Raw genomic sequence first — 72,089 nt, forward strand, 5'->3', positions numbered from 1 at the left:
AAAACCATCAGCTGGCCTATGATAAATCCGCTCGTCCGGCTCAGACCACCTCCACTCAATCCGGGAGTCCAACTGAAACGCATCCCGGACTGACGAGTCATGCACCGCATGATCTAAAGCAGCGTACTCATCCTTCAGTTCATAGTGTTCCTTGGCCACTATACTATCCGCAAACTTCCTGTCAATTTCTTCTTTATTGTAACGCCCCGGACCCGCGTTAGGCTGCCTCGCATACCCGTACCTAATACTTCTGTAGTAGAAGTTGTTCTCTATCTGATCATACTTGGTGATGAAGTAACCCGGCATATAAACCCATAAGCCCTCCGGAGTGCAAGGCACCTTCCTTGAGGAAATCCGAGCTACATATAGCTTAGTTATAGCTTCGGAATCAGAGGTCATCGCCTTCTTACCCATTTCAATCCGCTTAGAATCACTAGAAGACTCAAGATCTAAACCAATCGGCCCCGAATAGCAAGTTATGTAGGCCTTGGCACGATCTTTAGTCCGGACCATAAACCTAAAACAAGTGATAAAGGTTAGTCTAAATCCCTAAAGTTTATTTATCTTGAAAGCTACATGGTCCGGACTCCCCTATGTTCAATTTTATTTAAAGTCAAAAGCAAACAGTCCGGAGACCCAAGCTCAAAAGCCAAAACAAATACCCAAAATATAGTAACCACTCCGGACTACAAACCCCTAAAACTAGCATATTACTCCGGACACAAAGGTCACAATAACACAAAAACAAAAAAAACCGAGTAACAAAAATACATCAGTCCGGACTAAGCATCAAAGTCCGAACCCAAACAAAAAACCCAACTTCCAGAAACACTATCCACCAAAATCAAAAACCAAATCATACCCAAAAACATGTAGATACATATACAAGAACATAAATACAACAACTAAACAGCAATCAAACATAAAAACACAAAAACACTACAAAAGCAACATACAAATCAATCGGAAAATAGAATAAAGAATGAAGCTTAAAAGACAGAGATAATGGAGTGATTGGGGACGACCAAACAACAACTACGAACCTCCAAGAACTCCTGTAACAAATGGCGCCAACGGCAACAACAATGAAGAAAAAGAAGAAAACAAGAAGAAGAACAAAGAGAGAAAACCAAAGGTAAAAAAGAAAGAGAGAAAGCAGGGGCGCCTTTTATAGGCGTGGTGAAAATAAAGAGGCCACGCCACGTGGCAACATCCTGACCACCCATCATAAACGCTGATTAATGAATAGTCATTACTACAACACGTCTTTTGAAAAAAGACAACTGTAACAATTCAAATCATTGGGGGGGGAAATCCCCAAAACCGCTTCAACTTCCAAGTCCGGACTACTTCACTCAACACAATCCGGACTGGGGGCAAGAAAAGCTCAAGATCCTTCCAAGTCCGGACCACTTCGCTCAACACAATCCGGACTGAGGGGCAAGAAAAGCTCAAGATCCTTCCAAGTCTGGACCACTTCGCTCAACACAATCCGTACTGAGTGGCAAGAAAAGATCAAGATCCTTCCAAGTCCGGACCACTTCTCTCAACGCAATCCGGACTGGGGAGCAAGAAAAGCTCAACTCCTTCTAAAGACAACCACTTTAGTCCTTATTCGTTGAACTCAACACAATCCGGACTGGGAGCAAGAAAAGCACAAATCCTTCTAAAGACAACCACTTTAGTCCTGATTTGCTGAACTCAACGCAATCCGGACTGGGGGCAAGAAAATCTCAAATCCTTCTAAAGACAACCACTTTAATTCTGATTCGTTGAACTCAACGCAATCTGGCTTGGGCGGCAAGAAAAGCACAAATTCTTCTAAACGCAACAACCAAAAGCTCACATTATTCAAACAAGCCCAAATTTACTCCCCCATTCAGAAAATCTGCATAAGGGAGTGGGGGCACATGATAGTACATATAGCTCCTGCAGGGCCTAGCCTCGGACTCCTAACTCCATATAGCTCCTAGAAGGACTAGCACATATAGCTTCCGCAGGGCCTTTACCCGGACTCCTAACTCCTTATAGCTCCTCGAAGGACTAGTCCCGAACTCCCAACTCAGTCTACCCCTGTACACTACCAATCCTAACTGGCCCAGTCCCGCAAGCCCAACCTTGATAAATCCCGGCACGTGAGACACTGGCTCAAGCACATGATGGGGACAACTGTCACACATCAATCATGGGAATAATCAGGGCACGTGTCAGAGGATCCTCAGAACATTCCTCAGCCAGTCCTGCACTGACACGTATAAAGCATCCACTCCAGTCAGGTGTCCTCCGCTCCCAGAACCAATGGCTACGATTTAAATGTACCAACCCCAAAACCCTACCCTTGGGCTATAAATAACCCAAGAAAGTGAGGTTTTAGGGTTAATCACTCTCTCACACTCATATACACACACAACCACCTTGCATTCATATCTATCTTCATCTTCCCCAAAAGCGAGTTCTTACTCTCACACCGGAGGCGCCGCGGGACCAAAACCCCCCTTCCGGTATTATTTTATAGGAACCCCACCACAGCTACACCTCCACAGCGGTGAAGGATCCAGGCACGGCATCGAAGGAGTGGCCCCACCACCAGGAGTTATCATAGAGAGTTAGGTGGCCGTAAAATAAATACATATACTATATGTCTGTATATCAGTCGTCCTCTTAAACTTCATATGTGCAATTCAGATATTATTAATGATTTAGCTGACAAATTACCTTTTTATTGTAATATTTTATAATATTATTCTATATTTAATTATTATATATATGGTTGAATATCAGAGATGAGATGTCGGGGTACAAGCCGAGACTCAAGGGTATAAGTATAATGAGACATAGTGGGGGATAATACATGGATACAAAAGTGGTTATCACATATTTTAGTCCATATTTAGAGAAAAATAGGTGATTTAAATCCAATCCAAAACCATATTAAAAGAATGATTTTATGATGAACCAAATCTGAATTTGTAGCTTGTTTGGTTTGGTTATGTGGTTTTGGATCTATTTCGCCGGGTCTATTTAATATTTTGTGACTCGACTTATAAGTAGTTTAGATACTGAACAAAATAATATTTTCAAGTACGAGAGAGTAGTTTAGATACCGAAATAAAAGATATTCTTCAATATAGTATTTCAAACATTTAAAATTATTAACGTAAAGCTCTAACCATTATTATTTACCGTATCAAATCGGCAAACCGACCAAATATACTTATTTCTGCATCTAATATAGTTAAATCTCGATAAATTTATACTCAATAAATTATTAACCTTGATTAATTAATATTTTTTTATAATCCCAACTCGGACCCTTGAATCTAATTAATAATTTTATAAATTTATAAGATTATAACTTTTGATTAAAACATATAAGTCACGTATAATATATAAATTAATAATTTCATCATACATAAAAACTATATACTTATTTTAATATATAATTTTAAAATAAGACTCTAATGTAACATATTTTCTTTGAAGTTAACTTGTCTTATCTTTCTTCTTGTATCTTTTTAGTGAATCATGGAGCTCTGGTCTACTACGTACGTATTGCAAGAAAAACATACTCAATATGACTGTTGATGATGTTGTTGCTTTAAGAAACATCCTTTTGTGATACCGGCTCCAATTCAATAATGTCATTTTTCATAACACTATTAGTTATCTGTTTATCATCCAAAAATTCTGCAATTGCTTCATATTCATCGGGATTCAATAATCTTTTCGCATCTATTACATCACGATAATCAATTATATTTCTCGGCATAGATATTTGTATATATATGTCAAAAAAAATAAAAATGATATATATATATATATATATATTTATATATATATATATATCGATAAATAAATAATTTATTAATATATGATTAAATTAATAAGTTATTAATATATCGATTAACTAATATTTTGATTAATTAATATTTTTTTCCAGTCCCGAGAGTATTAATTTATCGAATTTTACTTAGTATAATTTACTTTTTAAAAATTTATTAAAAATTGTATATGATTAAATTTTAATATTTAAAATTGATTTTTATCCGATCTTTTCGAAAAAATTAAGTTTTTATTCGGGCCGAATCGGACTTTTATCCGAATTTTTTTAAATCCGTGCTTTTATCCGTATTTTCCATGTTTCGTGCCGAATTTTCAAGAAAAAAAGTTTACTTAAAATACCGAGGTCGAGTCGAATCAGGCTAGACTTTTATCGAAATCTGATTAGGCCGGATTTCAGGTTTTCAATTTGTTAAACATTTCTACTCACATGTACTCCTCATTCTTTAATATTATGGAAGTCTCCTGGGTATGTTTGTAACAATAATAGATTTAGTACTGAAATATGTTGTAAATGTAAAAGGTTATGTTATTATGCAAATTATGGTTGTCCAACTGCGCATAGTGCTATCTGGTACAATTTATAGCATTAACCATTATCAAATCAATAAATGCTGTTCGGTTTAGTTTATTGCTTGTTGTTGGAGGAATTTCGCAACAACACGAAATCAGAGGTTGATGAAATAGTAGAGCGTAATTCGTATGAATGTGGCTATTTTTCGGGGATTAAGGTTCATAATAAATAGGGTTGCTGGACTTGGGAGGTGTCTCGATTTGTCTCGTTGTATCGGATCCCTTTGCCAAGATGCATGCGTACCAATTTATATTGGATCAAGCCTACGCAGTTCTGTGAAATTCGGACCTATCCCTGAGAGACTTTAGGGATAAGTTTCATTAATGTGCTAATTACCGAATTTATTTGGTTTAATCTGAGCGTTGTGATATCTTTCTTGATTTGAAAGATATTGTTTCGAGATATTTTCCGTAATTAATTGATTGTGATTGATTCTTCCTCATTTCAGGGAGAGGATATTCTTGGGCAATAAGTAATTAATTATTAATCGGAATTAATAATTAATAATATTAGAAATTTGGACTATGCCAAATTATGGCATAACAACTAGCCCCCAGTTCTTCAGTGTAACTTGCTGCATTGGAGAACTAAAATTCTTCAAGCTTCCAAATTTCCTGAGTCACTGGAAAAATTGAAAATAATATATCAGTAAATCATATGGAACAATACAGTGCTCATAATCCGTATACAGGTGAGAGTATGACATCATGCGAGAACCAATATAAGACATATTTTTGCCAAGGTTTCAAAAGTGCGAGTATAAGTAATATCTTTTTGAAATCCATTACAGTCTTTATTGTCAAGTTAGGACCTTGGCATTTTATATATATAGCCCGAATTGGCGTACAAAGTTTTCAAGTGTCGTTGACTCCTCATAAGGATGTATCTTCGTTCGAGCTCCAATTTGGTTGATGGGGCCTTCAATATAGTAGAGTATCCTAGACTCCCCTTTCGGAAGTAGGACCTTTGAATAATATAAATTTTATCCTTGTTCTCCTGAGGGAGTAGGGCTTGGTATAATCCAGAGGGTCGCTGACTTCTTTACTTAAGTATGTAGCATTGTGAGGCTTATAGTTTGTTCTGGCTACCCTACTTGACAATTTCAGCTCGCAAGTTTGAAACATTTTGACATATACGTATTATCGCGACGGTATATGAAAATATTTTGAACGCAATTCAAACGCAAGAATAAATATGCCATTTTATAAATGTCGCGATATTTTTTTTATATAAAATAATATTTTTTAATAAAACACATTGTTTAAAATTATGCGTCTCGAATAGATATTTTTTTTAAAAAATATGCATCTCGTATGATCTTCAAAATATAAACAAATAATTAAAATTAATATATCATACGATATTTTTAAAAATAAATGTGTCATTTAGAATTAAATTTCCGCAATAATTTTACAAGCATAATAATATATTTACTCGCACATATTTTTAATTAATATTGATGTAAAAAAAATTAAAAACAAATTATCTATGCATGGATGGCATAGTAAGTATAGTATACTTCGAATTGCAGGAAAGTAATAAAATTAAAAGATAAAATCGTATCTTTAATTTTTTAGCCGCGTGTGACCCACGGAGGCTGCAAAGGCCATTCCTACTAGAGGCTGCGACTGCGACTCATTTTCTCCGTGTTCCCAAGCAAGTATGTTGTTCTTCAACTAATGCTATCGGGTCCCGCCATTTTAATCTTCATTTTATTTGATTTGTACACGCCACGTGCAACACAATTGTTTGTTTGATCATTGACATATTGTTTTTGTGCTTTGGGTAGAGTTGTTCGATCATTTTTTTAATCACGTCGCTGCCTTTTCTCGTAGATGACTATCGTGTCTAACAAATAACGGGTGTACGTCCGTCGTCCTATTTTCACCGATAAAACCCAAGATCCCCAAATATTTGTTGAGAATTATCCGTCCTCCATCGGATTATTAAAACCCCTGCTTCTAGCGCCAAATGTTGTTGGAGGAATTTCGTAACAACACGAAATCAGAGGTTGCTGAAATAGTAGAGCGTAATTTATATAAATGTGGCTATTTTTCGGGGATTAAGGTTTATAAAAAATAGGGTGGTTGGACTTGGGAGGTGTCTCGATTTGTCTCGTTGTATCAGATCCCTTTGCCAAGATGCCTGCGTATCAATTTATATTGGATCAAGCTTACACAGTTCGGTAAAATTCGGGCCTATCCCTGAGAGACTTTAGGGATAAGTTTCATTAATGTGCTACCAATTTTATTTGGTTTAATTTGAGCGTTGTGATATCTTTCTTGATTTGAAAGATATTATTTCGAGAAATTTTCCGTAATTAATTGATCGTGATTGATTCTTCCTCGTTTCAGGGAGAGGATATTCTTGGGCAATAAGTAATTAATTATTAATCGGAATTAATAATTAATAATATTAGAAATTTGGACTATGCCAAATTATGGCATAACATTGCTATTTACCACTACTAAACTGTTGAAAATAATTTTTTTATTGACCGTTTATCAGTTCCAGTTTTAATTCAATATTTTATACTTTTTTACTATTACGAATTTTTTGTTGATAATAAACTGGATAAAATAAATAACATCAATTTCAATAATTATATTACTTTAAACACCAAAGGAGGGCCACATAAAAATTCGTAAAATAAACAAGATTTATATTTTTAAAATTAAATTTTATGTATAATTCATATTATCATAATAATATATAAGAAGTAAAGAAAAATATATATATATATTAACAACAAAAGAAAGGAAAAGTATTCGAAATAAGTGTTACAAATTAATTATACACACCTTTAAAATTTATTATTTAAGACTTTTGTCATATTTATCTTACTTAGAGCAATTACAAGAATTTAGCTATTTGGAGCCTTAAAATAAAATATATGAAATATGGGGGGAAACTACTCCAACATTATTTTAATACTTCCTTAAATCATCAAGATCCACTAATATGTTATTCCAATTCGTTATCTTTAGCTAACATTTCTCCTTTTTTAACTTTTATTTTATAATATATTTGAAAGAAGCACTTTCTTTTTTTTCTTCTCTTTCTTCTCTTTTTGTAATAATGATCCTTTTTAATTATAAAATATTATATAAGGAATAGATCTATGACTGTTGTTAGAGTTAAGAATAATTATTGAATATTGATTTCTTAAATTTTTAGTATCCAATATTTTATATTCAATATAGGACATTAACTAAGAAGCGGTTATATTATACAATATGTTAAACTAATGTTAAGTAAATTATTATATAATAGATATTAAAAATAATCATTTCAAACTTATAATATATAATATTATGTATAAATATAACATAACTGTTCGGTTAATTTTGGTTTGATATTGATTAAAAATCGAAAGGGAGACCGCATCACTAATTCGGTCATTTTTTATTCAATTTTTTCAGTTTTTTGTTTGGTGTGGTTTATCGGATTTCTGCAATTATTTTTTCGATTTCTGCTTACCCTGCCGCAAATATTCAATTATTTTAAGAAAAAATCTTATCCATGTATATATATTTAGTAGCCATCGCATATCATATACGAAATTTCACATATCTTTATTCGATTCCATTTATATAATTAATCGATTAAAAGAGACCTTTGTTTAAGAATATTAAAAGAGACGTAACACTAGCTTTAATACTGTATTTTAAGTCGTGGAATGTCATGTAACATAATTATCTATAGTAATACTAAACTATAACAATTGAAATGGGCCCTTATTTTGATTAGTTTGGTTATATATTCATTCAATTATGATTGTAAGATTTTTTCAATCAAATGATCATAGTCGTTAAATTCAAGTATCGAAAGAAAACATAAATTCACATTCGAATTCCGTCAAAGACAAAAATTTTGGATTATTATTTTATTTTATAAAATAAATAAGGTCTCAAATTCAAATCTCACAATAACAAGCATTTATATTTTTATTTATAATGATACAAATTAAGTAACCAAAACAAGCATTTATATGTTTATTAATAATGATATTAATTAAGTTTATGGTTCAAATTCTATCAATCACATATTATCTTAAAAAATTTGATCTTAATTGAAACAACTAACAACTAACCAAGATTTGAGGCTACAAATGTGGATCTGAGGTTGCTTTTTTGAATATTACAGAAATTGTCCAGAATAACAGCAAGCAAACTTTCTGGGTTTTGCTAAAAATAATACCAAACAAGAACAGCAGGCTCTTGAACACAAAAGAAAATACGCAAGCTAAAACAGTTCTGGGTTTTAAACCACCAAGACTATTAAACCCCAGGCTTCGAGATTACCAAGACTATCAAATCCTAAACAACTAAAACTTAACAAACAAGAGCGGGCTCACACAAACACGGTCTAAAGCAAGAAGCTCATACAAACGTGTTCAAAGTGAAAACTCATATTCAAGAAAGGGTTTGGTTGTTTATGTTCTTACAGGTTTGAAAGTGGACTCCCTCAAGAGTTTGCTGATGAAGATGAATTCAGGGGCACCGAGACCCAAGGATGGAGGCCCCCTCCTTCAAGCGCCAAATGATAACTCCGGTGAGCGGGCGGCTCCGTCCGTCGGCGTTCCTGAACCTTCTGTGCGTGAGAGAGGTGTAGCTGCCGGTTGGGCGCCTGCAAAACAACACCGGAAGAGGGGTTTGGCTCCCACGGCGCCTCCAGTGTGAGAATGAGAACAGGCCTTGGAGAAGATGAAGGGATATATGTTTATATATTTTAGAGGCTGCTGTGTTTGTGTGTTTTTATGTGATGGCTGCTATATGTTTTTGAGTGTGTGAGTGTGTGAGTGCAAGAGAAATTATTTTTTCCACCCCCAAACCCTTCAGCTTTGGGGGTATATATAGCCCCAAGGTAGGGTTTAGGGGTAGTTACCTCTAAATCTGGGCCGTTGGATCTTGGGACCAGAGGACGCCTGACTTGGGTGGATTGCTTACACGTGTCCAGGGGAGGACCACCTCCAGAGTGTCCTAACGGCCTCTGACACGCGTCGTGTTTGTCTGGTGTGTTGGTTGTTGATAGCTGTCATAGTCACGTGCCCACGTACCCTTGCTTGGCGGGTTGTGGGATGTGTATGTGCTTGCTGGGGCCTCCCTCGCTGTGGTTTTGGCCCTGATCCGGATCCGGGTATGCAGGCGGATCCGGACCTGGGGAGTAGGATAGGCCCGGGCCTGGGCTCCGGGTTGGATCCGAATCCGGGTCATGGGATGGGCCTGGGCCTGGCCTCTCCATTTGATTGCTCTGGGAGAGGGGGGTCTCGGTCCATCGATCGAGCCTGGTATCCATTAGATCCAAGTTGAATCCTAGTCGGGTCTCTTATACCCTATCATTTTTTATCACATAAATTAAAATTATAAATATTAAAAAGGTAAAATATATAAATGTATTTATGAAACACGGGTTGTCAGTTATTATATGATTGAACAAATTAAATTTTAGTAATATTTAAATATTATTGAGATAAGCTGGTTGATCACATTCAGCGAAACACATTTTGACGCGCATTCAGTCGGTGAAGATTTGCATGAATCTGGAATGAGATTAGATGCTGTATATTTCATGATTTAATTCAAGACTTTCAACGAGGGGACGTGTTTTAAATTTCACATTCATATTTCAAAGTCAGACTTTTGCCTCATCAACAAGGCAACAACCGAAGATTAATACTCTAATCATATGGGGTAGATCTTTTATCAGTGTACGTTAGCTTACAAAGTCTCATTAACTTTTTCTCAAATTTTAATTATATTACTTTAAATTTTACATAATAAATATATATAGTTGATATCTAAATGTTTTAGTTACGTATTTTTCTATGTTGATATATAACAACTAAGCATTTTTTTCACCCAATTTTATAATCATACAAATTATTTATAACTTCTATTTAATTTTATTTCTGCCACTCTTCTAATATTTAAATTTTTCTATACTTTTTTATGAGAAAAATGAGCTAAAAGATGATCTCATGTCCCTGACATTAGAAACTCCTCCAACATAAATTAGTATTTTCTGTAAATACTAATAATTATCTTGAAATTATAAATTTACCTTTTGTATTTATACCATAAGATATTATAATTTCAAGTAGTATCCTTAATTCATCCCAAATACATGATACTCATTTTTTTCTTTATATATAAAAATTTGCTAGCTCAAATTTAAATACTTGGCCTCGCCAATGTAATATCCAACCTAATGAAACCAAAATTCCAGACACCTTCGATGAAGGATATATATCGTACACATGATAGTACAAGAATGCACAAGGAGAAGGAATGTGTATAAAAAAATTGCTTACAAGGAATGTGTACTTGTGCTATCTTATTTTATGTAATAATATAGTGGTTTATAAAGTATCGTTCAAAGAATGAACTTGAATTCTCTAGGAACAATCTGTCTTAATCCGATGCTTGTTTTTGTTTTGTTAGACTTTGGCTTGTCAATCATATAATCATGTTCACTTTTACGTATGTTACTTTCTAGCTCACCACGGGCTATTTATTGTTTCTAGTTATAGTTAATCTCAAAATTGATTTTTTTTAAAACATTTTTAGGGATATTATTTTATAATTGCCTTTTTCATTTAGTATTTTTTAATATTTTTGACTTAAGTAGTGTTATTGTACTTTGAACTTAATCCATATTATAACACTCTGTCAACCAAAAATTAGTCAAAAGTTATTAATTTATAAAAAAATTCAAATAATATCATTGCATAATTGACTATTCCATTTGATATTATTAAATATTTTTGACTTTTACATGTTAGCATATTTTATATATCAGTTTAAAACTTTGGAATACATGTATATGCTTGATAAGAGGCCCGTTGCAAAGATTAGCAAAAAAAGAAGTCCAGTTGTAAATAATGCAAACACCCTTCATGATTTTAAATGTATGAATAATTATATAAGAAAATTATATTTTAAATATGTTTGTTATAGGGAGAATATGATAAAACAGTATTTTGGAGATTGTTGGATTCACCGAGCAAAATATACATATTTTGCTAAGTAAACGAAGAACAGGTGATAGATTTTGATGGATGTTGTGATAGATCTTACTTGATGATTCGTAGAGTGCCTTTAGTGAATATATGTATTCTCCCTTGGAGCAAAACTAGTGATCATCATCTACAAGAGGCTTACATACCCTATTTGTAGGGATTTAAGCCACACATAATTCTTGGAGGACAAGTTACCTCTATACGGGTTAGGGTTTTTGATAGAGTATATATATATATATATATTAAAGGAGTTAATCTTATATTTATAATATTATATAATTAATTGGAAAGTACTAATTAGAGTTTATTATTTTATTACATGAAATAAAAAATTCTCAACTTTATATGGAATTGAGTTTATTTGGAATTGAATTATAGTAAATTCGGATTTCGAGGGTTGCATGCGCATACAACATAATTTGGGCCCTAACTTGATTTCTAAATATCAGAATTGGGCGATCTTACAGCTTATATGTAATATCCCGTAATTTTTAGAATTCGATTATTAATAGAATAATAGAAAAAAAGTATTAAAATTAAATAAAGATTACGATTTAAAATTGGATCAGACTAATGGGCCTAAATTTTGGATCAGATTCTAATATGTATAACTTGTAGGTTAAGATATAGAATTTTGTATCGTTATAAATAGTACCTATTCGTCTTCCTCGTTTTTAATATCAAAATTCGTAGGGCTCTTCTCAGCATATATCAGCAGTCTTATAAAATTCGTAGAAAATTTATCGTGAGTCAGAATGCAGTGATCCTGGACTTTTCGGAAAGATCTTTTCGTTATCTACAACAAAAAGACTATATTCAGATCTGGTCAGTTTTTTAGGTAAGTTTTCAATCGATCTTGCTAGTGTTTTCAAAACTGTGTGTTGTGTGTATATATTCGATTATCAAAACATGGGCTGAGTGATGATATATTTGAAATTATTTTGTGTAATAGAATATTTATCGATGTATATGTGTGTTGTCTAGACGATAATTCTGGATCTCTGATTTGTGCCATGGTTTGTGAAAATATCGAATAAGACTTAGGACTGTAGTCACCGGATTGTAGTGACAGTTTTCTGAAAATTTAGGACCGTTATCACCGGTTTGTAGTGGTCGTGGCATGGATTATGGGTTTTGAATTATTGTTGTTTATGTGTTATGTGTATCGTATGTATCGAATAAGAATAAGAATAATAATTTGTATCGAAAGTGTTTGTTTAGTGTATCGTATCGTATAGATTATCGTATTTTGTTATATGTGTACATGTTACTTGGCCTACTAGTTGGATCGATTGGTTTCTTGCTGGGTTGTATAGCTCATTACTTACAATTTCAGGTTTCGTCTAAGAGTTCAAGTTGGATAGCATTCAAGTTCGAGGACTTAGATTTGGAGTTGATTGACTTTTGGACTTTCGTTAGCTGCGCTTTTGAAATAGTACCTTTGTAATTGAATTTTCGATAAATAGATTGTATATTGTATTAGTTTTGATTTAGATTTAATAATCAGGAAGTGCGGGCTGTTACATTATACGAATCTAACCGAATTATCTATATAATTTGGAAGTGATCCAACATCAAGAATCCAACTAGAGTAGTCCAGAATCAGGCCTGGAAGAAAACCTACGAATTTTACATCATCTTGGAAAAAGCATTAAAACTCTTTATGATATTAGGTTTTTACATATTAATGTGTACTGAAAAATCATAACGTAGTGTAAAATAGAACAGAGATAACTGTATTCTTTAGAGAAAAGGGAGAGAAGCAACTTGAGAGGGGATTGGAAGAAGGATTAAAGGGATTCATCCAAATTTCAAAGGAACTCTAAAGTTGTATTCTTTGTACATAAATTCATAAACTCGTGGTTTGTGTTTTAAATTTATATCTTGTTTATCTTATCATGAGTAGCTAATCATTTAATCCAAGAGTTGTGTAGTATTCTTTGGCTTGTTGTGTTTTTTAGTTGTATTGTGATTTCTTGTTATTGTTAATTTATCATTGGGGGCTTAATACAATAAAGGGAGTCGCGAACTTTTGATTGTATCGATAGAAATTATAACGAATCGGGGGAGGAGTTTTTATTCTATTACATATATGATAGACACAATTTAAGTAGTGGATATATTCTATAATTTTACTTTATAAGACCATGGGAGTGGCTTTCAAGGGATAATTATAGGCACTATTATCTACCTTGAGAGAAGATTTTATAAACATTAAAAGGATTATTTTTAACAAAATAAGAAACACAAAATATACATTCATGATAGCCATTGAAGAACCCTTATTCTTGGATTGCTTCTCCCATATATATTATATAATTTTTATTTATTTATTAGATTAAATTAGTGGATAGTTAAAACACCCACAAAATTATTCTCCACACTTCTGAACTGTAAGAGATAAAAGACTTGAAATTGGTGTTCATATCAGTCCTTCCCTGAGAACGAACTTCTAAAAATACACATCAACAAATTGGCACCGCTGCCGGGGATCGAACCCGGGTCAACCGCGTGACAGGAGGGAATATTTACCAATATACTACAACTTTAAATATTGTATATCTAAAGGCGTAGGATAAGCAAACGATAATCCTCGCAAGGACTCTTACACGAGAAATCCTTTAATACCTTGAATCCACAAGGCCAACCTTGAATCCACAAGGCCAACCTTGAATCCACAAGAGTTTTCTTGAATCCACAAGAAAGAATGAGAGAACTCTCTTAAGGTTTTAATTTTAATAAAAGATTGTTCATATGTTACATCATCATGTTGAATATATAGAGATATAAAATCCTAATACGAAATAAGAAAATAGATCTTAAATAAAATAAATTATTACATAAAGCAGCGTAATCATGCAACTTTGAGCATGAGCATCGATGTCTTCCATCTGGCCACCAAAAAGCTATTGTTGTTTTTTCCATTTTTGGCATGACCATGCAATCCAGCGGCGTGAGCATGCCATCATATTTCCTCAACAGCATGACCATGCAGTTATTAGCATGATCATACATCTAGTCTTCTTACATTTATCACACCCTTGATTATGTTTTGAAAATCCTCTTACATCAGAATCCTCCACTTCAAAAGAATTTGACCTCGAGTTCTCATCTAGAATAACAATTACATCCATTTGACGTTTATCTCGCCATGGTCGTACTTTTAAAGGCAATAACCTTATTGGAACTTTGTACTTGAACTCTTCACCAAGATTAACAAATTTTGAAAACAACACTTGAGTTAATCCAACCACATTTTTGTTAACCATTACCGACTTAGAACTGAAACCAGGTTCAACTTCTTTACACCCGTTATTTACAGGAACAAACATCACATATTTAAAAGTGGGATTACGGGCAAACCTATCCTCCAATAGATACAAAAATATATCCTCCATCATTGTTAATTATTTTATCCCTAGTTCTGTGATATAAGTTCAAATCAAACTGATATGGTCTACCCATTACTAACTCACATGATTTCACATCAAAATTATCAAAAACTGTAGTATCTTTGTACCTCAAGTTAGTAATGTCAATCACAAATTTTTCACTTACGGTAGTCACAACCACTGGATTATTCCAAATAATATTATCTGCTGCGACATAAATTTGTAGAGGCAATTTGATTTCACAAATCAGCTTTTTTCAAATAAAAGTTCTCATGATATTCATAATTTGTCACAATTTGAGAAATTCGAAGACTTACTTTGCACAAGTTTTTACACAATGATTGAGTTAATCTCTCATGTTGCAAATCATCTACCTCCAGTGATGTATAAGTGTTCATGAACAATGTGTGCACACCTTTAACAAGTCATTTAACATCACCTTCAATCCTATCTTCTTAAATATTCTCATGGCCCTTTTTAATATGTTCTTCTACATCTTCATTCTTATCTTCTTTTATCATTGAATCATCTACGCCCACTTGAGAAGACACAAAATTTTTACCACTTGTCTCACCTCCTTCTTCAACCTCCTTTGTATTCAATAGATTATCTTAAAGTCTATAATTCTCTACCATATAATCCCCATGTTTGTAACCCAACAAGCTACCCTATTTTGGTTGAGGACAAATATCAAACATATTGTCAACATGATCGGGTTCATGATATTGAGCCGAATTATCCCCTTGTTTACAATCAATATGAATCTTAGACTTATATCCCTCAGGTATAAACCTCTCCCTCATCAATTCTTTCATCCTCCGTCATGTTCTAATGGGTTTCTTCTTTTGTTTCTCTCTTTGCATAACCAGCTTATCCCACCATATAGAAGGAACACTTTTTAACCTGATAGCTACCATTTTCGCCTGCTTACTCACAGAAACAACCATAACATTAAAGAATTTATCAACATCAATATACCAATTCGGAAACTCATCAACTCCAAGAGACCTATAAAATAATCGTATATCAACGGATATAATATCATTGTCATTGAGACGATTACCTATAATTGAAGCCAAATAAAAATCCTCACTAACATGATATTTTTCGCCTCAGGAGACTCGATTTCTATATTCTCTTTTACCTTTACGTTGCTTGTTGTCTTTATTTAATTAATCCGTCAATGTAGTCGTTAAAGCCTTGAGAGTCGCGGTAAAAGCTGACATAACCTCTATAAGATCTTTTTTTATAATCGGTTCTCCCATATTGAATCAATTAATGAAAAGACATGATAGATAAAATCGGCTCTGATGCTTTAAATTTATATCTTGTTTATGTTATTATGAGTTGCTAATCCTTTAATCCAAGAGTTGGGTAGTATTCTTTGGCTTGTTGTGTTGTTGAGTTGTATTGTGATTTAGAGTTTAACACAATAAAGGGAGTCACGAACCTTTGATTGTATCAATAGGAATTATAACGAATCAGGAGAAGAGCTATAATTTTAGTACATGATATGATAGACACAATTTAAGTATTGGATCAAGAGATTAATATGTGAATTATGAAACATGTAATCTTTGGTTTTTAATAGTCTATAATTTTACTTTGTATAACCATGGGAGTGGCTTTTAAGGGATAATTGTAGGCACTACCATCTACCTTAGGAGAGAATTTTATAAACATTAAAAGAATTATTTTTAACAAAATAAGAGACACAAATTATACATTCATGATAGCCATTGAAGAACCATGGATTGTTTCTCTCAAATATATTATATAATTTTTATTTGTTTACTAGATTAAATTAGTGGATAGTTAAAACACCCATAAAATTATTCTCCACACTTCTGAAATATAAGAGATAAAAGACTGAAATTGGTGTTGATATCAGTCCTTCCATAAAAATGAATTTCTAAAAATACACATCAACAGTTTCATCCGGTCCATATAGGTCCAGGCCCAATAGTCGTGGAGACCATCCGTGGGAAGCCCCTGTTGACTATGGTTCGAGCCGATGAGGCCGAGAGATAGTAATAGAACGGGGCGTAGTGCTCTCGTGAAGAGGTACGAGGGTACCTTCAGACCTCACATGTGATCCCTGGGGGCCTTAACATGTGTTGCGACCTCATGTTGGTTATACGTGTGATTGTCAATAACCTGGCAACACATAGTGATCCTACCCATGCGACCCCCTTGAGAGCTTGGCAATGAGCCTTCTTTATGTAGATAAATATGACAATGGAGCTTTCTCTTGAGAGGTGAGCCTCACTGGTTTTTATTAATACGAGGTGACCCCAAAGGAGTTAGCTTGCAAGTCTTCAAGTAATAATTGGTCTTCAAATTTGTTATAGTGATGCTATGTAGCCTCTAGAGCGGGCTCACTAGTATAGTGATAGCGACCTTTAGGGCTTACTAGCGACCACAAGATAGGGGTAGCGTCATGATATCCTCATCATAAGACCCCTAGGATATGGTCACATGTCCTTGATATATTGATGTGAGATGTCCCCTAGCCACGAAGCCATATATCTTCGCTCCTGGCCTCTCATAAAGATATTGATGAGATGTGACCCTGAATTGTGATGAGGTCTTATATTCGTTGTCATTAGATGTGACCTCTAAGTGAGGGTAGGCTCACTTGTGTGTAAGGTGCAACTTCTGTATAAGATGAGGCCCCTTGTCTTCATTTTTAGATGTATTATGATCCTTTACGAGGGTAGGGTCACGTAACTTGAATCCACAAGAGTTTTCTTGTAATCCCTTAGAGTCGCGGTAAAAGTCGACATAACCACTATAAGATCTTTTTTTGTAATCGGTTCTCCCATATTAAATCAATTAATGAAAAGACATGATAGATAAAATCTGCTCTGATGCCAACTGACGCAGCATGGAAGCGTATGAGAAGCAAGCGCTAATCTTCGCAAGAACTCTTGCACGAGAAATCTTTTTATACCTTGAATCAACAAGGCAAAACTTGAATCCACAAGAGTTTTCTTGAATCCACAAGAAAGATATAAGAGAAAACTCTTAAGGGTTTTGATTTCAGTGATAGATTATTTAATATGTTACATCATAATATTGTTTATATAGTGTAATATCCCGTACTTTTTAGAATAATAATAATAATAGGATATTAGAAAAAAAGATTAAAATTTGATAAAGATTAGGATTTTAAAATTGAATTAGACTAACAGGCCGAAAATTTGGATCATACTTGAATACGGATAACTTATAGGTTAAGAAATAGGGTTTTATATCGTTATGAATATATCCTATTCGCTTTCCTCATTTTTAATATCAAAATTCGAAGGGTTTTTTTACACAAAAATCACCATTCTTGTAAAATTCATAACAAATTCATCGTAAGTCAGAATGCGTTGATTCTGGACTTTTAAGAAAGGTTTTTTCGTTCTCTACAACTTTTATATTTTGAGTTTTCCAAGAAAATGTCGTTTAAACGGTCAAAGAGGCTAAATAATGATCTGATTATAATTAGAATCGTGGAAAAAATTGAGATTTTAGATGTGCCATATTTGATGGGTTGCTAACAATGGATTATGTGCTCTACTATGAATTATATGTTTGCGTGATTGAGGTAAGTAACTTTTCGTTAATCCGTATTATTTGTCTGCCTACGTATTTGCAAGTAAATTTCCGTTGCTCTGTATTATTTGTTTGCTTACGTGTTTTGTAAGTAACTATTTGTTGCTCCGTATTACTTATTTGCTTACGTGTACTGTAAGTGACTATATGTTCCTCCGTATATTTTCAAACATGAATTATCTGTTTGATTACGTAAGTGAATCTTTATTTCTCCGTATCTATTGTGTAACGTGCCTTATTATATGTGATTAGATGTTCTCCTATATATGTTCAGTTATTAAAAATGTGATATCGATATATGATTAATAAGGTAACAAATTTTCCGAAAATCCCTAGTCTTAGTAATGTATAAGAATAAGATTCTGATCACTGGAAAATGTGATACTTAGAACTAATTTACACATTGATACTTTATCAAGCTTCGGTTTCACATGAAGAGGGACGTAAACTAGCCCCCCTTGGAATATGAATAAGAACCCAGTCACTTGGGAAGTGTGGCATAAAGTATAAGATGCCGGTCACTAGAAAAGTGTGGCATAAGGTGTGATTTAGGACTGCGGGACTAAAGATAAGAATTTTTTATTAAGATTTATTGATTGAGTAAGAATATTGATTATGTGAATTATAGAATATGTCGTGTGCTTCGCTTTGATTATGGTTATTGATTATATCGTTTGCATCTTTGTTCACCTTGTTATCGAATATATGTGTGATTTGTGTGATCTGTGTTATGTGTCAAGCATGTTTAAATTGTGTTTTCGAAGAACCTAAAAATATAATTTTGAGCCATTGGACGGTAGTTGCTTGGTGGGCTTCGCAGCTCATTCTTTTAATATTTCAGGTTTCATCCAAGATTTTGAGTTGGATAGCATTGAAGTTCGAGGACTTGGAATTGAAGTAGATTGACTTTTGGACTTTCGCTTTTAACTGCGTGTTTGTAATAGTCACTCCTGTAATAGATTTTGGATTAGAAATTGTATTTTGTATTAATTTTGATTTAGATTTAATAGTCTGGAAGTGCGGGCTGTTACATATAGGGATAGAAAATCCTAAAATGAAATAAAAATAAATTCTAATTAAAAATAAATATTAATTAAAAGTAGCGTGATCATGCAATATTGCATGATCGTGCAATCTCCCATCCTCCCATAAGAAAGCTATTGGTGGAAATTCCTTGTTTGGCATGATCATGTCGTCCAACAGTGTGATCATGTCATCATGCAATCCTTTTGCTTGTGCCCTTTTTCCCAACTTTAACCGTGATCACCTTAAGAAAGTGGTATAATTTAATAATTTACAGTATTAGTTTGCACAAGGACATGCAAAATACTAAGTGTGGGGATATTTGATAGAGTATATATCTATATATATATTAAATGATTTTATCTCATATTTATAATATTATATAATTAATTGGATATTATTAATTAGATTTTATTGTTTTATTACAGGAAATAAAAAAATTCCCAACTTTAGATGGAATTGGACTTATTTGGACTTAAATTATAAGTAAATTTGGATTTCGTGGGTTGCATGCACATACAAGATAGTTAGGGGCCTAACTCAAGTTCTAAATATCAGAATTGGGCGATCTTACAGCCCATGCGAAGCTAACAGAATTATCTACGGTTTAGTGTTTGCATTTTAAATCCAAGAGTTGGATAGTATTTTTTGGCTTGTTGTGTTGTTGAGATGTATTGTGATTTAGAGTTTAACACAATTAAGTGAGTCGTGAACCTTTGATTGTATCAATAATTATTATAACGAATCGGAAGAGGAGCTATAATTTTAGTACATGATATGATAGACACAATTTAATTATTGGATCGAGATATTAATATGTGAATTATGAAACATGTAATCTTTGGTTTTTAATAGTCTATAACTTTATTTTGTATAACCATGGGAGTGACTTTTAAGGGATAATTGTAGGCACTACAATCTACCTTGGGAGAGGATTTTATAAATATTAAAACAATTATTTCTAATAAAATAAGAGACACAAATTATACATTCATGATAGCCATTGAAGAACCATGATTTGTTTCTCTCAAATATATTATATAATTTTTATTTGTTTACTAGATTAAATTAGTGGATAGTTAAAACACCCACAAAATTATTCTCCACACTTCTGAACTGTAAGAGATAAAAGACCTGAAATTGGTGTTGATATTAGTTCTTCCCTAAAAATGAACTTCTAAAAATAGACATCAACAGTTTCGTCCGGTCCATATAGGTCCAAATCCAATAGTCGTGGAGACCATCCGCGGGAAGCCCTTGTTGACCATGTTTCGAGCCGATGACGCCGCGAGATAGTCATAGAACGGGGCGTAGTCCTCTCGTGAAGAGGTACGAGGGCACCTTCAGACCTCACATGTAACCCTTGGGGGCCTTAACATGCGTTGCGATCTCATGGTGGTTGTACGTGCGATTGTCAATAACCTGGCCAAACATAATGATCCTACCCATGCGACCCCCTTGAGAGCTTGGCAATGGGCCTTCTTCATGTAGATAAATATGACAATGGAGTTTTCTCTTGAAAGGTGAGCCTCACTGGTTTTCAGTAATACGAGGTGACCCCAAAGGAGTTAGCGTGCAAGTCTTCAAGTAATAATTGGTCTTCAAATATGTTATAGTGATGCCATGTAGCCTCTAGAGCGGGCTCACTAGTATAGTGATAGCGACCTTTAAGGCTTACTAGCGACCACGAGATAGGGGTAGCGTCATGATATCCTCATCATATGACCCCCTAAGATGTGGTCACATGTCCTTGGTATATTGATGCGAGATGTCCCCTAGCCACGAAGCCATATGTCCTCGCTCATGGCCTCTCATAAAGATATTGATGAGATGTGACCCTGAAGTGTGATGAGGCCTTATATTCGTTGTCATTGGATTTGACTTCTAAGTGAGGGTAGGCTCGCTTGTGTATAAGGTGCAACTTCTGTATAAGATGAGGCCCCTTGTCTTCATTTTTTGATGTATTATGATCCCTTACGAGGGTAGGATCACGTACCTTGTCCTAGCGATGTGACCCCTAACAAGGCTTATGTCTCATTTGCATAGTGATGAGTGGGATCTTTAGTCATGAGTCCTCGTATGTTTATAATTTATTATTGATAATTGGGCCTTGCAGAATATAGGACTAGCGTGAGAAACTGTTGGGCATGTATTAGGATCCATGCCATGATAGAGCATAACAATGTCTTTATATAAAATCATCAAATTTCAAAATGCTATATAAATTCTTATTATTTTTTTCAATTTAAATAAGAGAAATGTTAGAGTTTTCAAACGAATTTTTAAATGCTGAGTTATCCTTCTCATCAGGTTATTGGCTATATTCTTATAAATAAAATGAATTATCCGTGTATTAAGATAAATTTCACAAATGAAATAGCGTTACCCGGCGTTCGAAAACATTTTTAATATTTTTCTCGTAAATGTAGCATGACGTCATTATTAATATGAAAACCAAAAATTAATATATAACAAATGAGTTCAGATAATCTCGTGATCATTTAATTATCGAGATGAAGAAATATTTTCCAGTTTTATTCACGGCACTTTTAAGACTAATTACGTTTAATTTGGAGTGTTGGCTTAATTTAGCAACCTTTCACCATTTTAATACTTTTTTAAAAAAATAATTTTTTTATTCAATTAAACTTCTTTAAAATAATAGAGCGTAGATTGAGAAAAAAATAATAATCTAATGAATTTATTATTTTAGCGAAAATACAATTATACTGTATTTATTATATTAACACTGAAAATAAATATTATTTTCAAGAAGATAATTATTTTATGCGTTATTAGTTAATCAAGGTTCAATATTACTGTTGTGTAAGTCGTCCGACAGGGCATTCCCTGGAATATCGTTATAAGTCGTTGGGAACTTTGCATGCGTAACGGGTGAAAAAACGACCGGAATAACTGGTTTGACTAACCTAACTTTTTACCTTTATTAATCTAATGAAGCAATAACTTCACAATCACAACTATTGACTTAATTAGTACTTATCTGATTATTAGGATAAAATAAAAAAGAATTATCGGTAATTTATTAACTTATACTAACTTTATTTTTTATTATATAAAATTTTTAAGTGATTTGATCGTATAGTTAAAATAATAATTTTTAATTTTTTTTTGTAAATAAAAATATATAACTAAAACTTAAATTTATAAAAAGAAAATATTAAAAAATATTATTTTATCTACACAGTCAAAAAACTTAAAATTGTATACAAAAAAAGTCAAATGAAATGTAAAAGAAAACAGAGGTAGTAATAAAGGATATATACGACTTGGTCCAAGAAGATTAAAAAAAGCTGTTCAAAAGTCGGCTGGAGGGGTTCATAGGGGCATTATAAAAGCATGAAAATTGAAAGGTCGAATCGTAATAATCAAACAAGACATGAAAGTCAAAGATAGAAATGAAGGGTTTAAAATAACAGGAGGAGGATTGAATCGCACCAACCACAAAGATTACAAAAACTATCTCAACTAATGAAATTTTTTAAATATGTAGGCATCGATAGCAGGGATGATAATTGGGTCGGTCAGAACAAATTTAGCAAAAATCAAATCTGAACTCAGAAAAACCTGAATCACTAAACCCAATTTAAACCTATCAAGTATTCATCGATTCAGTACAAATTATCGTCCCTAATCGATAGCTAGAAACATTGGATGTAAAGTGAAGAAGAATAGTCCGTGATCTTCCTTATCAGTTTTGAGAGCGACCAGCAACCAATATTTCATACGTTTTCAGTTTGCGTTGGTTTTTACTATTCAATCACATGAATGTAATGCGACCAAACACTTCCACTTCCAGCCCATTGAATGACGCGTGCAGGAATACAATGTGAATTTGAATTATAGAATGGGTATACAACGTTACTTATGGATCACTGTTCAATGTTACTGGAATAATATAGACCCTATTGTTGCGATAAGGACCGGTTAATCTCTCCGTCGGTTAATCTCTCCGTTTCAATATACTTTAGAGCATCTCCAACAGTATAATCTAAAATTGTTAGTTAAAATAAGATTGAACCTGTAAGCACTTTTACTTCAATGGTATTAGTTATAATTATTAGTTATATTCAAATTTTTTTATTAAATTCAAATAAATATTAGTTAAAATAAAATTATAATATTTAATAAAATATATTTAATGATAATAGTAGAACATTTTTATATTTATGTCAATATTTTAAAGTAATATTTATAAAATAAAAATAGATAATTATTAAGATTGATTGAAAATATAATAACATACTTAAAAATAAATGGAAAAAATGATTAACAAATATTACTACATATAAATAAAATATATGATGACTAAAACATATCTTTTATATTTGAATTTTTATAAATTTAGTTAACAATAAAATCACATTTTTATACTTAACATTACATAATATTTATTATGTTTTAAATACAAATATAAATATTACATCTATACATATAATAAAATAATGATGAAAATGTATAAATAATTTTTATATTATAATATTATATAATATATACATGTACACACCTACTTATCAATTAGTTGTATAAACCTATTTTCACATAACATTACATAAAAATAAAAAAAATAATGTTATGGTTGATGAAAAAAGAGTTATAGATACACGTCTAGGGTTTGAGCAAATTGGACGTCTGCTACTGTTGGAGTGCTTAAAATTAAGAGAATAGGTAAAATAGATGACATTAGACAAATATAAGATGAGAGTGGTTGAAAATGCTCTTACTCCTCTATATTTCTAGAAATATATTTATTTGAGGTACATATTCGAATTACATTATTTGTGGTAAACTTTTATGTACATATTTAATTATATAATTATTCACTTTCCATTGTTAATATATTTCACTTTTCTGTAGTTAAAATATATTTTATTATTCTCGTATTTTTAACCCACATACATCTCACTGTACCTACAACAAACACATTGTCAGCGCATCTCCAACCATTAAGAGCCCTAAACCAAAAAATAAATTGAAATACCAACAATAAAAAATATAGTCAATTTTTTCTAAAGTCACACTATATTTGTCGATCCCCTACAGCTTATAAAAAATCCGTAAGAAGATTACACATGACATACCAAAAATAAAAAATATAGTCAATTTTTTCAAAAAGTTACACTCTATATTTGTCGATTCACTACAGCCTCTAATAAAAAATCTGTAAGAATATTACACATCATTTGTTATCATATTAAAGTGATATATTTTATTTATAACAATTTAAAATATTAATAACATAATATTTTTAAATTATAACCAACCAATACAGTCAATATCATCGAAGCAAATTATTTTACATGTTTAATAAATTTTACATAATATCTTATGGGTCCAATTTAGCCTACCATTATAATTAACCTCATTGAAGATGCTTTTATTATTGAATTTTTTTAGTACCAGTTTGGTTTAATTTCCCTAGTTAGATCTAAGGAATTTTATTGCTTGATGTGACTATTATTAGTCTATTATATTTCCATAGAATTTATTTACTAGAAAGTAGGCCTTCAAAATTTTGTTTGGGCGGAGTATATAGTTAAACTTCCGAGAAGGTTAAAGATTTTTTTGTGTGTGTCTTCAAATCTTGCGTTAATTATGTGTTGAGATTTCAAACCAATTAAGTGTGATGTGTATTAAGAAAGTTGAAAGTTTCCATCTAAAAAGTCACACAATCGTGACCATATATACCATCCTCGGACATGTGTGTATTATTATTACTACAAAGCTCAAAGACAAAACAAAACACAGCCAATATGACAACTCATGTTCTTCTCTCAATGTTTCTCCAATTATTGCTTCTTTTTTCACTCAATTCCCTCTCAATGGCAGCAGATGATTCAGATTACACAACTTTTGTTCAATGTCTAGAAAAAAATTCAACCCCAGATGATAAACCTAGTGTGTCTTCCATTGTTTACTCACCTCAAAATTCATCATTTAACTCTGTCTTACAAGCTTACATCAAGAACAAAAGATTTAATACTTCGGAAACACCAAAACCAGCAATCATTGTCACTGCTACTAAAGAATCCCATGTCCAAAACACTGTCATCTGTGCAAAAATCATGGGAATTCAGTTGAAAATCAGGAGTGGTGGCCATGATTATGATGGCATTTCTTATGTTTCTGATACTACATTTATTGTTCTTGATATGTTTAATATTCGAAATATCGATGTGAATATCGACACAGAAACTGCAGTTGTGGAAGCTGGTGCTACACTTGGTGAACTTTATTATAGGATATGGGAAAAAAGTGATGTGCATGGATTTCCTGCTGGTGTTTGTCCAACTGTGGGAGTTGGTGGTCATTTAAGTGGTGGAGGGTATGGTAATATGTTACGTAAATTCGGGCTTTCGGTTGATAATGTGATTGATGCTAGGATTGTTGATGTTAATGGTAGAATTTTGGATAGGAAATCAATGGGTGAGGATTTGTTTTGGGCTATTAGAGGTGGTGGAGGTGCTAGTTTTGGTGTTATATTGTCTTACACTATTAACTTGGTCAAAGTGCCTAAAGTTACGACAGTTTTTCGGGTTATGAGGAGTTTGGATGAGAATGCTACTGATATTGTTCATAGGTATCAGTTTGTGGTGGATAAGTTGGATGATGATCTTTTTATAAGGATGCTTTTGCAGCCTGTGAATGGGAAGGTTAAGGGACAGAAGACCATTAGAGCAACATTTATTGGGATGTTTCTTGGTGATTCTAGTAGGTTAATGGGAGTATTGGATAAAGGATTTCCTGAAATGGGGTTGAAGAAAGCTGATTGCTCGGAGATGAGTTGGATTCGGTCAGTGATGTGGTGGGCTAATTTTGATAATAAGACATCGCTGAGTACGTTGTTGCTGAGAAATTCGGATGGAGTGAATTTCTTGAAGAGGAAATCAGATTATGTTCAAACTCCGATACCCAAAGATGGTTTAGAATCAATATGGAAAAAGATGGTTGAGTTGGGTAAAGTCGGGTTTGTTTTTAATCCTTATGGTGGGAAAATGAGTGAAATTTCTTCATCTGCCACACCTTTTCCTCACAGGGCAGGGAACATTTACAAGATTCAGTACTCGGTAAATTGGCAGGAGGAAGGTGCCGAAGCAGATAAAAACTACATTGGTCAGATTAGAAGTTTGTATAGCTTCATGACACCATATGTGTCTAGTAATCCTAGAGGCGCATTTTTGAACTATAGGGACCTTGATATCGGTGTTTCTGATCAGGCCAAAGATAGTTACACGGAAGGACAAGTCTACGGAGAAAAGTATTTTGGAGGAAATTTTGAAAGATTGGTGAAAGTGAAATCTACCGTTGATCCTGAAAATTTCTTTAGGAATGAACAAAGCATCCCTGTTAAGGTAATGCAATCAAGGCGTTTAAAAAAGTAGACATACATAACATGGCGTTTAAAAAAGTAGACATACATAACATGGCGTATTAGTGTTTGTGTCAATTATAATTTTGTGATTTCCCTAAAAATATATTGCTATATTGATGCTCTTAGCAGACTATTGTACAAGCTTTCATATGTGAACTGAACTTCGTTAGTCAGGACACCGGAGATGTCTGTAGGGCAACTTAGTAAGCGTTCATTATGCGCTAATGAACATTGTAACGTGATACTATATTTTAGTCTGTATATGTAATCACTATACTACTATAGTCATAAATGTCTTTAAGACTTGAATTGCTCATAGAATGTGAATTGTCATGGTTTACTTACTCGCACATACCCTTATTGATGTAGGTTGCTAATATGTCATCATCCAAGGGCTATGCCCTCAGAAAGTTATGGGGTATGTCCTGTTTATGCTCTGTATTCTCTTTTGTTTTGGGTTTCCTAGTTTAATATCCTATCATTCTGTAACAAGAAGATCGTTGTAAATATTAAGCTGTTCTTAATCAACATGGAGTTCTCCAGATGCTATTACGAGATGTTCTGGGGTTTTAATGGTGGTTCCTGTTAAAATATGAATGTCTAGGCATTTTAAGTGAACAAAAGATTTGGAACCTGTTTTTATTTGGTTAACAAAGTCAAATCCAGGACTTGGTATAATTAAGTTGACAACTGTTCCCGCACTCGAAAACACATATTCTGAGATGTAAAGTGGCCAACTCTTCTAACACCTCGAGATGATCCCAAATGTCTTGAGGGGATAAAGTCTCAACTAAATTCAAATCAATGGAATTGAAGATGATTCCAAAGCTTAAAACTCAGTTGACAGATTTAGTGTTAATTTTATATATGGCGACGCTGAGAAAAGTTTAACAAGAGGTAAAATATCTTGCCAGCTAGGCTACTCTGTAATCTGTTTGGATTTGTAATATTGTGTAAACAAATCCAGAGTCTTCAGACCACCAGCAAAGTCTGAGTTTATTAGGGAGTTATCTTATCTATTCTAATCCCTTTTCATATGAGAGAGAAGACAATTGAAGAGGTCTTAAACGTTACTTCGCAAATTGTATAATCTAGAACGCCTGCATCGGACAAGTGAATGTAGCAGGGGAGTTGAACATACGCTGTAGCCAATATAAGTATACGACAAAAAATGAGGTCGGCAACTGTTCTTTTCAGTTTTAGTTTATGGAATGACCGTAAACTATCAATTCTTCCTTGTTTTCTAGTTTCTACTTAATAGACTAAGTTAGCCTAAATCTGAATCTAATCACACACACACACACACACACAAAATGAAACAAACACATTATACTATTGATGCATTAAAGCCTTTCTATCTATTGATGCATGTCATGGAAAATCTGTTTCAGACTTCTTGCCCAGCGGCATGCATCTAGTCATTGTTCGGTATGTTTAAGATATCGGTAGACAGAAATTGTTCATCATAAGTACAATCTTTTCAATATTGCTAGACCAGTGATCAGAATTTTTCAATATTGCTAGACCAGTGATCAGTTTTTTTTTTTAATAAATATACGAACATACTTAAATACCATTCATGCCAGAGGACTGTAGAACTAGAAAAATTTATTATTTTGTTTTTTACTGAGAAAAGAGGGGGTATCTTGTTGTAAAAAGAAAGTGTTGTTCTTGGTGACTAAGGAACATATGTATACATCGCAAGTTAATTAACTTTGCCAAGTACATGTAAATATTAGTTACATCTATAATCCATTGTAAGTTCCGTGTGGTTTTCGCAGCTTCTACCGTCTTAAAGATTTTATGGAAGTTATTTTTGGATTCGACCACTTCCTGAGCAAACTCTAGCTCATAACTTGATTTTGTGATTCAACTAGTTGCTTTCAGAGAAGACATGTATATTAGTGTTGACACTAAACCAAGGAAATATGTTCTAGTGGTTATAATTTGGCAATTGCTGAGCATCAACACCCAGACTAATGCACATGCATCAATAACATTGTCACTTACTGGAGGTACTGATAAATGTGGCAAACATTCTGCACTAACTCAAGATCTAATAGTATCGCACACTTAATGGCTATAGAGTATTGAGCATGTATATGTAGAACAAGCTCATAGGGTGACAACATTAAGCACTCTGATATTTACTATAGCCAAAACGCGGGATCATATTTTCATTCATTCTGATCTTTTATTTAATTCTATTGAACCCCTGCTTCTGCAGAATTATCAATTTTACCAATTAGACGTGGTACCTGTGCTGGATTATAGTTCGAGAATTTTGGTATTTCTCTTTGCATTCTTGTTATAATCAGGGGAGCAGCTGCCTCGTATTCATAAACACAAGGAAAGTTTCATATGAGATTATCCCAAGAAATGTTCATATTCTTACTTCCTCGCCTGCAAACATAAACTTGTTTTGAACTATACATTGGTTTTTCTGAAGTTGATATTTTTCCTCAGTTATGAAATTTGAATTCAATGTCCAGGATCATATGAATTCTATGTTCCAAGAAGGTGCATGTAATGCAACACACATAGATGATCTAGAAAATGCAGTTGAATTACCAAAATGATTTAGGGAAGTAGTGGTGGGATACCAGTGCACTGTCAAAAGCTAATCATACACTTTCATTTCAATAAGACATTTCACTATAAATTTAATCTCATTCATCATTTATCACGGTCCCTCAGCTGCCGTTCCCCACAAATTGTAACAATAGAAGTAAATTCTGATCTCCAGCAACTTCATTTTTTCTCTTTCTGAATTTTGTAAATAACAGCTCTGTAATTTGTTTGTTGGTGTAATTAGTATGCGACGACTTGTTTTCATATTACACTCCTAGCTACCTACTGCCGAAAACGTATTACTCCCACTACATACAGCAAAAAGAAAAAGATGATATCTTTGTGAAAATAACAAATGAATATATATAGTTTATTAGTTTGTCATACCTATTATTAAATTATTGCGAGGAGGAAAAAGGTAGCCCAGAAGTATGAAATGGATCCATCAATAATCTAGAGCTGGTCTTAGTACAGGTTATTTATAAGAAGCGCGTTAAATATATAGAACTAAGCTGTCAAGCAACCTACTGTACTAACAATCTAACATTTACTTTTGCTTAACTGAAAGCTTAAGCAGATGATCTAATATTTGTACAAAGCTTTTAGTAGCTAACTAGCTAGCTAGAACTGAACTCTGTCAACTTCTAATTTGTATAACTGCCACTCTGCAAGCTTTAGCAGATATGTACATAATTTCAATCAACTGATCCCCAACCATAAACAGACAATGAAAATATATTGACTCGGTAAAAAAACCTCGCGACTCCATAATCTTTAGATATCTTATGTAATTGTAGTTTTATGTTACATATTATGTATACAAAACAGTAAATATATTTTCAGTGTGAAACATGCATTGCACTTTGCACCATAAACCACAGCATTTTAAGATCATAACGCTGTAACTATATACGTTTCCATTACCTCATATTGTGTCATTTTCCTGAATTTACAAGTCTATAAATAAGACCTGTGATCACAAGCCAAACACATCAACCACAGATATGGCATTATCAATATCCTTCAATAACCTTGCAAGCTATTTGATCAGTTTCATAATCCTATTGTGTTTTGCTTCAAGGGTTGCATCATTTCCCATTGAAGATGCTTTCTACAGATGTCTGTCTTTCAATTCTGGAAATTCAATTCCATTTTCTACCAGCTTATACACCCGAAATATTACTTCTTTCACTTCTGTCCTTGAATCTACAGCACAGAATCTTAGGCTTTTAGGACCTAACATTCCCAAGCCGTTGCTTATTTTCACTCCTTCCCAAGAATCCCACATACAAGCTGCTGTCATTTGCTCAAAACAGCTTGGTATTCAGCTCAGAGTCCGTAGTGGAGGCCATGATTATGAAGGTGTGTCATACGTATCAGAAATGGGCTCACTTTTTCTCATTCTTGACCTCTCCAAACTACGATCAATTCATGTTAATATACAAGATAACACTGCATGGGTTCAAGCAGGCGTTACAGTTGGTGAAGTATATTACAGAATTGCTGAGAAGAGCAAAGTTCATGGGTTTGCAGCTGGTCTTTGCACAAGTTTAGGCATTGGAGGGCACATTACAGGAGGTGCATATGGTACTATGATGAGAAAATATGGACTTGGAGTTGACAATGTAGTTGATGCTCAAATAATAGATGCCAATGGAAAACTTATGGATCGACAAGCAATGGGAGAAGATCTTTTTTGGGCCATCAGAGGAGGTGGAGGCGGAAGTTTTGGAGTCATTGTTTCCTGGAAAATAAAGCTTGTCCCAGTGCCATCAATTGTTACAGGTTTTTATGTTCCGAGAACCTTAGATCAAGGTGCAACAAAACTTCTCTATAAATGGCAACAAGTTGCAGATAAGCTTGATGAAAGGCTCTTCCTTAGAGTCATTATACAACCAACTGACTCGGCAAAAAAAGGACAAAGAACAATAACAACAGGTTATAGTGCACTTTTTCTTGGTACAGCTGATCAATTACTTGAAGTTTTGATGAAAAGTTTCCCTGAACTTGGGGTGAAAAGAAGTGACTGCAACGAAATGAGTTGGCTTCAATCAGTGCTTTACATTGCTCAATATCCGGCAAACACACCACCTGAAGTACTTCTAAAAGGCAAGCCGACTTTCAAGAATTATTTTAAGGCCAAATCCGATTTCATGACTCAGCCTATACCAGAGACGGGCCTTGAAGGACTGTGGACCAGGCTACTGGAAGAAGATTCCCCTATAATGATACTGAATCCATATGGAGGAATGATGAATAGGATCTCAGAATCCGAAACACCTTTTCCTCATAGAAAAGGAACATTATATAAAATCCAGTACCTCACTCTCTGGACTGAGGCAACTAAAGATACAGAACCGAAGCACGTTGACTGGATTCGAAAGCTTTATAACTACATGGCAGCTTATGCTCCCATGTTTCCAAGAGGTGCATACGTGAATTACAGAGATCTTGATTTAGGAATGAATAAGAATAGAAGTCCAAGTTTTGTTCAGGCAAGCGCATGGGGTTACAGGTATTATAAGAACAATTTCAACAGGCTGGTACAGATAAAGACCAAGGTTGATCCAGACAACTTTTTCAACTTTGAACAGAGCATCCCTACACTTCCAAGACCAACCTACAAATGGGGAAATAAATAGTAGCTTGCTTGGATTAGTGCACAATAAACATAGTCTAATTATATAATTTAAATTACTGTGTTCCATCCCAAGTGTGCTTTATATTTCTATAAACAGATATCAGAAATTATACTATATATCAGATTACATCTATGGCTTGAGTAAAGAGATGAACGAGCTTTATGTTTCAAAGATTCAATTTATACATCTAAGATTAATACTCCATCCTATTGCATATTACATCTATGGCTTGGTTTTTCAAATTTATGTTCTCTCTAACTTGTAAATAAATAATTAACTTCTTTAATTTTTACGACTTCAATTTTTGTGGCTATAATCATCAACAACATCTATCTAAATATAAATGCTGCTTGTCGATTAAAGCAAACTTCAGAAGGAGTGTGTAATGCTGTTAAACCAGAAGTAGCAAGCAGCTTCAGGCTCAACACAAGACAGGAGAAAAATTATTCAAATACTAAATGAAGACGAAACTCAACCTAATGAATCAGTGTTTCGCCAACAAAAAGTTCAGAGCATTTGCAACCAGTTAGCATAACTGCACAAAATATTCTTTAATAGGCACAGGATAAGAGCTAGGATGGCTTTGAAAATATGCATTTTAAGCTTATAAAATTACAAGTCTCTTGGTGACTGGAGTATGACAACATTTAGAAGAAGCTCTCTGTTGTAGTCGAGATTTAATATGTGATTTATTGTAGTTTATAGTTTTGTAAGTCAACCATCCCATTTTGCAATAAGAAAAATTTTAACACGAAAAAATTAGTTATGTGTTACATTCCTCCCACTAAACATCTAAAATTTCTATATTCCAGTTTGCATATGTTCACAAATTAACAGAATATAATCAAGATTCCCCAAGACCTTATATATTGAACACTTGCCATGAGACATTAAAACACAAAAAACAAACTGAAGATATGGAGCTACCAATATCAATCTCTTTCACCTTTTCAATATTGGCACTTCTGTTTACAACTTGAGGGGCTTTTGCCCCAATTCAAGATAGTTTTCATCAGTGTTTATCTGTGAATTCAGAAATCTCCATTACATTCTCCACAACATTCTACACCCCTGACAACTCTTCCTTTATATCGATTCTTGCAGCTACTGCACAAAATCTCAGGTTTACAGTACCATCTTTTCCAAAACCTTAGCTTATTTTCGTGCCATTTAACATATCGCATATCCAAGCTGCTGTTATTTGCTCAAAACAACTCAGAATCCAGCTACGAGTACGTAGTGGTGGCCATGATTATGAAGGATTATCGTATACATCAGATATGAAGCAACCATTTATTGTACTTGATCTAACAAAATTTAAATCCATAGTCGTCGATATCAGTGATAACTCTGCTTGGGTTGAAGCAGGTGCAACCATCGGTCAACTCTTTTATAAAATAGCGGAGAAGAGTAATATCCATGGCTTTCCAGCTGGCCTATGCCCGAGAGTAGGCATTGGAGGGCACATCACAGGAGGCGGTTATGGTCCTCTGATGAGGAAATATGGCCTTGCAGCAGACAATGTTGTTGACGCTCAGCTGGTTAACGCGAATGGAACAATTCTTGATCGAAAATCCATGGGCGAAGATCTATTTTGGGCCATTAGAGGAGGTGCAGGCGGGAGTTTTGGAATCATCATTTCGTGGAAGATAAAGTTAGTTTTTGTTCCATCAACTGTTACAGTATTCAACTTTGCCAAGACCATGGACAATGACACAACAAAGCTACTGTATAAATATCAGCAAATTGCACATAAAGTTCATGAAGATCTCTTCATGAGAGTCCTTTTTCGAGTTGTTGATGCAGCTATAGGAGGAGAAAGAACCGTGCAGACATCTTATAATGCATTGTTTCTTGGCCGAACAGAGAGACTACTGAAAATCATGAAGAAGAGCTTTCCAGAATTAGGATTACAGCAAGAGAACTGTGCCGAAGCAGATAAAAACTACATTGGTCAGATTAGAAGTTTGTATAGCTTCATGACACCATATGTGTCTAGTAATCCTAGAGGCGCATTTTTGAACTATAGGGACCTTGATATCGGTGTTTCTGATCAGGCCAAAGATAGTTACACGGAAGGACAAGTCTACGGAGAAAAGTATTTTGGAGGAAATTTTGAAAGATTGGTGAAAGTGAAATCTACCGTTGATCCTGAAAATTTCTTTAGGAATGAACAAAGCATCCCTGTTAAGGTAATGCAATCAAGGCGTTTAAAAAAGTAGACATACATAACATGGCGTTTAAAAAAGTAGACATACATAACATGGCGTATTAGTGTTTGTGTCAATTATAATTTTGTGATTTCCCTAAAAATATATTGCTATATTGATGCTCTTAGCAGACTATTGTACAAGCTTTCATATGTGAACTGAACTTCGTTAGTCAGGACACCGGAGATGTCTGTAGGGCAACTTAGTAAGCGTTCATTATGCGCTAATGAACATTGTAACGTGATACTATATTTTAGTCTGTATATGTAATCACTATACTACTATAGTCATAAATGTCTTTAAGACTTGAATTGCTCATAGAATGTGAATTGTCATGGTTTACTTACTCGCACATACCCTTATTGATGTAGGTTGCTAATATGTCATCATCCAAGGGCTATGCCCTCAGAAAGTTATGGGGTATGTCCTGTTTATGCTCTGTATTCTCTTTTGTTTTGGGTTTCCTAGTTTAATATCCTATCATTCTGTAACAAGAAGATCGTTGTAAATATTAAGCTGTTCTTAATCAACATGGAGTTCTCCAGATGCTATTACGAGATGTTCTGGGGTTTTAATGGTGGTTCCTGTTAAAATATGAATGTCTAGGCATTTTAAGTGAACAAAAGATTTGGAACCTGTTTTTATTTGGTTAACAAAGTCAAATCCAGGACTTGGTATAATTAAGTTGACAACTGTTCCCGCACTCGAAAACACATATTCTGAGATGTAAAGTGGCCAACTCTTCTAACACCTCGAGATGATCCCAAATGTCTTGAGGGGATAAAGTCTCAACTAAATTCAAATCAATGGAATTGAAGATGATTCCAAAGCTTAAAACTCAGTTGACAGATTTAGTGTTAATTTTATATATGGCGACGCTGAGAAAAGTTTAACAAGAGGTAAAATATCTTGCCAGCTAGGCTACTCTGTAATCTGTTTGGATTTGTAATATTGTGTAAACAAATCCAGAGTCTTCAGACCACCAGCAAAGTCTGAGTTTATTAGGGAGTTATCTTATCTATTCTAATCCCTTTTCATATGAGAGAGAAGACAATTGAAGAGGTCTTAAACGTTACTTCGCAAATTGTATAATCTAGAACGCCTGCATCGGACAAGTGAATGTAGCAGGGGAGTTGAACATACGCTGTAGCCAATATAAGTATACGACAAAAAATGAGGTCGGCAACTGTTCTTTTCAGTTTTAGTTTATGGAATGACCGTAAACTATCAATTCTTCCTTGTTTTCTAGTTTCTACTTAATAGACTAAGTTAGCCTAAATCTGAATCTAATCACACACACACACACACACACAAAATGAAACAAACACATTATACTATTGATGCATTAAAGCCTTTCTATCTATTGATGCATGTCATGGAAAATCTGTTTCAGACTTCTTGCCCAGCGGCATGCATCTAGTCATTGTTCGGTATGTTTAAGATATCGGTAGACAGAAATTGTTCATCATAAGTACAATCTTTTCAATATTGCTAGACCAGTGATCAGAATTTTTCAATATTGCTAGACCAGTGATCAGTTTTTTTTTTTAATAAATATACGAACATACTTAAATACCATTCATGCCAGAGGACTGTAGAACTAGAAAAATTTATTATTTTGTTTTTTACTGAGAAAAGAGGGGGTATCTTGTTGTAAAAAGAAAGTGTTGTTCTTGGTGACTAAGGAACATATGTATACATCGCAAGTTAATTAACTTTGCCAAGTACATGTAAATATTAGTTACATCTATAATCCATTGTAAGTTCCGTGTGGTTTTCGCAGCTTCTACCGTCTTAAAGATTTTATGGAAGTTATTTTTGGATTCGACCACTTCCTGAGCAAACTCTAGCTCATAACTTGATTTTGTGATTCAACTAGTTGCTTTCAGAGAAGACATGTATATTAGTGTTGACACTAAACCAAGGAAATATGTTCTAGTGGTTATAATTTGGCAATTGCTGAGCATCAACACCCAGACTAATGCACATGCATCAATAACATTGTCACTTACTGGAGGTACTGATAAATGTGGCAAACATTCTGCACTAACTCAAGATCTAATAGTATCGCACACTTAATGGCTATAGAGTATTGAGCATGTATATGTAGAACAAGCTCATAGGGTGACAACATTAAGCACTCTGATATTTACTATAGCCAAAACGCGGGATCATATTTTCATTCATTCTGATCTTTTATTTAATTCTATTGAACCCCTGCTTCTGCAGAATTATCAATTTTACCAATTAGACGTGGTACCTGTGCTGGATTATAGTTCGAGAATTTTGGTATTTCTCTTTGCATTCTTGTTATAATCAGGGGAGCAGCTGCCTCGTATTCATAAACACAAGGAAAGTTTCATATGAGATTATCCCAAGAAATGTTCATATTCTTACTTCCTCGCCTGCAAACATAAACTTGTTTTGAACTATACATTGGTTTTTCTGAAGTTGATATTTTTCCTCAGTTATGAAATTTGAATTCAATGTCCAGGATCATATGAATTCTATGTTCCAAGAAGGTGCATGTAATGCAACACACATAGATGATCTAGAAAATGCAGTTGAATTACCAAAATGATTTAGGGAAGTAGTGGTGGGATACCAGTGCACTGTCAAAAGCTAATCATACACTTTCATTTCAATAAGACATTTCACTATAAATTTAATCTCATTCATCATTTATCACGGTCCCTCAGCTGCCGTTCCCCACAAATTGTAACAATAGAAGTAAATTCTGATCTCCAGCAACTTCATTTTTTCTCTTTCTGAATTTTGTAAATAACAGCTCTGTAATTTGTTTGTTGGTGTAATTAGTATGCGACGACTTGTTTTCATATTACACTCCTAGCTACCTACTGCCGAAAACGTATTACTCCCACTACATACAGCAAAAAGAAAAAGATGATATCTTTGTGAAAATAACAAATGAATATATATAGTTTATTAGTTTGTCATACCTATTATTAAATTATTGCGAGGAGGAAAAAGGTAGCCCAGAAGTATGAAATGGATCCATCAATAATCTAGAGCTGGTCTTAGTACAGGTTATTTATAAGAAGCGCGTTAAATATATAGAACTAAGCTGTCAAGCAACCTACTGTACTAACAATCTAACATTTACTTTTGCTTAACTGAAAGCTTAAGCAGATGATCTAATATTTGTACAAAGCTTTTAGTAGCTAACTAGCTAGCTAGAACTGAACTCTGTCAACTTCTAATTTGTATAACTGCCACTCTGCAAGCTTTAGCAGATATGTACATAATTTCAATCAACTGATCCCCAACCATAAACAGACAATGAAAATATATTGACTCGGTAAAAAAACCTCGCGACTCCATAATCTTTAGATATCTTATGTAATTGTAGTTTTATGTTACATATTATGTATACAAAACAGTAAATATATTTTCAGTGTGAAACATGCATTGCACTTTGCACCATAAACCACAGCATTTTAAGATCATAACGCTGTAACTATATACGTTTCCATTACCTCATATTGTGTCATTTTCCTGAATTTACAAGTCTATAAATAAGACCTGTGATCACAAGCCAAACACATCAACCACAGATATGGCATTATCAATATCCTTCAATAACCTTGCAAGCTATTTGATCAGTTTCATAATCCTATTGTGTTTTGCTTCAAGGGTTGCATCATTTCCCATTGAAGATGCTTTCTACAGATGTCTGTCTTTCAATTCTGGAAATTCAATTCCATTTTCTACCAGCTTATACACCCGAAATATTACTTCTTTCACTTCTGTCCTTGAATCTACAGCACAGAATCTTAGGCTTTTAGGACCTAACATTCCCAAGCCGTTGCTTATTTTCACTCCTTCCCAAGAATCCCACATACAAGCTGCTGTCATTTGCTCAAAACAGCTTGGTATTCAGCTCAGAGTCCGTAGTGGAGGCCATGATTATGAAGGTGTGTCATACGTATCAGAAATGGGCTCACTTTTTCTCATTCTTGACCTCTCCAAACTACGATCAATTCATGTTAATATACAAGATAACACTGCATGGGTTCAAGCAGGCGTTACAGTTGGTGAAGTATATTACAGAATTGCTGAGAAGAGCAAAGTTCATGGGTTTGCAGCTGGTCTTTGCACAAGTTTAGGCATTGGAGGGCACATTACAGGAGGTGCATATGGTACTATGATGAGAAAATATGGACTTGGAGTTGACAATGTAGTTGATGCTCAAATAATAGATGCCAATGGAAAACTTATGGATCGACAAGCAATGGGAGAAGATCTTTTTTGGGCCATCAGAGGAGGTGGAGGCGGAAGTTTTGGAGTCATTGTTTCCTGGAAAATAAAGCTTGTCCCAGTGCCATCAATTGTTACAGGTTTTTATGTTCCGAGAACCTTAGATCAAGGTGCAACAAAACTTCTCTATAAATGGCAACAAGTTGCAGATAAGCTTGATGAAAGGCTCTTCCTTAGAGTCATTATACAACCAACTGACTCGGCAAAAAAAGGACAAAGAACAATAACAACAGGTTATAGTGCACTTTTTCTTGGTACAGCTGATCAATTACTTGAAGTTTTGATGAAAAGTTTCCCTGAACTTGGGGTGAAAAGAAGTGACTGCAACGAAATGAGTTGGCTTCAATCAGTGCTTTACATTGCTCAATATCCGGCAAACACACCACCTGAAGTACTTCTAAAAGGCAAGCCGACTTTCAAGAATTATTTTAAGGCCAAATCCGATTTCATGACTCAGCCTATACCAGAGACGGGCCTTGAAGGACTGTGGACCAGGCTACTGGAAGAAGATTCCCCTATAATGATACTGAATCCATATGGAGGAATGATGAATAGGATCTCAGAATCCGAAACACCTTTTCCTCATAGAAAAGGAACATTATATAAAATCCAGTACCTCACTCTCTGGACTGAGGCAACTAAAGATACAGAACCGAAGCACGTTGACTGGATTCGAAAGCTTTATAACTACATGGCAGCTTATGCTCCCATGTTTCCAAGAGGTGCATACGTGAATTACAGAGATCTTGATTTAGGAATGAATAAGAATAGAAGTCCAAGTTTTGTTCAGGCAAGCGCATGGGGTTACAGGTATTATAAGAACAATTTCAACAGGCTGGTACAGATAAAGACCAAGGTTGATCCAGACAACTTTTTCAACTTTGAACAGAGCATCCCTACACTTCCAAGACCAACCTACAAATGGGGAAATAAATAGTAGCTTGCTTGGATTAGTGCACAATAAACATAGTCTAATTATATAATTTAAATTACTGTGTTCCATCCCAAGTGTGCTTTATATTTCTATAAACAGATATCAGAAATTATACTATATATCAGATTACATCTATGGCTTGAGTAAAGAGATGAACGAGCTTTATGTTTCAAAGATTCAATTTATACATCTAAGATTAATACTCCATCCTATTGCATATTACATCTATGGCTTGGTTTTTCAAATTTATGTTCTCTCTAACTTGTAAATAAATAATTAACTTCTTTAATTTTTACGACTTCAATTTTTGTGGCTATAATCATCAACAACATCTATCTAAATATAAATGCTGCTTGTCGATTAAAGCAAACTTCAGAAGGAGTGTGTAATGCTGTTAAACCAGAAGTAGCAAGCAGCTTCAGGCTCAACACAAGACAGGAGAAAAATTATTCAAATACTAAATGAAGACGAAACTCAACCTAATGAATCAGTGTTTCGCCAACAAAAAGTTCAGAGCATTTGCAACCAGTTAGCATAACTGCACAAAATATTCTTTAATAGGCACAGGATAAGAGCTAGGATGGCTTTGAAAATATGCATTTTAAGCTTATAAAATTACAAGTCTCTTGGTGACTGGAGTATGACAACATTTAGAAGAAGCTCTCTGTTGTAGTCGAGATTTAATATGTGATTTATTGTAGTTTATAGTTTTGTAAGTCAACCATCCCATTTTGCAATAAGAAAAATTTTAACACGAAAAAATTAGTTATGTGTTACATTCCTCCCACTAAACATCTAAAATTTCTATATTCCAGTTTGCATATGTTCACAAATTAACAGAATATAATCAAGATTCCCCAAGACCTTATATATTGAACACTTGCCATGAGACATTAAAACACAAAAAACAAACTGAAGATATGGAGCTACCAATATCAATCTCTTTCACCTTTTCAATATTGGCACTTCTGTTTACAACTTGAGGGGCTTTTGCCCCAATTCAAGATAGTTTTCATCAGTGTTTATCTGTGAATTCAGAAATCTCCATTACATTCTCCACAACATTCTACACCCCTGACAACTCTTCCTTTATATCGATTCTTGCAGCTACTGCACAAAATCTCAGGTTTACAGTACCATCTTTTCCAAAACCTTAGCTTATTTTCGTGCCATTTAACATATCGCATATCCAAGCTGCTGTTATTTGCTCAAAACAACTCAGAATCCAGCTACGAGTACGTAGTGGTGGCCATGATTATGAAGGATTATCGTATACATCAGATATGAAGCAACCATTTATTGTACTTGATCTAACAAAATTTAAATCCATAGTCGTCGATATCAGTGATAACTCTGCTTGGGTTGAAGCAGGTGCAACCATCGGTCAACTCTTTTATAAAATAGCGGAGAAGAGTAATATCCATGGCTTTCCAGCTGGCCTATGCCCGAGAGTAGGCATTGGAGGGCACATCACAGGAGGCGGTTATGGTCCTCTGATGAGGAAATATGGCCTTGCAGCAGACAATGTTGTTGACGCTCAGCTGGTTAACGCGAATGGAACAATTCTTGATCGAAAATCCATGGGCGAAGATCTATTTTGGGCCATTAGAGGAGGTGCAGGCGGGAGTTTTGGAATCATCATTTCGTGGAAGATAAAGTTAGTTTTTGTTCCATCAACTGTTACAGTATTCAACTTTGCCAAGACCATGGACAATGACACAACAAAGCTACTGTATAAATATCAGCAAATTGCACATAAAGTTCATGAAGATCTCTTCATGAGAGTCCTTTTTCGAGTTGTTGATGCAGCTATAGGAGGAGAAAGAACCGTGCAGACATCTTATAATGCATTGTTTCTTGGCCGAACAGAGAGACTACTGAAAATCATGAAGAAGAGCTTTCCAGAATTAGGATTACAGCAAGAGAACTGTACCGAGATGAGCTGGCTCGAATCCGCTCTTTTCATTTCTGCAGCAGCGGGATACGATACAAGTTTAGAAGCTCTGATTGAACGTAGATCTCCAACCAGGTTCTCTTTCAAAGCAAAGTCTGATTATGTGCAAAAACCAATCCCAAAAGCAGGACTTGAAGGGCTATTAAAAAGATTACTTCAGGAGGATATTTCTTCCATCTTATGGACTCCATATGGTGGAAAGATGAGTAAAATCTCAGAATCCGAGATTCCTTTTCCTCATAGGAAGGGCAACAGGTTTATGATTCAGTACGCAACAGCATGGATCACTGTCGATAAGGATGTGGAAGCAAGCGAAACACATTGATTGGATTCGCAATCTTTACAGCTACATGGAAAAATATGTTTCAAGAAATCCGAGAGCTGCATATGTCAATTACAGAGATCTTGACTTGGGAATGAACAAAGATAATTCGACAAGTTTTGTAGAGGCAAGTTCATGGGGTATTAAATATTTCAAGAACAACTTCAAAAGATTAGCAAGCGTGAAGAGTATGGTTGACCCAGACAACTTTTTCTACCATGAACAAAGCATCCCAAGAATATCGTAAAAAATTAAGAGATGGAACATCCACAGTCAGGTTACACTTGCATTGTTTGGATGGTTGAGGAATTTACATGCTATAATGTTTTGTTTAAATTTTTGAAGAATGAAATTTCTTTATGTCGTGTTTAAGTTATGTTCATTGTTGCTTCCAGTGATATATTTCTTACTTTATGCACCGAGAATTATGAAATTTTTGATGATGTTTTTCCAACAAAGAGTGGAAAGAGGGTGAATTTAATATCTTTAAAACTTCAAGTTAGCCAAGGTCATGCAGCCGGAATTACAATTTGAACAATATGGTGAAGAGTTCACGAAACATCCATTCAGAACAAGCCACTGATATAAATGGCCGATGAAGCTAACAGAAGCTAAACGTGGTGTTTTAAAGTAATGAAATGGTCTAATTTTTTTACCAAGTCATAACCTGATAGTCTAGGACTTGTCAGCAGTGATGCAAAGGATACTCCGACAAGATTTTTTTTTTTTTTATATAATATTAGTCTTAATAATTCGCTGGTTTATAATTTTTCGTTTTCATAAAGTTATACAGTTATACTGTTCCATCAACTTACAATCCTTGACATAGTCAACAATGAAATTCTTTTCATGAGGGTTAATATTTCTGGTTGAGTTATTTGTTTTGTTTTTATGTTTTCCTGAATTTTAATGGTCGGATTATGTTAAAATGCGTCTTCGTGATTCAGGTATTTAAATTCTAAATGATAAAAATTAGATTTGAAGGTCAAAAGGTAGGATAGGCAGGAGTATTGGAATATTGTGCACCACAAAGAGAATAGACTCCTTGCCATGCGACAACTTGGACTAGATATTTTTGTCGGAGAACATATTTTTGGCTTATTTCTTAAACTAGTCCCATTATTAATAATTATTATTATGATATGTGAACGGTAATGAATTAGCTATATTTTTTGGAGGCGTGTATTATCTCGTATACATAAAATATATAATATATATGTATACAAAAGAAAAACATGCTCTTTCACTTAGCCAAAAATATCTTATTTGTGTTATTCGTTAAAGATTTTATTTTTGTTTGTGTTATACTCACTTCATTCTTTTTCAATTGTTACATTTGATTTTTGCCATTTAAAATTTGATAGAAGATTATTAATTATAATTGAACAAAAATAAAATAAAATTATATCATTAAAAAGTACATTTAATTTATTTTAATATATTATTTTCAGTTTTTTTAAATAATATAAAAATAATATTTAATTTTTAACCAAAAACTAATCAATTTAATCAATAAAAAAAACGAAACAACTAAAAAGGAACATGAGAGTAATTTTTAACTTGGTGGAACTCGGTATTATTACGCTACATCAATGGTTGTCCCTGGATTAGGATCCAACAAGGCAACAGTATAATTAAAAAACAAGAAGAGTTTGATATCCCATCTATACTTACTATATTATAATAACCGGAACAAGGTATAATTTGATTTAACGGTTATTCTCTAATTTTGGTTATTACGAAAATAAATAAATAGTGTTATATATCCGCTAAAATACTAAATTATTAAATTACTACACACATAGTCTACTAAAATACAACCACACCTTATCATATTATTAAAAAAAAAATTGTGTTATATATCCGCTAAATTACTAAATCATTAAACTACTAGATATAGTATATTTATTTTACTAAACTACGACCGCATTTTAATGTATTATTTTTTTATAAATTTATTATTATATATCTATATAAATATTTTAAAATTATAATATGACGGGATAAATAAAATTCTTAAATATTAACGGGAACTTGTGCATCGCACGGGATTTTACCTAGTAATCTTTAAAAAAAGGGCTTAATTATAATTTTAACTTTAACGTATATATGAACCCTTAAACAAAAGTTTTGTATATTTTGCCCCTTAACTATTAGTTTTAAATACTTCAATTCTTTTAGTGATTCTTTCCAATATTACCCTTATAGATTGTATTATTTTTCCCTTTAACTATGAATTTTGTACACTTTAGCCCCTTAATATTTTTTACACACTTGTTTGATTCTTTTAATAAATTATTTAAATTTAATTAATATATAATTTTTAATAATATTATTATCATATTAATTCATTCATACGATCAAATAAGTTTAAAGAATTTATATTGGTTATAATTATATTTATCATGAGATATTAATAGTATATTATAATTGTACACGATTTTATTATAAGTAAAATTAATAATTTTAATAAGAGTCACCGGAAGTAAAATAAAATATTATATTACATAGTCAATAAATATATTACATATTATTATGTTATTTGATAAATTAAAAATAACAAGAAAATGATAACAATGCAAATCTTAAAGTATATGAAATAAATTTTAATAAAAGGGTTAAATTGAATAAACAAGGTTATAATATTGTATATGATTTTTTTGGAGTCCGTGTGTACAACATGTTAGACTTAAGTTATAATTAAGCCTTAAAAGAAAGTAAGGGTCAGGATGACAATCGGGTCGGTCGAAACGGGTTTAGCAAAAACCAAACCCGAACCCGATTATTTTTACCAAACCCGAACCCGGAAAAACCCGAACCGTTAAGCCCGAAACCGAACCCAACGGGTTCGGTTCGTGTTCTTGGGTTCGGTTTGGGTTCGGTTCGGGTTTGTAGATCACTATTAAATTGCACCTTAATTTGCACAAACTCTGGTGAAAAATTATTAGGATCTGATTTGAGTAAAGTGCTCGTAAATATGAAGATATTGAAAATTTTGGGGTTGAATTAGAGGGTTGAGAGAAGGTAATGGATCATACCTCTGTGAATAAAATTGTTAGTGAAATAATACAACAATCTGGACCTTTAGTTTACTTGTATTGCTTAAAACATATTTCAACGACTTTAATGCAATAGTTTGTAAAAATTATAATTTTTTAGTATTAATATTAGTAATATATTATATTATATATTATATTACTAATTATAAAATATAAAATATTATTTATATATATTAACACGGGTTTCAGATCGGGTTCGGATTCGGGTCGGAACAGAACGGGTTTCGGGTTTTCAGGTCGGGTTCGGAACGATATGCCTTAAACCCAAACCCGACCCGAAAATAATTCGGGTTTAAAAATCAAACCCGAACTCGAATCCAAAGCCGAAATATTCGGGTTCGGTAAAACCCGATCGGATCGGTATGGATCGGGTATATATCGGTTCGGTACAAATTGCCATCCCTAGTCGTGATAGGGCTTCTGCGGGGCTCCGCTTTTTTTCTAGAAAATGGAGTTTTTATGACTTGAAATCATTACATAAAATCATAAAAGAAATTCCGAATGAATATTTTCCTTTCTCCATTTACGATCAGCTATCAAAGAGCTATAACCCATTGAATAATGAGCTACGCTATGCAGATTATTTTACAAATCTTAACATCACGTTTACTCATGTTAGGAATCACATGTATTTATTATGATGAAAAAATATACAACATAATCATTCATTAAGTAGGTGTAGCTATCAACGAGTAAATTATAATTATTCGATGGCCGTTGGTAGAGTAGTTTATCTGCTGATAAGGTTTGCATCATTTTCCATGTAGATCTCAATAGATAGTCATTGTTGTAATTATTTATTCTATGGTCATCACTGACTCAATGGATAAATAAAATATGATGGCTAATTATAAATACTCGATGTCATGTAATTTTATTTAAGTGAAGTGAATCATCAACGGTTAAAGAGAGCAAACTATCAATGGCTAAAAGCAACAACCCATCAACGGTTAAGACGATCACGTTGTCTATGCTAATGTAGCAAGAATCAATTGACAGTGATTTGACAGAGCACATATATCAAATCTGACAGAGCAAATGGGTTGATAGTGGATCTCAGTTTGAAAAATGGGAGCCAAGACAAAATGTACATGTGATCTTGGATAATGAATAAGAAGAAATATTTTATTTCTGTTGTAAGAGAAATTTGGTAACAACACCCCGCGACTATCATGCTTAATTAACAAATTCACCCTTGGTTGCAGCTGGTGAACAAAGGTACAACTACAAAAATAAAGCAGAAATTGTGTATGAAAAATGAGCCGAATCGACAAAGAACCAAGTAAAAATGGCTGAGAATATCATTCTCAATCCGGCCAACTGTAATCGCAAAATAGTCACAATGGTTACACGTGCAAATTCGCTTAGAAAGTGATTATTCGAACCCCTTTGCCAATTGCCTACATACCCTATATATAGGGATCAAGCTCAATGTAGTTCCATAGGGTTGGACTTTATTCCTTGAACAATAATTCACATTTTTAATAAGCCAAAACCAGTTTCCACAGTTAATCCAACTATTTTCAACTGAGGTTTTGATGTACAAGTGCGGCTGGATACTGGAAACCTAATCTAATCCATAATCGAAATATGGTTATCATTAAGCCATTTATTAACCCTTTAATCCTTGTTATTTACCGCGTTTATAGTGGTAGAATCCTATTAAAAATTCATTCCATGAAGATATGAGTCGTTCTCCTTTATTTTATAAGGTACATTCCTAGTTTAACATTGATTCTGCCATCAGAGGTACGCTGATGCTTCTGTATCAGCATCTCACCATCATTTCCAGCCATCCAGGTGCTTCCAGCATCTCACGTGTCCATCTAAGACTACTCCCAATACCTCTTAGTATCTTTCATGACCATGTGGACCTGCCAGCAGCTAGCTGAACCTCCTGGTTAGCTACTGCTTTACCAAAAGACCTTCACCTTAGTACATGTACCTCCAAAACCATGAACCTTTAGGTCAAATTCATACCAAAATATACCCTATTCCATGCCAACTGAGCCCAATCTTTTCAGGGACCCTAAATCTAGTCCATGAAAGATTTTGGGAACAACAACTACCCCCTGGTTCCTTGCAATATTGAATACAAGAGGAACTAGAATAACATTTAGCCAATTACGCCATCCAATCATTTTCCAAGAGCTCCATCTCCTATATCACACCTTCATACCCTCTCCGGGGTGTTATTTAGCTGCTTCACATTGCCATTTTCTGGTCACATCATATGACTATATTCAGTCCAAGCATACCGGGTTATTGTGGACTTAAGCATTTCCATCGAGTTATGAACATTTGATGAATTCCTTTTGGTCGACATATGAATCCGTTTTCGGGGATTTCAATACAGCCTGGTTAGGGCATTATAGCGAATTTAAAATGGGCGTTATGGGCATCCTATTCAGGTGCATTAATAACAGCCGTAAGGGCACTGTGTCAACCTCTAGGAAATTTCAATAAGTTGTAATAGCTTTTTATAGTAGAACCTTTGAACTGACATTCGCTGTCTTGAGAGCTCCTGCTTCGTATGTGAACCCTCACACCACCGCTTCTTAACAAGACCACCACTTCTTCCATGAACGATATTGATTTCGAGACCCTTGTTCCTTAACCTCCATTTCCATTGTTCCTTGTGATGTTTTTTCCTCTGCAACATTGATTTCCATGTGAGAATCCCTTGTTAATAACACCTAAGCTTCAGTTGTTTTAAAGATTCTTCAATATTCCAAAACCTGAGCTATCAAAATGATTAGAATAATGATCTAAGTAGCTCACACATATAACAAATATAGCTCAAACATATATAATACATAAATGCAAGTATGAATATACATGTGAAAATTAATTTGTATATATACATATAAACCATTGTTGCCTTAGCCATCAAGTAGAACCTTGGCGAACATACTCTTCCAGACATAATGTCGTAACTTATAAAAATTTCCAATTTTTCATCCGGATGTGCCTCCTAAGCCGTTACATAATTTTTCCGGTACTTTTTGAATGACGCCCATTAACCATGGGGCTTTTCCAAACCACGCCTACATATCGTGGGGCATTTTCAAACCATGCCCATATATGATGGGGCTTGTCCAAATCTGCAAGAGGGGCCATAGGAAGGTTACAGAGACTTCTTCAAGTTGTTGATATGTCTTTTTGAGTGGTTACATTTAGGGGGCATATAGCGTGCTTATGTAGTTACTGACAACTTCAGCTAGCAAGTTTGAAAATAATTTTTGTTAGGAATATGTTATAGGCTTGATGATAATTTTCCAAAACACCTTAGTATATTTAATTAAGTGAATATTTGTAGCTCTCAACGGATAATCTCACTTGTCATCCATTGAGAGAGTAGCTTATAATTAAATAAGTCTTTTATAGCACATTCCTGTGTAATGTAATGTCTTAGAGAATTAGAAGTTGTATGATGTTCTAAGTCATGTTGACTACAAGAATGATATGTAAAATAGGTTAGCTAATTGTATATATTAGATGCCTTGTAATTTTACATAAGTCAAATTGAGTCAACTCCTATGGGAATACTTTCAACGGATGTTCTCCACAAGACTTCGACAGATGACCCAAGTCACATTCGACGGATGATTCAACAGAGCTTCGACGGATGATCCAACAGAGTCTCGACGAATGTCAAATTCAAATAGGGGTTGATAGTGACTAAAAAGTCACATGGGTTGATTATACACAAAAGGAATGTGGCAGCCTGTAATCAGGATTATGAAGATCAAGAAGCATTCCATTTTCATGCTAACTTGAAGAAATACAAAGATGCTGGATGGAGAAATGAAGAAACATGTGATTAGACTAGAATATTTTTTATTTTATTTGTTTGTCTTTTTCACATGTAACTTGGTGATATATAAACCAAGAGTAGCAAGTAGAAAAATATCGATCGAAAGAACTGAGAAATAGATAAGGCACAATCTGTTAAGAATTTCCTAGTTATCTCAGTTGAAAATATACTTGTAAGCAATTGTGTGCATTCTTGCATCACATAGATCTTCTACATATATATATACATATATATATATATGATGGAGACAACAATCCACCAGAAAGTTTTTAAACATCCTTGTTTATTTACTTTGTGTTTTGAATACTTGAATTTTCTAATCCGCACTTAGCTTATTCATACACAGTTATATTATATTTGTAAGAAGTTTGAAAAAGATTCAAAAGAAACCTAGAATTACATTCAACCCCCTTTCTGTAATTCTACTTGTTAGATTGTTTGGAAATAAGAATTTTAAATCTTATGTACGAGGTAAGTTAATATTCATGAAATAATGACCTATTGTGCTTAAATCCATATAATATCCATGCCTTAATCATATTATTTATGTATTTAGATAAACAAGAGTGCATGTAAGATAGTAAACCATTTAAAAAGATGAGGTTCGCACTATGAACCGTATACCAAAATGATATATAACTTTATATATGCACAATAATTATGCATGATACTAAATATGTAAAATGTGAGACTAGAACTTATCTACTTTTTATGACGTTGCTTTACGCTCAGGTTCAGATACATCACTAAACCCTACACTGAAAGCTCCCCTTGTGAAGCATTTATATTTTATAACGTCTAATGTCCTTCCATACCCGTTTATCCTTGCTTTCATTTAAGATTCATGCTCTTGTTTGAACATGCCATGTTAGTGGTCTACTTACGTAGCTAATCCCACAGGTTGGGTAGCACAACAAATAATAAAATACATAACATGCTTAGTAACCAATCAATTAATAGCATGCAATATTCCACATACATCATGTTAGATATCACAAATCCACATACATAAGAAACCACCTAGTATAAAGAGATAACGTTGTAGCTAATGTATTGAATATATGCACATATAAGTTATTATCCCACATCTAAAGATGTTAGATATTCAATTGATAAGAGAGTTTATTAGTTCTGTTTTAAGGAAAAATCCTAATACTCGTTAATAACTCCTGGTGGCGGGGCCGCTCCTTCGATGCTGTGCCTGGGTCCTTCGCCGCTGTGGAGGTGTAGCTGTGGTGGGGTTCCTACAAAACAACACCGGAAGGGAGGTTTAGGTCCCGCGACGCCTCCGGTATGAGAGTAAGAACTCGCTTTTGGGGAGGATGAAGATAGATATGAAGGAAGGTGGCTCTGTGTGTATATGGGTGTGAAAGAATGATTAACCCCAAAATCTCACCTTCCTGGGCTATTTATAGGCCAAGGGTAGGGTTTTGGGGTTGGTACCTTTAAATCGTAGCTATTGGTTCTGGGAGCGGAGGACACCTGACTGGAGTGGATGCTTTACACGTGTCAGTACGGGACTGACTGAGGAATGTTCTGAGGATCCTCTGACACGTGCCCTGATTATTCCTATGATTGATGTGTGATAGTTGTCCCCATCATATGCTTGGGCCAGCGTCTCACGTGCTGGGATTTACCAAGGTTAGGCTTGCGGGACTGAGCTGGTTAGGACTGGTAGTGTACGGGGCTACTCCTTCCAAGAGCTGTGTGGAGTTAGGAGTCTAGGAGTAGTCCTCCCAAGAGCTACATGGAGTCAGGGGCCTATGAGTAGTCCTTCCAGGAGCTGCATGGAGTTAGGAGCCTAGGAGTAGTCCTTCCAGGTGCTACATGGAGTTAGAAGCCTATGAGCAGTTCTTCCAGGAGCTCTATGTACTATCATGTGCCCCCACTCCCTTATTCAGATTATCTGGATGGGAGAGTAAATTTGGGTTTTTTATAGAACATGAGCTTTTGATTGTTTTGTTTAGAAGAATTTGTGCTTTTCTTGTCCTCCCAGTCCGGATTGCGATGAGTTCGGTGAATCAGGACTAAGGTGGTTGTCGTTAGCAGGAGTTGAGCTTTTCTTTCCCCCAGTCCGGATTGCGCTCAGTTCGGTGAATCAGGACTAAGGTGGTTTTCCTTGGCAGGAGTTGAGCTTTTCTTGCCCCCAGTCCGGATTGCGCTGAGTTCGGCGAATCAGGACTAAGGTGGTTGTCCTTAGCAGGAGTTGAGCTTTTCTTGCCCTACAGTCTGGATTGCTTTGAGTTCGGCGAATCAGGACTAAGGTGGTTGTCCTTGGCAGGAGTTGATCTTTTCTTGCCCCCAGTCCGGATTGCGCTGAGTTCGGCGAATTAAGACTAAGGTGGTTGTCCTTAGCGGGAGTGGAGATTTTATTGCCCCCTAGTCCGGATTGCACTGAGTTCGGCGAATCAGGACTAAGGTGGTTGTCCTTAGCAGAAGTTGAGCTTTTCTTGCCCCCAGTCCGGATTGCGCTGAGTTTGGCGAATCAGGACTAAGGTGGTTGTCCTTAGCAGGAGTTGAGATTTTCTTGCCCCCCAGTCCGGATTGCACTGAGTTCGGCGAATCAGGACTAAGGTGGTTGTCGTTAGCAGGAGTTGAGCTTTTCTTGCCCTACAGTCCGGATTGCTTTGAGTGAAGTAGCTCAGACTTGGAAGTTGAAACGGGTTTTAGGATTTTCCCCCCAATGATTTGAATTGTTACAGTTGTCTTTTTCCAAAAGACGTGCTGTAATAATGACTCTTCATTAATTACCATGTGTGATGGGTGGTCAGGATGTTGCCACGTTGCGTGGTCTTTTTATATTCACCACGCCTATAAAAGGCTGCCCTGCTTTCTCACTTTTCTTTTTACCTTTCTCTTACTCGAATTCTTTTCTTTGTTTTCTCTGTTTGCTTTGAAGCCTTTCTTCGGGTTTTGTTGCTGTTGTGCCGCCATTGATTGATCTTCTTCAGTCTCTCCGCAATTCCTTCTTCTGTAAGTACTTCTGCTTTTCTCTCCTTTTCTTTTTATTTTGCTTTCATCGTGATATTTTGTTGCTTGGTTGATTTGGTTTGTATATTTCGTTTATCTTCGCATTGTTTCTTATGTTCATAGGCTTGTATATATTCTTGTGTACGTATGTATATGTTTTTGGCATATTTTGGTGTTTTGATTTTGGTTTATAGTGTTTCTGGAATTAGGGTTTTTGTTTGGGTCCGGACTTGGTTACCTAGTCCGGACTAATGATATTGTTTTTTGAGTTTGTAATTTGTTGTTGTATTTGTGTTATTATGACTTATGGGTTCGGAGTAATAGGCTAGGTTTGTAGTCTGGAGGGTTAGTCTAGTTTCAGGGTTTTGTAGTCCGGAGTGGTTGCTTTGTTTTGGTTTTTGTTGTCTTTTGGGCTTGGGTCTCCGGACTTTTTGCTTTTGGCTTTGTAATAAAATTGAATATAGGGTAGTCCGGACCATGTAGTTTTCAAGATAAATAAACTGTAGGGTTTTTAGACTAACCTTTATCACTTGTTTTAGGTTTATGGTCCGGACTAAAGCCCGTGCCAAGGCATATATAACTTGCTACCCGGGGCCGTCAGGTTCACATTTGGAGTCTCCCAGTGATTCTGAGCGGGTTGATATGAGGAAGAAGGCTTCTACTATAATGACCCGTGTATGTTTGAATTATTTAAATATGTGATTATTATGGAAATTATTAAATAAAATATGTGTATTGGTTTTGACCGCTATGTGTTGTTTGATTATAATATAGGTGTAATTTATGATGTACCGGGTTGTTCGCGTGATTAATTAAGGAATTGCATTGAATTGTTTCACTTTTAAAGTGGATTTAATGCAAATTTATTTGTATAAATATTTGAAGTGTCTCTAAAATTGTTTTTATGATTTTATAATTACAATAATTATTTTTAGGATTTTATAAAATTGAGAAATCAATATTTTATTAATTATTTATCTTTAAATGATTTTCTGAATGCTTTTATTTGTAAAATCCATATTTAATTCAAGAACTCTTCAAAAATTATGAAACTCATATTTATTCAAGTTGGGAATATTCCGGAAATTCTAAAATTATTTTGGGAATTTTTGGGATTAATTTTACCTGCGCGTCGATTCGTTTAATTGATGAAAGCGGGCATAAAGTGCATTTTAGAAATTATTTTAAAATTACGAAATTTATGTTTTTATAAACTTCGGGATATTTGTAACCTTTTAAGGAGATTTTTGTAATTTTCTGAAATTATTTTACGTGTAACTCGGTTCGTTAATTATGAAATGCGGGTACGAGTTGCGTTTCAAATATGCTTTAAAAATTATGAAAATTTTATTTTAGTAACTTTAAATTATTTTTTATATTTTAAGATTATTTTCGTAATTTTATGAAGTTATTTTATGTGCACCTCGGTCCGTTAAATTCGAATTTCGAGATAAACCGGGTCTCGGAATCTTCATGATTATCCAACAATACACGTGTTTGAATTACTGTTCGTATTCGATGATTATCGGGACGTCGAGCGACTATATATATGTGTGTGTGTTTTATACGAAACTTGATTGTACGATGTGATGAAATATTTTGCCAAATCGATAACCCTGATTTCATAAAATAAAGAGTGTATGTATTTCTTTCCGAAAACGAACACCAAACCGATTTTCGAGATTGTGAACCCTACTTGTTGCGTGTGTTATTATAATATACATAATTACGAGTCGAATTTGAATATCGTTGGGTAGAATTGGTATCGAGGATATGTCAAGCATACCTGGACGTCTAACATAGGGTATTTTGACCCTGTAGGTTCTAGTCAGGAAACCGAAAGTGGACGTTGGACTAAAGATGTCCTAGTAGTCAGTCGACGAGCTCAGTAGAGATTCAACAGAAAAACCTGAGTGTCGAAGTCGAATCTAATGTGGTCTAGTGGTTGGACGTTAAAGCCTGAGCGGCAGAGTCGGCTCAGAGTCGATCAGTAATAGTTATAAAGCCCTGTAAGGCAAGTATTTATGAACTTTTCTTCAAGATATATCGCAAATATTTTTGAACTGTTTCATAACATGTCACTATTATTCAAAATAACTCTTGTTTTATATTGCAAGTACTTTAAATTATTTAACCTTGAATCCTGATTTTTCTTGATCTTGAGCCATAAACCATATTTCTTGGTAAACCCCGCCTTTGCTGATTTTCAAATACCAAATCACACAAATATGACACTACTCCCCAAATGTATAACTATCAAACACCAAACACTGGAACAAAATTGTTTGAAAACACAGAAACTTTTATACTCCCACCATTCTTTATAACATCAGATAACTATACCTTGAAAAATCATTATTCGTCTAAAACCTGATCCTTTACGGACTGAAAACCATTTTTTTTATACATACCCTGATATAACCTTGTGATATCCATGAGTTTTCTTATGTTTTTATTCAAGAGTTTAATCATTATTGACTATGATCGTGTTGTATCGAATTATATTGTTTATCATATTGAACTGCTTTAGAATTGGATAGTTTTTTTATGTATGGACCAGATTCGTGGTCAGACCATATCAATGGTCAAGTTAGGCCAATGTGTGCCTTGGATCCAGTAGTTAGAGCAGTGTTGTGTGCTTTGCTCGGGGTTAGTGCGTGACTGATCAGCAGCCTAACCTTGGTTTTAAATAACTTAAAATGAATATCCAATTCTAATGATTATTTAGAAATAAACTTGATTCCTCTGAATCATTTCGTTTGATCATTGATTAACCTCAACTATTGTCCTTGTGACTTGCTGAGCTAGTTAGCTCACTCTTGCGAATCTTTTTATGTATTCTACAGTTAAGAAGGATACGGTTGATAACGAGGTTTCCCAGTTCAAGGTACGAGCTAGGACTCCAGATTGAGTTGGATCGAGCTAGCAGGAACTTATTGCGGTAGTGAGATAGTAAGAATAATTTTATTATCAGTTGTAAGTTAAATTAGTTGGGATTTGGTACGATATAATAAAAGTTAAGGTTGTGGCTTATTTTCATACTTTAACCTGTTGCGATCCGTGGTTGTATAAAGCAGGGTCATTGGAAATAGTATCTCATATATAGGTTTATATATTATGTATGTGTTGTGGACCCCAAACTTCTGACCCGGGTTTGGAGGGCGTCACAGGTTGGTATCAGAGCTACAGGTTATAAGTCACTGAAACAAGCCTAGATTGTCGGGATTTGGTAGAGGGTTAGGATTAGGAATAGGAAATAGAAAGATAAGACGTTGTGAGGTTGAGTGCGATTGTATAGTAGGTCTCCAGCACGGTTCGTATTGTGACTCAGGATTCTTAGCTTGCGACGTGATTTCTAGACAACGGCAATGGCAGATCCTGATTTCTCTATATCATCTGATCGTTTGGAGCTTTCTGTTCGAGGATCGTCATCTTCTATTAGATTTGATTTGCACCTTGTTCTTCCATTAGTATTAATGGTACTACCCTCCGTTATGACAGTTGCACTTCTTCAAGCTATTCTACGCTATTCTACCACCTTTTGATACGAGACTACCTATTTAAGAACCTCCATCTGTTTATTCTTGTTTTACTGGACATTCGGCTGTGAGTGTATCTCTTTAAGTTACCCTCCACCCTGTTCTATACCCCCAGATTAGAACTTGTCCTATGAAGCAATTGTACCTATGGGGGATGATTTCGGGAGTTGCAGTAAATGGTGAGTATTGAGATATAAATAAAGGTGAGAAGAAGTTTATAAAGAAGATTCAAGTGTTCCGGAGGATAGCTGTTATCAGGTTACAAGAAGCAATTAGTAATTATGCCACCCATGACTAACTTGTGGAATAGAGTAGATAAGTGTTGAAAAGAAAGAGTTAGAGGAGATTATGGATCTGGGGATTTCTTGACGTCAGATAATGGTGTTATGATGATGTGATATATATTTTAACAAGGTGATGTGACATTAGCCGACTTGTTGACTATTGGATAGTCTGTTCCACTTAGCGATTGTATAGTTGATAACGGGAGTATTACCAATATGGAAGCTTGATGTGAGGCTACGAATAAGATAGCCTGTAACGACAACTGAAGTTTTCGTCGATTAAGGAAGGCAAATGGACCCAATAAAGGAGAGAGGGTAGATTGAAGTGAATGGATCTTTATGTGATCGTTTCTTTAATTTGGTACCTTGTTATAAGAAGGAAAGACAACAACCAACTCATATAGTAAGGATAACCAGATTTGTGATTTTCAAAAATTTAAACAAGTTTTTGAAAAAGATTTTCTTTTACAAAGTTTCTAAAAGCCTTTTTGAATAAAATAAGTTTTAAACATTGGTTATCAAGTTACTACTTGAGCTTCTTGTTTGCTAAAAGACCCGGATCACCTGGAAGGATATTTGTTTCAGACTTAGTGTTGTTAATTCAGAGAACAAAGTAATCCATGAGTAGGAAGAAGTTGATTATTCCTGACAGTAAGGTGCACACATTATTTAACAAGATAAATAACAGAGTCCGCGTACGGAGTAATTATTCATCCAGTTGCAGAGACCATTAGAGTTTAAAGAATTCATTGATTTAAAAGGAGCCTGGGCATGATCGAAGAAGATTGGAAAGATTTCCAGACTTTTCTAAAAGAAGATTATTAACAAAAGGATCGCTATGTGGAATAATTCATGGTTATTCTAAATTAAAGAGGAGGACACTCGAGGTTATCTGGTCCGAATGTCATTATGATCGAATTATTAAAGTATTATACGTGTAGGTGCGATGTTAAAGACGCAAGACTTAACAAGTAAAAATCTACTATAATGCTTAATTTGCGAAGGCATTTCAATGTACTTTCTAAAGTTGTTATATGACACAATTGGGATATGATCGAACAAGCTCGAAAAATGAATACAAGTGAAATGTGGATGGAGACCAATAGTATCGTTCTTGTCTTCAATCTTACAGCGTATATTCCTTTTTAATTCCTAAAAATGTATGAACTTCTTTTCTTAATTCTTTATGATGATGTCAAAAAGGAGGATATTGCATTCCTTTCAAATTTAATTGTTTCCTTCAAGTTTTGCTTTCTGATTGGGACAAACAGTGTTATGGTGAGATGCTTTGTCGGAATGACAAAGAGTCGAGTGGGACGCCACCTAGTCATGTGATGTATGCCATATGGTACAAAAGACTGGTCATCTTAAGTACCAATGTGGTTGTCTCATTCATATTCAAACCCTTGTTTCTTCTTTCATTTCAACTCTAATTTTTGTCGAATTGTGAACCTTTCTAGTTGTTTCGTTATACTGTCATTCTTTGCAAGAGTTTTTCAATCAGAAATCAACGTATTATGTACCAAGCGGGCAAAGTTCCATCTACCTCTCAAGCATGGAAAGCAAACAAGGGCATATGGCGAGAATTGCAAATCACTAACCCAGTCAGGGATGCACTAAGGACCAAGGGAATCTACTCCAATAAGGAATACGTCTTCGAGAACAAGAATATGCGATTTTCCCGTAAAATATATTGTTCAGATTACGGACGTGATAACATGGATGATTATGGTAAATACCTTATGCGTTAAAGTATTAAAAGATGTGAGAGAAACTTAAGTGTTTATCTCTCAAGGTTTTGTTGATGAGATGAATTACTCTGTTGAATTGATAAGATTATGATTAAAGGACTAGCAAGTCAAGAATGTGTAATTGTTATATAAGTGAATACCAATGATGGAATTGAGATTTCTGGCAATAAGTTGTGAAGAATTGATATCATTTGAGACAAGAGGACTTGACATTATTCTAAGGAATGGATTAACTATGGAAGCATGATGCCCAGACAGACCGTCGTGATGAAAAGATAGTCCGGAAGATGTTAAATGAGAATATGATAAGGTATAAATGAAGAAGGAGGGTTAAGAATTTGTTAACAATGATTATGGTGATTATGAGATAAATAAAAGTCAGAAGCAAACAAAATTTGAAGATTTTATAGCAATTAAGGAGTTATCAATATTTCCTCCCGATAGAGAAATGAAGCTCGCGCTTGACGTAGCACCTGAGACGAAGCCAGTGACCAAGGCCTTACACAAAATGGCACCGGTTAAAATGAGGAAGTCAGCAAAGCAAATGCAAGAGATGCTAGAAGAAGAAGCGATTAGACCCAGTGAATCCCATGGGGTGCACCGGTATTAATTGTTAATAAGAAAATAGAAGTATGAGATTATGCGTCGACTAGAGAAAACTCAACAAGTTTACTATCAAGAGTAAGTATTCGTTACCTCGAATTAATGATTTATTTGATCAGATTAAAGAAGCAGAGTATTTTCTAAGATATGGATGTTATCAATTGGAGATTGAATCTATGGGCATATCAAGGATAATTTTCAAAACTAAGTATTGCTGCTATAAAATTATAGTATTACCATTTGGATTAACCGATATACTAGTAATATTTAAACTTGATAAACAGAATCTTAAAGGAAGATCCGAATATGTTGTATTTACGTTGCTTAAAGTCAAAGAAGGACCATGCGAGTATTTAATGATAGCTGGGAAGTCGAAGAAGAAAGAAGTTATATGAGGAATTTGCAAGGTGAAAGTTTTGATGGTAGAAAGCATAAATAGTCAGTGGGGGGGGAGACCAAAGGAGATCCAGTAGAAATTAAAGTTACTATGAATAAAGAAAGACCAAAAGTATCAACGAATGTAAGAAATTTCACCATGGACCGATTGTTATTGAAAATTTGTGCAAGATTTCTGGAAAGTCGCAATACCTTTGACGAAGCTAACCAAAAGCAAGAAGTTATATAAAATGGAAAAGAGTGAAGAAAGTTTTGCGGAGCTAAAGTAAAGAATGGTTACAACACTTATCACTTTGAAAGTATCAAAGAAATTTGGTATTTATAGTGATACTTCTCATAAGGGAATAGGAGGTGTGTTGATGCAGTATAATAAAGTTATTGTATATACGTCCGGACAACCGAAACCTTATGAGCAGGAGTATCCTCCTCATAATTTGAGACTAGCAGTAATAATAGTCGGTTTAAAGGATTGGGAAACATGATATGTATAGAGAAAGGTGTAAGATCTATATGGACCATAAGAGTTTGAAGTATGTATTCATGAGGAAAAGCGAATGTAGTGGCAAGCGATAAGCAAAAAGGAGAGAACGAACATAGAGACTGCACCAGAGGAATTAACTATAGAACTCTGGAAGTTGTAATTGGAAGCTAAAGGTCACAATCCAAAAGGAACAAAGATGGATAGTATGACCTTTTAGTTGAAGTTATGAAGGGAAAGATAAGATGTCAAGAGAAGATAATGGATCACGATGTTAGTAGTTAGTAAAAGGAAATTTATGCGCCCAAGAGGACGATCACAATATCCCCAGGTTTTCTTCCAGCACTTGGATGCTACAAATAGAAGAATTAAGAAATGAGATCCCACAGGGAATTCACAATATAAAGTATTTAAGCTATTGAAGAGATTCCAAGATATAGGTAAATTTAAAGAAAAATAGTGATAACCAGGTATAAGAAGCGAATTTCAAAATAGATTGGAAAGTGTTGGACATGCCAAAGAATTAAGGCGAAGTATCGGAAGCCTAATGAACAAGGCAGACCAATGAATGGTTTTACAAGAAGCGAATCATAAAATGTATCAGTGATGTTGTTGGAGAAAAGGAATAAAATTATGAGATTATGTACTGATTAGCGGGAGTTCAATAAAACAACGAATAAGAATAAGTGACCCCTGTGAGAATTGATTACCTATGAGGCCTAATCTAAGAAGTGTGTTATGTATCAAGGATTAACTTAAGATCCGACCTGAGAAAATATCAGAGATTACGATTAAAGTGAGTTAAGGGCATTGCAAGCTCTGGTGATATTATTTGAAATAACAAGTGTATCAGGTGGCTATAAGAAATTAAGGAACGTGGTGTATAAGGAGTACTTGGATAAGCAAACTGTATTTATTAATAACATCCTCAGCTACTCAAGAAATAAGAAAGTCTGCGTGGGATGTCGAAGGATTTTTCTCCAAAGATCAGAAGGAAAGCAACTATACGTTGAGTCTTCAAGAATGAATTTTTGACTAAGGTTAACAAAAGATTCTGAATTATTCCATTAACAATTACCTAAGAAAAGCCGTATGGTAACAGATGCCTTACGCCGACAGAAAGGATTGGATGTAATTAAGACCACCGAGAAGTTAATAAACGAATTGGAAAGAGTAGAATCTGAAGTTCAAATACTAAAAGGTAATAATACGTGAATATATGAGGTTACTTTTCAGCCCTAATTGGTGAAAAAGAGTAAAAGATGTTTAAACGTTTGAAAACCAAGTTGAAAACAAGCATTGCCTATCATCCTTAAACGAAGAGTCAAAGTACGGAAGTGATTCAGGAAATGTAAGATATATTGAGAGGTTGAGTTTTAAGGAAACACTAGAATGATCATTTATCATCAATGTCAGCTTTGGAATGCCACTTTATCAGGCTTCATATGAACGCAAGTGTAGTTCCCCATTTTTATTAAGATAAAGTGGGAGAAAGAAAGTTTTCAAATTCTAAGTTAATTCAGCACACCAAGGGCGTAATGATATTGATTGAAGCAGCTCAGAGTAGACAAAGAAAGAAGCGGAATTGTATCGAGGGAGAGTATGAATATAGAAATAGGACCAGTAGTGTTAATAAAAGTGTCATCTTGAAAGAGATTGGGTAAGTTTGAGTAGAAGGGACAAGTTAAGTCCTAAAAATTAGTGAACCATTTGAGGTATTGATAAATATAGATAAAGTTGTTCATGAGTTGATGTTACCGTCGCATCAGTGTGTACATATAGTGTGTTTGGCCTGTTAAAGTTAAAAACGATATATATCTGATTTGAATTAAGTGATTGATCAGAAGCCAATGAGTTTCTTGTCCAAGTTTGTTTTGCATATAGTGATCAATTCAAACTCTTGATCGTTAAAGGCGAGTCATTGTAAATGAGTGTATATCTATAGTCAGTACGTTTGAAATCCTCGAGTAGAAGAGTCTACTTGGAAACTAGAGTAAGATATGTTTGACAAATATCCTCACTTGTGTAACTAGATCAGATTCTGAGGACAGAATCTTTTTAAGGGGGGAAGGATATAACGACCCGTGTATGTTTGAATTATTTAAATATGTGATTATTATGGAAATTATTAAATAAAATATGTGTATTGGTTTTGACCGCTATGTGTTGTTTGATTATTATATAGGTGTAATTTATGATGTACCGGGTTGTTCGCGTGATTAATTAAGGAATTGCATTAAATTGTTTCACTTTTAAAGTGGATTTAATGCAAATTTATTTGTATTTGAAGTGTCTCTAAATTTTTTTTTATGATTTTATAATTACAATAATTATTTTTAGGATTTTAAAAAATTGAGAAATCAATATTTTATTAATTATTTATCTTTAAATGATTTTCTGAATGTTTTTATTTGTAAAATCCATATTTAATTCAAGAACTCTTCAAAAATTATGAAACTCATATTTATTTAAGTTGGGAATATTCCGGAAATTTTAAAATTATTTTTGGGATTAATTTTACCCGCGCGTCGATTCGTTTAATTGATGAAAGGGGGCATAAAGTGCATTTTAGAAATTATTTTAAAATTACGAAATTTATGTTTTTATAAACTTCGGGATATTTGTAACCTTTTAAGGGGATTTTCGTAATTTTCTGAAATAATTTTACGTGTAACTTGGTTCGTTAATTATGAAATGCGGGTACGAGTTGCATTTCAAATATGCTTTAAAAATTACGAAAATTTTATTTTAGTAACTTTGAATTATTTGTGATATTTTAAGATTATTTTCGTAATTTTATGAAGTTATTTTACGTGCACCTCGATCCGTTAAATTCGAATTTTGAGATAAACCGGGTCTCAGAATCTTCGTGATTATCCAACAATACACGTGTTTGAATTACAAGAATTGTACAGCTACATTTCTTGCATCTGTTTCATACAATAGAAATAATAATTAAAAAATAGAAAATAATAGCACAAAACACACACGCACGCGGGGGGGGGGGGGGGCTATCTCTCATTCCTCTCTTACAATTTTTCTCCTCTCCCACCCCTGTTCTTCCCTTGCGCGACTGTGTCACTCGCATCTGCCCATCTCTTCGTTCGTCGGTTATTGCGCCGCCCTGTTCTCCATTTAGCTTCTCTGTTTTGTCAATCTTCCGGCGATTTTTTTTTTGGTTATCTCCGACGCTACTTCGGCTTGGCCCTGTTGTTTCATTTGGTATATATATATATGCAGTGTGTATATATGTGCCTAAACATATGTTGATGCTGGGTTTTGTACACCGATTTTGCTCCGGTTGTTGTCGAATTTTCCGGCATGGCGGCCGGTTGTATGTATCTATGTGCGTGGTCCTGGGATATCCTTGTTGCTTTATTGAATTGGTTCTGATTGGATTTCTTTTATTCATTCTGCAGGAATTATTAATTGACTATCTTAATGATGTAAATTATTGCGATCGAAATTTTATTTATCGGTAAAATTCGTATTGGAAACCCGAATTATTCGGACACCGACGAATTTTGCCGCCGTCAACGATGACTTTCGATGAGTTGACGGTGGACCGTGATGATTATAATATGAGTCCTAATTTAATAAATAAATGTAAAATGTGAATAATAATTAATAATAGTATTGAATTGGTGTTTGGAAATTATGGATTTGGTTGTTGTGATTAGGGATTGTTGGGGTGAATTGACGTCGATTGTATTCGACGGGTAGTCCTATAAATGAAGGAAACGCTGCCCGATTTTCGGGAAACTGAACTACGTAAATACGAGAATGTATCCGATTATTATCGGGACGTCGAGCGACTATATATATATGTGTGTGTGTATTTTTTACGAAACTTGATTGTACGATGTGATGAAATATTTTGCCGAATCGATAACCCTGATTTCGTAAAATAAAGAGTGTATATATTTCTTTCCGAAAACGAACACCAAACCGATTTCCGAGATTGTGAACCCTACTTGTTGCATGTGTTATTATAATATACATAATTACGAGTCGGATTTGAATATCGTTGGGTAGAATTGGTATCGAGGATATGTCAAGCATACCTGGACGTCTAACATAGGGTATTTTGACCCTGTAGGTTCTAGTCAGGAAACCGAAAGTGGATGTTGGACTAAAGATGACCTAGTAGTCAGTCGACGAGCTCAGTAGAGATTCAACAGAAAAACCTGAGTGTCGAAGTCGAATCTAATGTGAACTAGTGGTTGGACGTTAAAGCCTGAGCGGCAGAGTCGGCTCAGAGTCGATCAATAATAGTTATAAAGCCCTGTAAGGCAAGTATTTTTGAACTTTTCTTCAAGATATATCGCAAATATTTTCGAACTTTTTCATAACATATCGCTATTATTCAAAATAACTCTTGTTTTATATTGCAAGTACTTTAAATTATTTAACCTTGAACCCTGATTTTTCTTGATCTTGAGCCATAAGCCATATTTCTTGATAAACCCTCCTTTGTTGATTTTCAAATACCAAATCACACAAATATGACACTACTCCTCAAATGTATAACTATCAAACACCAAACAATGGAACAAAATTGTTTGAAAACACAGAAACTTTTATACTCCCACCATTCTTTATAACATCAGAGAACTATACCTTGAAAAATCATTATTCGTCTAATACCTGATCCTTTACGGACTGAAAACCATTTTTTTTATACATACCCTGATATACCCTTGTGATATCCATGAGTTTTCTTATGTTTTTATTCAAGTGTTTAATCATTATTGACTATGTTCGTGTTTTATCGAATTATTTTGTTTATCATATTGAACTGCTTTAGAATTGGATAGTTTTTTTATGTATGGACCAAATTCGTGGTCAGACCATATCAATGGTCAAGTTAGGCCAATGTGTGCCTTGGATCCAGTAGTTAGAGCAGTGCTGTATGCTTTGCTCGGGTTAGTGCGTGACTGATCTACAGTCTAACTTTGATTTTAAAAAACTTAAAATGAATATCCAATTCTAATGATTATTTAGCAATAAATTTGATTCCTCTGAATCATTTCGTTTGATCATTGATTAACCTCAACTATTGCCATTGTGACTTGCTGAGCTAGTTAGCTCACTCTTGCGAATATTTTTATGTATTCTACAGTTAAGAATGATACGGTTGATAACGAGGTTTCCCAGTTCAATGTACGAGCTAGTACTCCAGATTGAGTTATATCGAGCTAGCAGGAACTTATTGCGGTAGTGAGATAGTAAGATTGTGAGAATAATTTTATTTTCAGTTGTAAGTTAAATTAGTTGGGATTTGGTACGATGTAATAAAAGTTAAGGTTGTGGCTTGTTTTCATACTTTAACCTGTTGTGATCCGTGGTTGTGTAAAGCAGGGTCATTGCAAATAGTATCTCATATACAGGTTTATATATTATGTATGTGTTGTGGACCCCAAACTTCTGACCCGGGTTTGGAGGGCGTCACATCTACTTCGGATTGTGAAGCTATAACCAAGCTTTCCGTTGCTAAAATTTCTTCCAGAAAGTTACATTGCAGTCTGGAGGGTCTATGTGTTGAGGCAGCAAAACGCGGTTCCGGGTCCTTACGATAGGGAATCATTTGATAGGAAATTTGCTGATAGTATAGTGGCTAAGAAGCACTACGAGCTGAAAGATGAGTACGCTGCTTTAGATCACGCGGCTCAGGATTCCTCGGTACTGGCTGCTTTTTAGTTAGATCCCCAGGTCGAATGGAGGTGGTCGGAGCCGAATGAGCGAATTTATCATAGGCTGGCTGATGGGTTTGTTCCTGTATGGCTGGAGCATCTCCGGTCCGGGTGGAACCCGCATTGGCACTTGTTCTTGAAGCACCTGTGCAAGTATGTTTACAAGATCTCTCCGATACAGATTATGCCGAATGGTATAAAATGGATGACTTGGTTTATTGCTAATTGCAATCAGTTTAAAATGCAGCCCACATTTAAGCTATGACATCATATCTTTCATCTGGTCCGGTCCAGCCAGTTTCCTCTGTATGAGCTTCGGTTTCGGGCTCCGGAGTGTGGGTATGGGGGCGCGTACAGGCCTGTAATCCAGCAGTCTTCGTTGAAGTACTGGAATGGAGAGTTGATCATGCTTCGGGGTTTGGACATGTACTCTCTTCCCCACATTGCTTCGGAGGGAGTCCGGACTCGGTTCCGTAGGGATGTACTCCGGGGTGAAGCTATCCGGTTGATGTTTGCATTCTGTGAATGTGTGGGTTTCCAAATGACCCGAGACACTTTCATGATTCATATGACTATGCATAGGCTAGGCTGTAAGTAGTTTTCCTTTTTACCCGGATTCCGTATATGTTTTCTTGTCCGGACTTATAATATATTTTCTTCTGTTGTGATTCTTCCTTAGTTTTGACTTGTGTTTTTGTTGTTTTTCAGGTTTGCCACATTTTAATCCGGACATGTCGCTTCGGCCTATAGCGATGCATTGAAGGGTCTTGGGAAAGCTTTTAAGTTGCCGAAGAAAGCTGCTGCTGTCGGATCCGGATCTAATACTTCTGCGGAGGAAGGATCCCAGAGCAATGCCGTTTCGAGGCCAGAGCCCAAAGTTGATGTGAATCAATCTGCTCCGGAGCAGGATACTGACATTGATATTGGAGATGCGTTTGCTAATCTTGAGGATCTCGGTCCTATAGGTGAAGCTCCTGGTGGTGATTCCGGAAGGAGAAAGAAGAGGCTCCGGACCCTGGGGACAAAGCCTCCCCGGGCTGAAAATTTTGAAGCTGGTTCCGGGTCCGGGGCTGGTAAAGGAAAGGCTGTCGATGATGAAGATCCGGATGCTGGTAGTCCGGAGCTTGAGGAGAAAGTTGCTCGTTTCATGGCTGGGATTCCTACTCAAGTTGAATGGAGAAAGATGAATCAGTCCGGATTCGATGCCACTATGAAAGAGTGCTCCCGGCTATGGGGTCAGGTATGTTTTCCTTATGTTTTTGTTTCTTGTGTTGATTTGCCTTAGAATATTTTTCTAAGTTTCTCTATTTTTTGCAGTTTGGTGGGTATATGGCCGGATCTGCTTCTCTGGCATACAATGAGCTCAAAGGTTTCCGGACTGCCATTGCTGATAGGGACTCTGAGATTAGTCAGCTCCGGGACCAGATAATTGTGAAGGACAATTCTCTGTCCGGATTGAACAAGCACCTGAATGAAGTGACCATCCGGGCTAAAAATACTGAAAAGGAGGTTTCTGACTTGAAGTCCGAGTTGGATGAGCTCCGGAGGCAAATGTCTATTGTGCATCCTGAAGCTGAAGTCATTAAAGAGTTCAAGAGGTCTGAGGAGTATGAAAAAGCTCTTGCTAATGCTGGTGCTCCGGAGATAGCTCGTTGCTGGTTGATTGCTGAAAGGCACATAAAAACTGATCCAGAGGCCAGTTGGGACAGCTTCGTTACTGAGTTCATTAAGGCATAGGAAGATATTGAGCTCGGACTAGGGTAGTCGGAACCGATCGACGGCTCTTGCCCCAGTTTCCTGCCTCCTAGTGCTCCGGAGTCTTGATTTTTCTTTGATTTGTAACTTTGCTACTGATTTAAGACTTTTGGTAACTTCAATTTTTGTAATATTCGTATTTTGCACCGGACTTGGTTAGTCCGGATACTTTTTCCAATATTTGCTTTTATTGCTGTTATTTTGCTTTGCCGTTGTTGGTTGTTTTTGCCTTAGAAAAATTTTCCTAAGTAGAAATTGTTGTACTAGTCTTGACTGATAATTGTGCGGACTAGTGGTTAGCTTCATCACTTGGAAAGTTAGTTCCAAGTGAAATGGTTTCACTAGTCCGGACTAGTAGATTGTCCGGATTAGTGGTTAGCTTTTTCACTTAGCAAATTAATTCTAAGTAAAATGGTTGCACTTGTCCGGACTAATAGATTGTCCGGAGTAGTGGTTAGTTTTTTACTTAAAATTTTTTTTCTAAGTAAAAGTGGTTGCTCTAGTCTTGACTTAATAGCTTGTCCGGACTACTGTTGGCTTTTTAGTTAGAAAATTAATTCTAAGTAAAAGTGGTTGCTCTAGTCCTGACTTAATAGCTTGTCCGGACTAGTGATGGATTTTTAGTTAGAAAATTAATTTTAAGTAAAAGTGGTTGCTCTAGTCCTGACTTAATAGCTTGTCCGGACTAGTGGTGGCTTTTTAGTTAGAAAATTAATTCTAAGTAAAAGTGGTTGCTCTAGTCCTGACTTAATAGCTTGTCCGGGCTAGTGATGGCTTTTTGGTTAGAAAATTAATTCTAAGTAGAAATGGTTGCGCTAGTCCTGACTAAATGGCTTGTCCGGACTAGTGGTAAGCTTTTTTCACTCAGAAAATTAATTTTAAGTAAAATGGTTGCACTTGTCCGGACTAATAGATTGTCCGGAGTAGTGGTTAGCTTTGATAAGTATATAAAGGAAAAAAGCTTTTCATTAATCATTCATACAAAACATAAGGAGAAACAAATTGGTTGCTTTCCATATTGGCTACAAGATTTTTGGTTGCTTTATTTGTTCTCCTACTGGTAGAATTTTCTTAGCCTTAGTCCATGCCAAGTATTTGGGACTTCTGAGCCATCCATGTTCAGGAGCTTGTAGGTTCCTGGCCTAAGGACTTCTTTGATCTTGTATGGTCCTTCCCATTTGGGCATTAGCTTCCCGGTGTTTGTGGGATCTAATGCTTTAGTGTCTCGAAGGACTAAGTTTCCAACTTGGAAGTTTTTGACTCTTGACTTCTTACTGAAGTGCTATCTTGTTTTCTCCTTGTACTTCTCCATCTTTTGTATAGCTTGGTCCCGGACCTCCTCAATTAGCTCCATGTTTGTTCTGAGTCCTTCTTCATTTGCTTCTTCTTCAAAGTTTATTGCTCTGTGGGAAGGAAAGCCCACTTCAATAGGAAGCATTGCTTCTGTTCCATAAGCTAGCTAGAATGGAGTTTCTCCGGTGCTTGTCCTGGGGCTTGTCCTGTAGGACCAAAGTATACTTGGTAGTTCTTCTGGCCATTTGCTTTTGCTTTCTTTGAGTCTTTTTTCGATATCTCGGAGCAGGATTATGTTGGTTACTTCTACTTGGCCATTTCCTTGGGGATATGCCACTAATGATTTTTTATGCTTGATCCCGCGCTCATGGAGGTAGGACTCGAACTCTAATCCAATGAATTGGGCCCCATTGTTTGATACTAGGACTCGTGGTATTCCGAACCTCATCAAAATGTTGTCCATAAACTTTATGCAGTCTTGTTGATTGATTGTCCTCATTGCTTTCGTCTGAACCCATTTTGTCATGTAATCAATGGAGACTAGCAGGTATCTGAGATCTCCTTTGGCCCGGGGGAATGGTCCCATGATGTCAATACCCCAGACGGCGAAGGGGATAGGTGACAGGACTGAAGATGGTAGGACTGGGCTGATCCGGGACACATTGCTGAAAAGCTGGCATTCCTTGCACTTTTTGACGAACTCTATCGCATCCTGATGAATAGTCGGCCAGTAGTAGCCTTGTCTCATAATCTTATGAGCTAGGGCCTTCGCAGACATGTGGTCTCCGCATATTCCTTCATGCACTTCTGACAAACAATACTTTGCTTCTTCTGGGCCAATACATTTCAGGATAGGAGATGGGAAGGTCCTGCGGTAGAGTACCCCTTCTTCGAGGAAGAACTTGGCTGCTTTTGCTTTCGGTCTTTGAGCTTTTCCTTTATCTTCTGGGAGCTCTCCTTTCTCCAAATAATTGATGAAGGGAGTCATCCAGTTGGGGTTGCTTTCGATCTCCAAGACCTCTTCGGATTCAATAGATGGTTTGTGGAGTTCTTCGAAGTAAACTGAGCAGTCCAGATCCGATGAGTTCCGGACTAATTTGGATAGAATATCCGCTTCTTCGTTTTCTTCTCTACATATTTGAAGGACTTGATGTTTTGGAATTGAGGCTAAGTAGCTTTGAACCAAAGCTTAGTACTTAGCCAATATAGGGTCTTTTGCTATATATTCTCCATTTGTTTGCTTGACCACTATTTGCGAGTCGTTGTAGATTTTTAAGTCCTGGACCCTTAGAGTCCTGGAGAGCTTTAGTCCTGCGATCAACGCCTCATATTCTGCTTGGTTATTTGTTACGGGGAAGCCAAAACATATAGATGTTTGAATTGTGAATCCTTCAGGACTTTTGAGTATAAGTCCGGCTCCCGACCTCTCGCTTGTTGAAGAACCATCTACTTTCAAGGTCCAGGCTCTCAAACTTGTATCCTATTCTGGCTCCTGATCCATGTTCATTGGTTCTGGCTCTTCTTCTGGAAAGTTGCATTCGATAATAAAATCTGCAAGTGCTTGAGCTTTGATGGCAGTTCTGGGAATGAAGCTCAAATTGAACTGGCTCAACTCTACTGCCCAATTGACAAGTCTTCCCGAGAGATCCGGCTTGTGAACTATTTTTCTTAAGGGCTGATTTGTCACCAATTTGATCTCTCTTCCTTCGAAGTAGTGCCTGAGTTTTCTTGAAGTTGTGACTAAGGCAAAGGCAAACTTCTCCAATCTTGGGTATCTTGTTTCTGCATCTTTGAGTACTTGGCTTACATAGTAAACTGGTTGCTGTTTTCCGTTTTCTTCCCTGATTAGGGCAACTCCTACGGCTTGTTCTCCTGCTAACAAGTACAAGTAAAGAGGCTCTCCTGGTTGAGCTTTAATTACGACTGGTGGTTGAGAGAGGTAGGACTTGATTTCCTCGAATGCCTTTTGGCACTCCGGGCTCCAGTTCACTTCTTTCTTGTTGCTTGCTCCTTTGAGTAAATCAAAAAATGGTAGACACCTCTCTGCTAGTTTTGAGACAAATCTTCTGAGTGCTGCTAGGGATCCTGCTAGTTACTGCACATCTTTTTGAGTCCTGAGAGCGTTCATCTCCTGAATTGCTTTTATTTTCTCCGGATTGGCTTCCATGCCTCTGTTGTTGATCATGAATCCTAGGAACTTGCCTGCTCCTACTCCAAATGTGCATTTCTCCAGATTCAGCTTGAGTTGGTTCTTCCTTAGGTTGTCAAAGTATTCTTTCAGATCTTCCACATGCCCTAGTATAGTTGTTGATTTGGAAATCATGTCATCGACATAGCACTCTAAGTTCCTCCCAATCTGGGACTTGAATATCTTGTTCATAGCTCTTTGGTAAGTGGATCCTGCGCTTGTAAGTCCGAAGGGTAGCATCACATAAGCATAGACTGCTCTGTGAGTTATGAATGCTGTCTTAGGAATGTCCTTTGGGTTCATCTTTATCTAGTTGTATCCGGAGAAGGCGTCCATGAAACTTAGCATGACGTGTCCGGAGGTGGTATCTATCAGTTGATCGATATTTGGGAGAGGGTATGGGTCCTTCAGGCATGCATCATTCAGATCAGTGTAGTCTACACACATTCTCTATTTGCCATTGGCCTTCTTCACTATAACAACATTAGCTAGCCACTCCGGATATTTAATTTCTTTGATGATTCCTGCTTTGAGTAGCTTTTCCACTTCTTCATCGATTGTTTTTTGCCTCTCCGGGGCAAAATTTCTTCTCTTCTGTTTGACTGGTTTTCTCTTGGGGTTGACATCCAAGCTGTGCATTGCTATGGACTTATGTAGTCCTGGCATGTCTCTTGGACTCCAGGCAAAAACATCTTTGTACTCCCGAAGTAGGGACACTAATCTTTCCTTGAAGAACTCATCGAGTCCTGACCCAACTTTCACCTTTTTTCTAGAATTGCCTTCATGTACCTGGAACTCTTCTGTTTCTACTGCAGCTTCAATTTTTGCTTGTTCTTTGTTTGAAACCATCTGATGAATTCGGGCTTCAGAGTTCTTCTTCAGATAGAAGTTTGTTTGTTCAGATTCTTTGGTTGCTTGCATGGTAGGACTAGCTTGGTCTGGGACCTGATTTGCTTTGTCGACTACCATGACTTGGTTGCTTGCCGGTCCCTCCAGACTTGTTACATTTCTTTCTTGCTCCGGATCTGATTCAATGAGTTATAATTCTTTTGTTGCTTCTTCCCTTGTCCGGGGTCGGTGCTTCTTCATGCTTTATTGTTTGCGAAGAACTGTTGCCTTTTTTTTGTTGTCTTGATGGGTTTCTGCCATGACTAACCCCTGGGTGTAGCATGTTTCAACAACTCCATAATCTCCTTTTATCTCCCTGACTCCTGTCGGGGTTGGGAACTTGATTTTGAGATGGGAGATTGAAGTTATTGCTTGCATCATTGTTGGAGCTGATCTGCCAATGATCCCGTTGTATGATGAAGGAACGTTGATCACATAAAACTTGATTACATGAGTTACCTGGTCAGGAGCAGTTCCAAAAATGACTGGCATATATAAAGTTCCTTGTATTAGGGCTAAGTTGTGTCTGAACCCATAGAGTAGGTCCTCCCGACACTCGTTTGAGCGGACGCTTCCTAACTGCATTCGATCCACTGTGTGCTTGAAGAGAATATTTAATGAGGAACTATTGTCTATGAGCATTCTCCTTACTTCATTATCAAAGATGTCCAGAGTGACAACCAAAGCTGCATTGTGATTCAGGTTGACTCCTTCGTAGTCCTTACTGCTGAAGGATATCACTAGGTCTGGGAGTGACTGGATTGAGAGCACTTCTTCACGGAAGTCCGGGCTCCGAGGTGGGGAGTGGGAGCCTCCTAGGACTACATTGACTACATTCTTTCCTCTCTTCTGTGCTTCCCTCCTGTTGTTGTCCCGGACTAAGTACTTTTTCATGTTTTCTTTCTTCACCTGGTCCTTAATGAAGTACTTGAGTGATAAGCAGTTCTCAGTTTTGTGGCCATGGGTCTCATGATAATCACACTTTCTATTGTAAGGCCTGCTTTCCGGAGGAGTTTGCATTGGTTTTAGAGGATAATAAAAAGGTTTGTCTTTTACCTCTTTCAAGATTTCCTCCCGGGTCATGTTTAGAGGAGTCCAGTCTGGCTCCTGCTTCGGCTCCCGGGGTTGCATCGCGGGTCCTGAGTAGCTGTTTGACTCCTGCTTAGGACCAAGTCACTGGAAAACTGGAGTAGTTTGTTTTTCTTGGCTTTGGTTGCTTTGCTTGAACTTCTTATCCTGATGGTAACCCCCTTTCGGTCGGTCATCAGTGTTTTTACTCCTGGACCCCCCATTCCGGGTCATCCTCATTGCCTGGAGCACATTTGTTTGCTTGATGAATCTGGCAGCCATGGAATAAGCTGCTGCCAGACTTTGCGGCTCCTTGTTGATTAGCTCCACTATATACCTTTCATTGTGTTCTGGGTCCAGGTTTCTCCTAAAAATGCTTAAAGCTTCCCTCTCATCCAAACTTGAAACTTTATTAATTGCTTTCTGGAACCGGCGCATGTATGCAGAGAGGGACTCGTTGTCATGCTGCCGAATTGTCTCCAGGTGACACATGTGCATTTCGTGCGTTTTATTTGCCCGAAATCTCCGAAGGAAGGAGGCTCGAAATTCC

At 35.4% G+C, this 72,089-nt stretch overlaps 5 protein-coding genes and 1 pseudogene across 5 annotated transcripts; 5 read left to right on the top strand and 1 right to left on the bottom strand.

The window, feature by feature from the left end:
* Positions 1–25,168: 25,168 nt before the first annotated feature.
* Positions 25,169–27,923, top strand: LOC141673410 (berberine bridge enzyme-like 21). Its single transcript, XM_074480155.1, has 2 exons — positions 25,169–26,826; positions 27,216–27,923. The coding sequence occupies exons 1-2, from the start codon at positions 25,174–25,176 to the stop codon at positions 27,315–27,317; spliced, it is 1,755 nt and encodes a 584-aa protein (XP_074336256.1). The 5' UTR covers positions 25,169–25,173; the 3' UTR covers positions 27,318–27,923.
* Positions 27,924–30,402: 2,479 nt separating this feature from the next.
* Positions 30,403–32,175, top strand: LOC141673414 (monolignol oxidoreductase AtBBE-like 13). The gene has a single exon (XM_074480162.1). It carries the CDS (start codon positions 30,422–30,424, stop codon positions 32,057–32,059), a length of 1,638 nt encoding a protein of 545 aa, XP_074336263.1. The 5' UTR covers positions 30,403–30,421; the 3' UTR covers positions 32,060–32,175.
* Positions 32,176–33,339: 1,164 nt separating this feature from the next.
* On the top strand, positions 33,340–36,910 carry LOC141713405 (berberine bridge enzyme-like 26). Its single transcript, XM_074516806.1, has 2 exons — positions 33,340–34,251; positions 34,641–36,910. Exons 1-2 carry the CDS (start codon positions 33,340–33,342, stop codon positions 34,740–34,742), a joined length of 1,014 nt encoding a protein of 337 aa, XP_074372907.1. The 3' UTR covers positions 34,743–36,910.
* A 917-nt stretch (positions 36,911–37,827) lies between these two features.
* On the top strand, positions 37,828–39,600 carry LOC141673421 (monolignol oxidoreductase AtBBE-like 13). Its single transcript, XM_074480169.1, has one exon. The coding sequence runs from the start codon at positions 37,847–37,849 to the stop codon at positions 39,482–39,484; it is 1,638 nt and encodes a 545-aa protein (XP_074336270.1). The 5' UTR covers positions 37,828–37,846; the 3' UTR covers positions 39,485–39,600.
* Positions 39,601–40,800: 1,200 nt separating this feature from the next.
* LOC141722960 (berberine bridge enzyme-like 26) lies at positions 40,801–42,174 on the top strand (annotated as a pseudogene).
* A 28,501-nt stretch (positions 42,175–70,675) lies between these two features.
* On the bottom strand, positions 70,676–71,602 carry LOC141713416 (uncharacterized). Its single transcript, XM_074516833.1, has one exon. The coding sequence runs from the start codon at positions 71,600–71,602 to the stop codon at positions 70,676–70,678; it is 927 nt and encodes a 308-aa protein (XP_074372934.1).
* Between the last annotated feature and the right edge of the window lie 487 nt (positions 71,603–72,089).

The sequence above is a fragment of the Apium graveolens genome, chromosome 1 (genome assembly GCF_009905375.1).
Source record: "Apium graveolens cultivar Ventura chromosome 1, ASM990537v1, whole genome shotgun sequence".
Lineage (NCBI taxonomy): Eukaryota > Viridiplantae > Streptophyta > Magnoliopsida > Apiales > Apiaceae > Apium > Apium graveolens.

What these genes read in the sequence shown, in the direction of transcription:
- LOC141673410 (XM_074480155.1), top strand. Translation starts at nt 25,174, where the DNA reads ATGTGTGTATTATTATTACTACAAAGCTCAAAGACAAAACAAAACACA. An exon ending in AACAAAGCATCCCTGTTAAG is followed by an intron (nt 26,827 to 27,215) that starts GTAATGCAATCA and finishes TTATTGATGTAG; the next exon opens with GTTGCTAATATGTCATCATC.
- LOC141673414 (XM_074480162.1), top strand. Translation starts at nt 30,422, where the DNA reads ATGGCATTATCAATATCCTTCAATAACCTTGCAAGCTATTTGATCAGT.
- LOC141713405 (XM_074516806.1), top strand. Translation starts at nt 33,340, where the DNA reads ATGAAGCAACCATTTATTGTACTTGATCTAACAAAATTTAAATCCATA. An exon ending in AACAAAGCATCCCTGTTAAG is followed by an intron (nt 34,252 to 34,640) that starts GTAATGCAATCA and finishes TTATTGATGTAG; the next exon opens with GTTGCTAATATGTCATCATC.
- LOC141673421 (XM_074480169.1), top strand. Translation starts at nt 37,847, where the DNA reads ATGGCATTATCAATATCCTTCAATAACCTTGCAAGCTATTTGATCAGT.
- LOC141713416 (XM_074516833.1), bottom strand. Translation starts at nt 71,602, where the DNA reads ATGCAACCCCGGGAGCCGAAGCAGGAGCCAGACTGGACTCCTCTAAAC.